This window comes from Chaetodon auriga, chromosome 17 (assembly GCF_051107435.1).
Source record: "Chaetodon auriga isolate fChaAug3 chromosome 17, fChaAug3.hap1, whole genome shotgun sequence".
Lineage (NCBI taxonomy): Eukaryota > Metazoa > Chordata > Actinopteri > Chaetodontiformes > Chaetodontidae > Chaetodon > Chaetodon auriga.
In genome coordinates, this window is record NC_135090.1 from 1,149,388 (window position 1) to 1,221,476 (window position 72,089).

The 72,089-nt window shown below is 42.3% G+C and overlaps 1 protein-coding gene and 1 long non-coding RNA gene across 8 annotated transcripts; both read right to left on the reverse strand.

Moving 5' to 3' along the window:
• Nucleotides 1-4,838: 4,838 nt before the first annotated feature.
• LOC143335586 (uncharacterized) lies at nucleotides 4,839-7,586 on the reverse strand. The gene is made up of 3 exons (XR_013078429.1): nucleotides 6,677-7,586; nucleotides 6,499-6,571; nucleotides 4,839-6,185 (listed from the first exon to the last, which is right to left on the reverse strand). It is a non-coding gene; the product is annotated as an uncharacterized LOC143335586 (long non-coding RNA).
• Nucleotides 7,587-17,946: 10,360 nt separating this feature from the next.
• On the reverse strand, nucleotides 17,947-45,046 carry tmem200b (transmembrane protein 200B). 7 transcript variants are annotated; one of them, XM_076754399.1, is made up of 4 exons: nucleotides 44,718-45,020; nucleotides 40,335-40,397; nucleotides 26,125-32,857; nucleotides 17,947-22,122 (listed from the first exon to the last, which is right to left on the reverse strand). In XM_076754399.1, exon 4 carries the CDS (start codon nucleotides 22,070-22,072, stop codon nucleotides 20,822-20,824), a length of 1,251 nt encoding a protein of 416 aa, XP_076610514.1. In that variant the 5' UTR covers nucleotides 22,073-22,122; nucleotides 26,125-32,857; nucleotides 40,335-40,397; nucleotides 44,718-45,020; the 3' UTR covers nucleotides 17,947-20,821. The 7 variants fall into 7 exon arrangements, with proteins under 7 accessions (XP_076610514.1, XP_076610518.1, XP_076610519.1 ...); XM_076754403.1 differs by lacking the exon at nucleotides 26,125-32,857; XM_076754404.1 differs by lacking the exons at nucleotides 26,125-32,857; nucleotides 44,718-45,020 and adding an exon at nucleotides 44,385-44,711.
• Nucleotides 45,047-72,089: the final 27,043 nt, after the last annotated feature.

A 72,089-nucleotide genomic window follows, 5' to 3' on the forward strand; every position in this document is an offset into this window, starting at 1 on the left:
AAGAAGAAAGAGCGGAAGGCAAAAGAAAAAAGGCAGAATGAAGGGAGGCAGCTGTTGACTGCTTTCTTTCCAAAAGGTGAACCGAGTTTGCTTGTTGTGCAAAATCCAATTAAAGTTAACGTAGTCCACTACAGACAGCTGCTGCTGATGTTTGTATGCTCATGTGAAGTCTTTAGCCTTGCTAGTTTCCAACCAGGCTGCTTGCAGCTTTTTGCAGCTTTAGATAACGTTAGTTGTCACTATTAACCAGTTATCAGAAACAAACAGTGGCGCAGCTGCAGCAGCTGGAGCAGCAGTGGCCAGTCCTGGCGGATCCTCTGAAGATGAGCTCCCCCCTCCGACCCCCCCTTACGTTGGTATGTTGGTTCGAGAGAGAGAGAGAGAGATTGAGAGAGAGAGAGAGCTGCTGGCTGGTAGAATTGCTGCCTAAATCCGAGTTGTTTACCTTAAGTTTAAAGTAAGTTAGCCTTTTGGTTCAGTCCATGTGCTATAGCCTATTGTCTACTGACACAGCAGAGCTGAAAAGTAAAACTCTGTGCTGAGACTTTATTTTTGTCTGGTAAAAAGCCTTAACAGTGCAGAGTAGTGCAGTACTTAAAAGCTATTATCAGTGCTCAATAAATTCATGATGTTACCAAAGCCAATGAATAATCATGTTAAATAAGTGTGATCTCAATATCAATCAAAAATAATTGTGATTATGATTTTTGCCATACATTTTTGCCATAGATAGATAGATAGATAGATAGATAGAGAGAGAGAGAGAGAGAGAGAGAGAGATAGGTGTAGGTGGTGAGAACATACAACAATTAGCTATTCCTCTCAATCTGGCTGAAAAATGGCTTAAACATTTTTGCCTCAGCAACTTGCTGACCATGAAGAATACTGTGTGTTATAGCAAATAATTAGGCTAGTCTAAGCATCTATTGTAGGAAAGCATATCTGTTGTTTACTTCATGTTTGACTTTTAATGAACATATTTGCAACCTTTCACATTATCTTTCTACTTGTTCTAAATGGTAAATGTGAAGCGCTGTCAAGCACCCTCTTATGACTGTTTGGTTGACAGCCTTAGAGCTCAGCCTACAGCAACACAAAAATGAGCCCCATTTAAAAGACAGTCTGTCAACATAATAAGCAATGCTTGGCCATATGTTTCATTATTTTTAGCAGTTTATCTTGCACTGAAATGGCTCTAGAAATACAAAGTGAGCTTGCTTCAAAAAGTAGGCTGGGTTATTTGTATGTTAAGAGGCTAATACCAATTCTTTATTCTTGTAGATGTAGAGAGTTCTGCATCAGATGCTGAAGGCAAGGAAGGGTGTGAGTCTGAGGATGTGAGACACGGTGAGCTCATAGAGGCAACTTTAAGTTATTATCAGCAATCATGTGTACTAGCAGTTTCAACTGAAACGAGCAGCAGCCAGTACTATCATCAAGTAAGATGCATCATTACATGTGAGACTATAATCAGGTTGAGGCTAACGTAAATCATGTGTGTTTCATGCTTATAGATGTGTTTGAGAGTAGTGAGGAGGCTGGGGAGAGAGAAAAGGAAGGGCCAAGTGAGGGAAATGCAGAGTTGTTGTCAGAGGACCCAGGACTGTGGCCAGACAAGCTAACTGCTCAGCAGAGAGAGACTATAGTTTGCAGACTGGCTAGTGAAAGTGTTGACCTGACCAAAGTGGCAATGTAGCTTAAAACCCTATTTATGCTTTTTTAATTTTAAATAAATACCCTCTTTTTGTCTTTTTCTTTTTTTTGTCTTTTTTTTTTGCCCACGCGCCTGATGCACTGGCATGGATAGGGGCCCACTGACATTGAGAGTGTACAGGGCCCAGAATTTGGTGCTACGCCCCTGGGCGGGGTGATCGGCTCGGCAGCAAGGCTGATCACACTCACCTGCCTCTCATCATGCAATCAAGCTGGCTACTTAAGCCGGCTCCAAACCTGCTCCTGCGCCGGAGTATTGCGTTAGCTTCTTGTGTGCCTCGCTCTCGAGCCGACCTCCTGCCCCCCATTTCCTGTGATCGACATTTAGATATATATTTCCTTTGCACTTTGACTATCTCCAGTTTGAGCCTTCTCCTGGACGCTTTCTGTTTTTTGTAAGTGTTTTCGTCTTTTGTTCCTTTGTGACTCTTATTTGCTACTTTTTCCCGTTGAGGTGATTTTCAGTTGTTTTTTCCCTTGAAGAGTGTTTTCCTGTTACGGTGATTTTTTGTTGGTTTTCCACGTGTCCGCGTTTTCCCTCTAAGGTGATTTTCTGTTATTACTTTGGCGACAATAAACTTGTTTTTTTGGTACTCTGCATCTGGGTCCTGACCTTTCCTCACAAGCTCGTGACATTCAAGGCAATAAAACCTAATTCTGCATCGACCTCTGAAGACAGTTTCCTCTGAAGTGCTTATAGCATTAATTAATCATGTGGCTAGGAATCAGAGTCCATCTGGCCCTGGTGAAGATTGCTATTCTACAGTGTCATATGACTATAAATAATCCATGTATTTTGTGTTCCTGGATTTTTCCGTTTCAAAACCAAATTGTTTTGTTAGAATGGGAAAAACAAAGGAGCAGTGGTTTGCTTTCTCCATGACTGGAGTTGTAGGGACGCTAGACCACCAAGAAGAAGTTGGTTTAGCAGCTTGTAACAGGTTTGATTGTACTTGACTTATGTTGACAGTATTCGTGAACATTTGGAGAGAAGAAAATCAGTGCCACTCTGTGGCATTTTTTTTGCCCTGTGGTGCTCAGTTATGACCATGAGGGGGTTGCGCATGGAGCACATTCTTCCTCTTCTTCTTGGTGGTCTTGGCCAGCAGCACAGACAAAAAGAGTTGTGACACTCTTTGATCTCATCACCACACATGTAGCTCTCAACAGTTTTATTGGCACTGCTCCAAACATCTCCAGACACACCTACACAAGAATCACAGAATCAACTGCTTATCCATACTAGCATTAAGGTTAATACACTGAAGGGTATGAATCTACATCGAAAGCCACTGTAATCCAAACATTTTCATGAGGTTGAGATTACAAAAGTGAGAGTAGACATCGACAGCAGGTCCAGACATATTTGGACATTTTGGCTGTGTGTCCCAGTACAGAATCTGATTAAATAATGACTATGGAATTCAATTTCACACTCTCATCTTAAATTTGTGGGTATTTATATCAAGTAAGTATGTATGTATGTATCAAGGGAACCATGTGGTAATTATAGCCATTTGACAGACTGCCAATTTCAGAGGACCACAAGTTATTGGACAAGTTCCTATAAACCTAAATAAAATGGTCATATTTAGTACTTGGTTGAATATTCTTATCCTCATATTGAAGCTGAAAGTTTGCACTTTAAACTCCTAACCATTGTTTCATTTCACTTTACACCTGTAGGGTAGCCAAACACCTAAACTTCTAATTAGATCTTTTACCAGTCTGTTGTTGCCAGTGCACTCTTTCTTGCTGCAGTGTGCTGGGGGAGCAGCATCGGAGCCGGTGACACAAACAGACTGAACAAACTGATCAGGAAGGCTGGCTCCGTTTTTGGCTGCAAACTAGACACTTTTGAGGAGGTGGTGGAGGGGAGGACACTGGACAGACTGTTATCCATCATGGATAACCCTGAACATCCCCTTCACCACGACGTGGACAGACAGCTCCTTTTCCAATAGACTGCTCCAGCTTCGCTGTCACAAGGACCGCTTAAGGAAATCATTCCTGCCATGAGCCATCACACTGTACAATAGTAACTTAAACAGTTAGTCCACCAACCTCACAAACTCTTGTGTTTTACTTATTACTTTTACATACTATCTATCATCTGAAACTGCACAAATTTTTTGCTGTTTTTTGCGGTAAATTCTGTTTATATACTTAGTTAAAAGGTTATTTTTTCTTATATTATTATAATAGGGGAGAGTGAGGTAAAGTGAGACACTTTTTACATTTGCTCCCCTCTAAGTGAGATGAAATGATATATCAGTAAAATTTAGACATTTCCCATTAATTCAGGATGTTTCCTCGCAATGGAAATTGTCAGAACGTATTCAGGACGAAGGGAAGTGAAAATATGATTGTTTTTAAAAAAGTGGTCTTGTGTCTCACTTTACCCCAGCCCAGGGGTAAACTGAGATGAACCCGAAAAATCAATGGAGTAAAGTGAACCAGCTGGGGGTAAAGTGATCCACTTACTTTTTCCACTCTGAAACTACCATAACAATACATATTGTAACAGTTACAATCCTGACAGCTCGCTTGACAACCACACGTTCCAGAACTAATGTCGGACTTGTAACAGAATAATGGGGATTGGTCAATTAAGCACATTTTTTCTAAACACTTCAAAGTAACTCTGAACAAAATTGTCAGGACCTATTAGGTTTGTTTAGTGGTATGTTCTGTTCTGTCTTGTCTCTTGTTTATCTCCTGTTTTATTTTGATGAGCTGTCTATGTCATATCCCTCTTCCTGTCGAGTTTCTGTCATTGTCTCCCCACCCCTCGTGTTCCTAAGCTGTGCTCTCCCTCCCTTCTTTGCCAGATCGCCTCATCTGTTTCAGTGAATGTATCCAGCATTTCTTTGTGTATTCTGTGACCTTGACCCAGTTTCAGTTTGACTACAAGTTTAGCTTAGTGATTTTAATACTTCTGCCTGTGTGGACTGATCTTCTGGTTTCGACTCTGGTAATAAACTGACTTGCCCTCTTGCAAATTGTTTGTCTGTGCCTCTGCTTTGTGCATCACCCTGCTCTGATCGTTACAAAAATCAAAATACAACATAATATAATTCAAAATGTTTTAATTAACATTTAAATGACAATCAGTTAGATTAGAACACAGTCAGAACCAGCTATTAACAGCCTGAGACTCGAACACTTAACCAGACCCATCTGGGTCGAAACATCAGCCTATAACCAGGCCTAGCCTACTCTACATTACTGGCAAAGATGAGGAGTTGCTCACTCCATGTGGTTCTTCCAGGCCTTTTAGGCATCACTTTTAGGAACATGTGCAAAGTCATAACCAGCTATTAACAGCCTGGGACTCGAACACTTGACTTGACCCACATGGGTTAAAACATCAGCCTATAACCAGGCCTAGCCTACTCAACGTTCCATCCCTGCAAGTTACAGGGAAAGATGAAGAGTTGCTCTCTCCTCGTGGTTCCTCCAGGCCTTTTAGGTTCAGGCAGCTTCCTCACCACATCACTTTTAGGAACATGTGCCACATCATTTTCCTTTCTAGCAAATTTGGGTCTCTCCCACACTTTCGTGTTTCCCTGGATTTTTCTGAGAAATTGCACAAATATTTTGTCACATCTGAGTCAGCACATCTGAGTCAGCTGGCGAGGCACATCCATGTAGACAATGTGCAGTGGATGGATTAGCATCAGCGAGTGATTTATCTGCAGCAGGTGGTTCATCTTCAGGTGGATCACCTGCAGGGGCTGGATCATCTCTAGGAGCGGGACCATCTGGATCTTCTGCCGGGGCTGGATCATCTCTAGGAGCAGGACCATCTGGATCATCTGCAGGCTGTAGCTCAGGGTTTGGCCGGTCTGACATCATGGATGGTGCAAACATTTCATCAGGGAAAATGTCTTGGTTATATCGGAAAATCCCAGTGGACCTAAATCCAGAAGTGATGTTGCGTGGGGTCACTGCTGATATGAAGGCCTCATTCACAAGTCCTGCAACCTGGTAGATGGAGACTGTTTTTCCAGGGTTAGTCCGCATCCATTCATCAAGAGCTCGGCTGTATTGAACGGACCAAACACGGTCACGTCGAGAGGCTGCATGCGATGGGATGTGTGGGGTGGGAGGGTGAGCAGAACAACACCATTGCTCTTGGCAATTTCTACTGCCTTCAGAGAGATGTGAGCTTTAAGATTGTCCAGGATTAGCAGCATGGGACGGTCAGGGGTGCAGTTAGTGTGCTGTATCAGGTGATAAAGAAACTCAGGCCAGGTGTCTTCATTCATCCATCCCGTTCTAGTGGAGGTACCTTTGGCTCCTGAAGGTGCTCCTATCATGAAGCAGTCCCTAAATTTATCTCTGGGGAAAACAAACATTGGAGGTGTTGCATTCGCAGCAGCATTCACTGCACACACCACGGTGACCAGCTCTCCTCTCTCAGCTGATGTGACAGAACCAACTTGCTTTCTCTCTTTTTCTGCCACAACCTGAATCAAATAGAAAGTTTACAATCAATGGCATGTGCAATCAGCAAGCTACTACTGGTCTAAAGGTGCATTATAATTCTTTTTAGTCTATAGCTAGGCAAGGCAAGGCAATTTTATTTGTATAGCCCATTTTTACAGTTTGTCTCAAAGGGCTTCACATGGCATCATAACAACTTCCTCTGTCCTTAGACCCTCACATTGACTGAGGAAAAACTCCATAGAAAACCCTTTTAACAGGGAAAAACTAGCTTGTCATTATCACAAGCCACTCAGTATCAGTCTGGTGTTCTCTAGTGTATCATGTGTAGCTTACCTGCTGTGGCTTTTGCACTGTAAACACCCCTGTCTCATCCACATTATAAATCATATGCGGAGGGAATTTAAACCTGTTAAAGATGAGAGGCGAGCAAAGAACCTTATCAGAATCAATAACAAATCTTACAGGTAAAGGCTCCATAAAACATTTGCAACTAAAGAATTAATTCTGTCACCTGTCCATCACTCCAGCCAGATTTTTAAAGAACTCTCCGACTGTAGTTCTGTTGAAGGCTGTCGCCCTTCCCAGGGATGTTGCCTCTGGAGTTCGGACAGAGAGATGGCGACGCGCTAAAAAGCTGCCAAACCAAGCTTCACCTAAAGTAGACAGTTCATTATTATAAGATTTAGCTTTGTGGCAAGATCAGTTGGCCTTAGTTAATCTACCAGAATCATGTGATGCACACCCTAGCCTACCTGCACATTGTGCCTTTGTCCAATTGGCAGGGACAGGGACATTGTTTTTAACTGCATATTCAAATGCTAGTTGACGGCACTTAGATGGAGAAAGACCGTGGAACTGTTCCGCTAATTGTTTTAAGTGTTTTGCAAGCTCCTCCTCCATCTTATCTGTGAGAATTCTTTTAGCCTCGGCTACTGCACCCCAGCCCACTGCTGTTGTTTCTCCTTTCTTCTCTTTCTTTATAAATCGTAGGAGGCTTGATTTATCAATGTTTCTGTCCCTTGCAACAGCTCTTAAGGACTTTTTTCCCTCCTTGACCTCAGCGGCTGCACTCTTTATCTCTGTGAGGGGTGTTTGGCCCCAGGCTGTCTTCCTTGTATATTTCCTTGGCATGATGACTTCTCTACAATGTTAATGACATTAAAAAATAAAACATACATAATGTAATATTACATTAGAATATGTTCAGGACTAAACTTAACTTGTGCTTCCACAGCATTTGTCTCACTTTACCCCACCCCCACCATTTTAGGAAAAACAACCTCTCTTAGCAATTCAGGCTAATCTTCAGCTTGCATCATCACATGGTTTCATATGTTGGTAGTTCATCAACATGTGTGATATAAGTTTTTCTTCCTAAATTAATTTGCTTTGGCACAACAGTTTATTAAGTTGAGCGCATATTTTTTTACTTTTAACTGCAAAAAATATATTTTTGTGAAAAAAACATGCTTACCACAGCACCATGAGGTCCTTTCCTTCATGACCATGGGGAAATGGGAGGGGCTTGAAAACATAATGGTCACATGAATGGCCACAAATGTGTACAATTGCCTAGATACAGGGGGTGTCTCACATTACCCGGTGTCTCACATTACCCCTCTCTCATATTATATCATATGTATTATACATTATAATACATATTATCTAACTATAGATTTAGTTTTACTTAGTTATTTTTATTTTTATTCCTGTTTGTAGTTTTGTTATTTTTTCTAAACAATTGTGTATACATCCTGTGTTTGCCTGTATGTTTAATTGCTACTGCAACAAAATAATTTCCCAAATTGGGATCAGTTAGGAAGCAGTCTAAGTCTAAGTCTAAGTCTAATTACTTTGCTGTAATTTAGGTAGCAGGTTAGCCCAGTGCTTTGAGTGACCATACATCCTAGCATACAGGGGAACCCTTGAGTTTAATCATGCTACAATTCCAACTCCACAGTTGAGTGGTGCACCTGATTCCTGCGTACAGGCAGAAAGTAAAGCTCTGCAAACCTGTAGTGAGGACATCAAGGAAGTGGACCAGCGAGGCTGTGGAGGATCTCAAGGCGTGTTTGGACTCTACTGACTGGGATGTGTTCAGGACTGCTACCAACAGTCTGGATAAGTACACGGAGGCTGTGACGTCCTACATCAGCTTCTGTGAGGACTGCTGTGTTCCATCACACACCAGGGTGAGTTACAACAACGACAAACCCTGGTTCACAGCCCATCTCAGACAGCTAAGGTTGACCAAGGAAGAGGCCTTCAGGAGTGGGGACAAAGACAGATTCAAAGAGCCGAAGTACAAGTTTAACAAGGCGGTGAAAGAGGCTAAACAACTGTACTCTGAGAAGCTCCAACACCAGTTCTCAGCTAACGACTCTGCGTCTGTCTGGAAAGGGCTCAGGCAGATCACCAACTACAAGCCTAAAGCCCCCCACTCCATCAATGATCGACGCCTAGCCAACGACCTGAACGAGTTCTACTGCCGCTTTGAAAGACAAAGGGACAGTCCAGCAACCATCCCCCACGACACCTCCCAACAGCTCCACCTCCAGTCGCCTCCACCAATGCCCACCTTAAAGCCCCCCCACCCACCTCAGTGCCGACTCTTTCCATCCATGAGAGGGATGTCAACAAACTCTTCAGGAGACAGAACCCCTGGAAAGCAGCTGGACCGGATTCTGTCTCCCCATGGCCCTCCACTTCATCCTCCAGCACCTGGACTCTGCAGGAACCTATGCTAGGATCCTGTTTGTGGATTTCAGCTCTGCTTTTAACACCATCATCCCAACTCTGCTTCAGGAGAAGCTCTCCCAGCTGAGCGTGCCTGACTCCATTTGCAGGTGGATTACAGACTTCCTGTCTGACAAGAAACAGTGCGTGAAGCTGGGGAAACATGTCTCAGATGCAAAGACCATTTTTAGCACTTTAGCACTCTTTGTTGGAAGCCCAAGAACAGTCCGAAGCAATCTTCAGTTCACAGTCAAAGCATTTATTGAGGTCACATATAAAGTAATGCAGCGCTGGTCTCAGAAAGTCAGAGTTCCCTGAGGATCTCAGCCAGAATGAGCCCAGTTGTCATACAAAACTTCACATTTATCATGTTGGGTTTGACCAAACCCAGTACAATAATCAGATATACGTTACAGGATATAATTGGTCAAGGCGTGAATGCCAGATCTAAGTGCAATAGACATCACAAAAAGAGAAGAGGAGATGAGACTGTCATCAACCAGAGTGCCACCTGCCTTTTTGTTATGAGAAGTGGCTCTCACCAGCCATGTTATCCTTACGAAGGACATTCATGTATGCTAAAGATCAGAGAATGAGAACACATGAAATCACCATAAAGGGCCTGATCATTACACCATCAGCACCGGATCCCCCCAGGCCTGTGTTCTTTCTCCTCTGCTCTTCTCCCTGTATACAAACAGCTGCACCTCCAGTCACCAGTCTGTCAAGCTCCTGAAGTTTGCGGACGACACCACACTCATCGGACTCATCTCTGATGGCGACGAGTCCGCCTACAGGTGGGAGGTTGACCATCTGGTGGCCTAGTGCAACCAGAGCAACCTAGAGCTCAACGCTCTAAAGACAGTGGAGATGGTTGTGGACCACAGGAAGAACTCAGCCTCACCTGCCCCATCACCCTCTGTGACTCCACTATTGACACTGTGGAGTCTTTCCGCTTCCTGGGAACTATCATCTCCCAGGACCTCAAGTGGGAGCCCAACATCAGTTCCCTCATCAAGAAAGCACAGCAGAGGATGTATTTTCTACAGCAGCTGAAGAAATTCAGGCTGCCAAAGACAATAATGGCCGCTTCTACACAGCCATCATTGAGTCCATCCTTACCTCCTCCATCACCATCTGGTACGCTGCTGCCACCGCCAAGGACATGGGCAGACTGCAGGGTGTCATTCGGTCTGCAGAGAAGGTGATTGCCTGCAATCTCCCATCTCTTCAGGACCTGTACGCCTCCAGGACCCTGAGGCGTGCAGAAAAGATTGTGGCTGATCCCTCTCACCCCGGACACAAACTCTTTGAGACACTCCCCTCTGGCAGGAGGCTGCGGTCCATCAGGACCAAAACCTCATGCCACAAGAACAGTTTTTTCCCGTCTGCTGTAAACCTTATCAACAAGGCCCGGAACCCCCCTTGACACTCTTCATACTCCACCTCTGCCTCATCTTGTCACATTGACATAGACACAACTCATATGCATTACATTAACGCTCAGCTTGGACTTCTTTCTGAAAAAACAGACTGTGTTTCTGGAAAAAACAAACAAACTAACAATAAAAAACAGACTTGTGTATATATATTTATATTGTTATATTTTGTACTCTTATTTTTAGTAGATGTGTCATACACCAACGTCACCACAACAAATTCCTTGTATGTGTAAAATCGTACTTGGCAATAAAGCTTTTTCTGATTCTGATTCTGATTGAGTTGCCTATTTACCAAGAGATAATCTAGTTTCATCTGTTTACATTTCTTTATACAAGGGACTGGTGGATGAGAGAAAGATCTCATATTGGTAATTCCAACTTTGAATGTTCAAAGTGTCCGAAGCCGCAGTGTACATGTGCTTCTTTCAGAGAAAGCTGGAATCACCAGTGTGAGATCACCATTATTTCTTTCATTTTTGTGACATTTTCACGAGTCTACAAGCCATGTTTTCTGGAAAATAAAATTCACAGGGAGCCATAAACATGAGGTGTTGTGCAGCTTAAATCCACCACTGTATTCTATATAATAACTAATAAAAATACAAGTCAGTTTGAGTTCAGTTTTGTGGTCATGCACAAGCAGCTGGCCTATAACACTTGTGAGTGGAAGGAGAGTGAATACAAGTCCACCTGTCAGGAACAGATCTTCTCTCTTTAGATCTGGTCCCACCACAACACCATGCAGTTTTAGGACGCTTCCACTGCATCAGGACTGTCCCTTGACTAATACACAGAAACATGCATGCACACAGAGTGAAGACCAGCAGCTGAAAGGAAGGATGCGTAAATGCCTTTGTTGCTAAAAATAATTGTATGTCCCATATACACTCTTTACATATTTGCCAAAATGTTGAAGACAACTTGTCACAGTTGTTGTTGGTGGGATATGGTATTTGCAGTCCATTTAAAATATACAGTGTTGGCATGTCTTTATGAAGCCTTTAAGCCATGCTCATGTTAGTTAACTATAGTTGCCAGTTTATTAGGCACAGCTAAAAGCTAAAACTAATGCATCTAACAATCCTGCAATAATTTCTGCCTTCATGAAAGTTAAAATGTTCAGTTTTTGTTGTTTAGAGTTATTCAACTCTAATTATTTTGTAGGTTGCAGAGAGCCATTTCTGACAATACATACCTTGTGGCTTTTCGAATCATTTGTAGATAACTGGCTTGCAAGGTCTTCAAAGTAATGGTTTCACATGTCAGCTCTTCAACAGAAAAATATATGAATTAGCTATCTGCAGTTACACATTCTTCTTACTGTGATCATCCATTTTAATGTTGCTGATCTTATTACCGATCACTAATGCTCACAAACAATGACCAAGTTAACCAAGGGACAACCTTGCTAGATACGAGCTAGCCATGTTATCTAGCTGAGCTAGCTACCATTCATTGTAATCAGATGTGCTGATACTGCTGTAACTAAGTGTTGGTCACTTTAACAAATCTAACTATGGAAGATAGACTTTGTATGGCAACAAACACTAATAACTGCAGTTTATTTGAAGTAATGTAGGCGAACACATCTGGTTGCAGTATGGTAGCAGTGAAGGGTTGCTCATGATAGCTAGCTGCAATTAGAATGTAACTAATTATTATTTTACAGTATCCATGGTGGTATACAGTATAGTATACCACCATGGATTACATTCATGAGAGGGCAGCTAAAGCATTAAAATGTCCAAAATCCAGCCATTTCATTAACTTACCAGCAAGCATGCTTGGGAAACACTTAAAATGAATGGTTTTCAGTGCTAAGCCATGCAAGGTTTGGAACTATCCACTGAGCCAGACACATGTTACTTCCATGTTCCACAATTCCAAAAGAAGTCCATGGGAGTGTAGTAACTCTCCCTTTTCTGCATGCTCGTCTTGGCGACTGGAAAGCAAAACAATTCACCATTGTTGTGTTCTGGCTCCCTACATTTCCAGTCATGGAGAAAACAAACAATTGTTACTCTTTCCGTTTGGTCTTAAAAGATGAAGAAAGAAAGAAAGAAAGAAAGAAAGAAATACATTTTTGTGTTTGATTGTTAATTTGTTTGTTTTTCCAATTTGGAATTTGGTTTCTGTTTTCTTTACTTTTTCCATCCAGCCAATAGTCTCACTGTAGTATGAAAGTTAACTTACTAAGGCTTCTAATGTCCTTGAAGTACAGTACTGGTAAGTGAGTGGTTGGTGGTGGGAAATGAGAAGCCCACTATTTATTCGATCAAGGAAGTAACTCGTGTCTAACCTCGCATTCGGCTACTGGCTTGGCTGGTCATTTGCTTCCGAGGCTGATAACTAGCACATCAAGGCTAGCAATCCACTGGATTGGTTATTGGCTTGACTGGTCACTTTCTTCTTTTGCACTTTAAAATACAAAAGAAGAAGGTTATCCTTGGACACATTACCACTGCCAACTGTAGACAAATAGGACTAAGCTACACTGAACAAAATACACAAATACACAGTACACATACACAAAAAAAACATTTCTCTCAAATATTGTTCACAAATTTGTCTAAATCTGTGTTAGTGAGTACTTCTCCATAACTGAGATAATCCATCCCACCTCACAGGTGGGTGTGGCATATCAAGATGCTGATTAGACAGTATGATTATTGCACAGGTGTGCCTTAGGCTGGCCACAATAAAAGGCCACTCTAAAATGTTCAGTTTTATCACACAGCACATATCATAGATGTTGCAAGTTTTGAGGGAGTGTGCAATTGGCATGCTGACTGCAGGAATGTCCACCAGAGCTGTTGCCCGTGAATTGAATATTAATTTTTCTGTCATAAGCCGTCTTCAAAGGCATTTCAGACAATTTGGCAGTACATCCAACTGGTCTCACAACCGCAGACCACGTGTAACCACACCAGACCAGGACCTCCACATCCACCATGTTCATCTCCAAGATCATCTGAGACCAGCCACCCAGACAGCTGCTGCAACAATTGGTTTGCATAACCAAAGAATTTCTGCACAAACTGTCAGAGACCATCTCAGGGAAGCTCATCTGCATGCTTGTCATCCTCAGTGGGGTCTCGACCAGACTGCAGGTCGTCATCGTAACCAACTTGAGTGGGCCAATGCTCACACTCGATGGCGTCTGGCACCTTTGGAGAGGTGTTTTCTTCACGGATGAATCCTGGATTTCACTGTTCAGGGCAGATGGCAGACAGCAGGTGTGGCATCGTGTGGGTGAGCGGTTTGCTGATGTCAACGTTGTAGATCGAGTGGTCCATGGTGGCGGTGGGGTTATGGTATGGGCAGGCATATATTATGGACAACGAACACAGGTGCATTTTATTGATGGCATTTTTTTTTTTTTTTGATCAGATTTTTATTTTATTTCCAAACTTTGAAAAAGGCAGTACATATTAATAACAAATACAAACCATGATGAAAGACATAAAAATGAGAAGATGGGAACTAAGGGAAACCACAATAGTGAAAAATTGAAAAGAAAAAGCGAAAGAACAAAAAAAAAAAATACATACTCACATACCACCCCTCCTCCTCCCCCAAACAAAAGCTACCAGCAAATTAAGACCGTGTCCCAATCAAAATCAGGTCTAAGTTCTGGAACATCACTTCTCCACGGTTTATCTAGGAGCAGGTCCTTATAAGAGAGAAAAGTATAAAAAGTAGAAACAAAGCCCCCGGAAATACCTCTACTCGTAATAAGTTTGTAAAAGGGGTGTTGTTTCAGTGGCTGACCCCACGGAACTCCATAGGCCTTGAGTGCCGCCCTAAGCTGGAGATAAAAAAAGAAAGATGAGTCTGGTCAATCCTGAAATGAGTGAAGACCAGTGTCATTATAAACATCCCCTAAGGTGTGAATGCCATTTTTCTCCCACTGGGAAAAAGTAATGGGCCTCCGTCCTATCAGGATTTGGTTGTTATTAAATATCAGGGACTCAAGATGCCATGGACAAAGAATAGCACAAGATTTCTCTGTGTTACGCCAAATCTGGATTACGTGTGAGATAAGAGGACCAAAGCTCAGCTGACATTGTTTGCTACAAATGTTTGTGAATATAACATCCTGGAGTCTCCAAGGGGAGACCAGCTGTTCCTCTAGCATACGCCAGGAGACCTCAGCCTTTGGGTTGTGCTAGTTAATCAAAGGTCTAAATGGAAAAGACCAAAAGTACAATTTAAAATTTGGGACTGCCAGCCATTGATGGCATTTTGAATGCACAGAGATACCGTGATGAGATCCTGAGGCCCATTGTTGTGCCATTCATCCACAACCATCACCTCATGTTGCAGCATGATAATGCACGGCCCCATGTTGTAAGGATCTGTACACAATTCCTGGACGCTGAAAACATCCCAGTTCTTGCATGGCCAGCATACTCACCGGACATGTCACCCATTGAGCATGTTTGGGTGCTCTGGATCGGCGTATACGACAGCGTGTTCCAGTTCCTGCCAATATCCAGCAACTTCGCACAGCCATTGAAGAGGAGTGGACCAACATTCCACAGGCCACAATCAACAACCTGATCAACTCTATGCGAAGGAGATGTGTTGCACTGCGTGAGGCAAATGGTGGTCACACCAGATACTGACTGGTTTTCTGACCCCCCCAGACCCCCCCCAATAAAGCAAAACTGCACATTTCAGTGGCCTTTTATTGTGGCCAGCCTAAGGCACACCTGTGTAATATTCATGCTGTCTAACCAGCATATTGATATGCCACACCTGTGAGGTGGGACGGATTATCTCGGCAAAGGAGAAGTGCTCACCAGCACAGATTTAGACAGATTTATGAATAACATTTGATAGAAATGCTTTTTTTTGTGTATATACAAAAATGTTTTAGATCTTTGAGTTCAGCTCATGAAAAATGGGAGCAAAAACAAAAGTGTTGCGTTTATATCTTTGTTCAGTGTAGATTCTGCTGCACGTTATGTCTTACTGTATTCATTTCACTCTGTTCATGTTGTTAATACTGTTTATACTGTATTTAGCATAGCATATTCATATATATGGCTCACTGTTATTTGTATATGTAAGGCAGTAGCCTGAATGTGACCACAAGGGGTCGCGGTTGCGCTGTTAAAGTAGCTGTAATAGCTGTTTTGTCCCTTACAGGACACCATAGTTTCTCAGGCATGTTCTATGGGGGCTGCCATCTTACTTAAATATCTTGCTTTTGCTACCCTAAGGGTGATGAAGCCAGCAGCCTGTGATGACTGTGAGCCAATAAAGAGCATCAGTTCTCTGCCATGATCCAGAACCCCTGTGTCCCATGCTCGTTCCCTCCCCACACAACACCCCATCACAAAACAAAACACAATGCAGAGTCCCTGGGTGTTTGGAGAGGTTTCCCTGAGCACTAGTGGGTTACATATAAATATGTACATTGCTCTGCACTTTACTGCTTTTTGCACCTCCGGTTAGATACTAAACTGCATTTCATTGTCTCAGTACTTGTACTCCCTTCAATGACAGTCAAGTTAAACCTAATCTTTCAATTTGTCTATGTTTTCTCACAAAAAAGTATTCTTTCTGCTCTGGCAGAGTAGTTATCGACTTTTCTTTATTGAGAATTTATGTGTGGCACATAATATGCACATTGTTGGCCTCAAATGAGCTTTCAGGTGCAGCCAAACTGATAACCCTGCTAGAAAAATCAGCATAGACCAGCATGGAAATAATGCTGGTCTATGCTGGTTTATGCTGGTTTGGTGCTGGTTTATGCTGGTGGACCAGCATGGTGATGCTGGTGCCCATCCTGTGCCATATCCCATCCCATGCTGGTCACCAGCATAGACCAGCATAAACCAGCATCCCATGCTGGTCTATGCTGGTCACCAGCATAGACCAGCATGGGATGCTAGACCAGCATAGACCAGCATCCCAGCATCAAAACACAACAAATGCTGGTTTTTGCTGGTGACCTGCTATGCTGGTCTATGCTGGTTTTTCTAGCAGGGAAGTCTTGGCTTGAGGATTTGGACCTCCTGTGCTGAGCCACCATGCTCTTGTTTAATGGATGTTTAGTTTCCCCAACATACAAATCTGTGCATTCCTCATTGCATAGTACCACATATTAAATATTTGCCTTAGATTCAACACTCCTTGGACAGCCATGACCTGGATGACTGAGAATCTTTACAGACCTAATATGCAGCAGTGCTGTTCAGGATGAGCATGGTTGCCAAAAATCTTCACTTTAAAGTATGTTGAAGTGTAGGCTACCCTAAATCTTTGACCTTACAACTGCCCCTCTAACCCTAACCCTAGAAAATGTTATGTGTAACAGATAATGAAGCATGAACTATTATATTTAAACCTACCATTACAGTAATTCAATTCAATATAGTGTAATACATTCATGTAGACAGGCCATTAGATCTGCATTGGTCTACATGTTAGCTGCAGTTTCATTTAACTGCCAATCAGTGTTAATTTTGTCAACGGTAAGTATTCATTGATGTCATTTTATTGCATGACTAAATTCTAACGACAACATAAATAAAAAAATATTAACAGAAATTACAGCAAAATCTCTGTTCATCATGTTTTGATGAGTGAAGACGAGACAAAATCTCTGTTCATTATGCCCTGACGACTTGGCCAAATGGATAGTTGGTTTCTCAGTTACCAGTGCCATTTTATCATTAGCCAGATCAATAGGTGGCTGTCTGTATATTTCCACACAATGTCAACTTTGACAAGTTGATTTCCATAGGTGAAATACATAAGAACCAAGGCTTGGTGGAGCTTTTGAAATGTGTCAGCATGCAGTGTACATGATTTGTGGGGGAATACAAACTTCAAACAATATTGTAATAATTCTCTTCATTCTGCAGATGTCAGTTCAAATAATCCTGGCTGAACGTTTGATCAAGAGAGCAATTAATTACAGTAACCTCTAGTAATTTTGCTCTGTTTTGGTCGGCAGTGTGTCGAAAGCTTGACAGACCAGCTGAGCAGATGGCAACAGCGCATGAGATCTGGCACAGGGGCTGTATGATGATCCCTAATATTTCACATCTGCACTTTCTTGCTCTCCTGCAGTCGTGTAATTTTCTGCTTTCCTCTGCTTTTGCTGCAGAGGGTGGACATCCTACCTGCTAGCTTTATGAGTTGTTTGAAACCCAGAGGCCATCTTGTATACAACCAATTAAATGAAAAAAAAAATCACCAGGGACTACATATCTGCCAGAAAGAACAATAAAATCTAATAAGGGGGGAAACTTTGACCGTGGTGACTATAATTGAAGCTGTGGAATTCCCCCCTGTTACTCTACCCCATTGTTGCTATCAAGCAGGTACTTTGGAGCAGGAGAGGAAAAAATAATTTCTTTCACATTTTATTTATCAGGTGATAAACTGACTGTGGGCCTAAATGGTCTAGATTCTAACTGTATGTGTTCAGCCTGAGAGATATGCATGGAATGAAAAGTCTCCTTTGGTGTGAGGAATGGGATCATCAGAAGCAAGTGTGCAGAGATTTTAATATGCTACATACATATTACAAACCAGGTGCCATTACTTTGACAGCTGAGTAAATGAGTAGACACCAAACAGGAGCTGCTTTTGCTTTGTCTTATATTTGCAACACAGGCATGGCAATGCTGTTTAATTTAGCGGCTGACACAGGGTGAGACATAGCCATTCATTGTCAGACCACTGATATTGCTTGGTATACATTTAGAACACACAGTGTCATACAAGGCATACAGAACAGACAGCATAAACAGAAAGAAAACCAGACTGTTGGGGGGATCACCTCTGCATGTGTTATAAAAGGAAGAGGGAAGGACAAGGAAGGAAGATGGCCCATGAGACTGATTCATATTCCCTTCCTTCTATGACACATACACAGCTGTGTGCAGTAACAATGATCACTTCATTAAGTCTAAGCAGGGCTGCAGGCTCACCTTGTCTGCACATTCTGTCCATTTTATCAAAGACTGGGAATGGGGAGGTGGGTGGTAACCCTCCTCATAAATACTTAGTGCATTCTGAAAGATGATCAACCAGCAGGAGGAGGTGCCCCAGTTTTCATTACAAGCTGATACTGTGTCAGATGAAGGAAAACAAAGAGAAAATCTCCTTCTTTATTCAAGATAATGAATATTTTTTAAAAACTTGGCTCATATTTTCATAGTTTAGGCCATCCTTCTTCTTAGTAATAACATCCCATTTAAGCATATTGGTAGCACTTCACTTTAAGTACCCTATTTGGCATATAAACAGTATATTAGCATTCAATAAATGGTCTATAACACACTATAATGTAGTTGTATCCAGTAAGAATGGCATTTTCAGTGTTTATTCATATACAATATTTGTCAGTGATTATTGCTTCTCTTATGTAAACCAGTTTTTTCCAACAGTGTTTTACAATATTGTCATTGATTATCTGTTTATACAGCAGCCTCACTTACTGGTGCTCACAAGACGAGTTGTAGCTGGTGACACATACATTAATAAACACATCTGCTTACATCCACACACTACTCTGTGTTCTAAACCATTTATTCAATATTGTATGCTTTTTATATGCTAAATGGGGGGACTGAAAATGAAGTGCCACCAAACTTAGTTGGAAGCATTTACATAAATGTCTGATTTCCTTGACTATCTTTGTCTGACCCTTCCTATCAGCACCTATAATGGAGAAAATCTCTTTTCACAAAATGTCAATCATTAAACACCACTAAAAAGCCATTTAACTACTGAACTGATGTCATTACAATGATAACATAAAGACACCTGAACATTTGTCCTGTGATGTATCTTGGGAACATTGACAATGTTGTGAACAGAGATGACCTTTACTTAACTAAAATTTTACTTGCAGCAAGTAGGAAAGCTTTTACCAGAAATTGGCTTACAGTACACAATCCAAAACAGGAACAGTGGTTGGGAATTGTCCAAGACATTTTTGTTATGGAAAAATTGACATATCTTTTGACAGTCCAAGAGAATGCATTTGAAAAAACTGGGAAAATGGAACAAATATATGAGCCTTGACACCAACTAGACTAATGCCCAATCAAAATAGATATGTATGAATACTGAAATATTTCCGGACACCTATTTAACGTTAATGTTATTTTTATTTGGTGGTGAATTTTGTTTGTATATTTGCTTTTGTTTTTGTTTTTGTTTTTTTGTGCTGATGCAGATATCTTGTTCTGTCTATTTCTCTGGGAAAACTAAGTGTGAAAAAAGGAAAAGAAAGACAACTGAACATGCTATAACCAACTCAGAATTCATCCAGGAGTTTGATGTCCATTTCTTTTCTTCAACAGGTTTTTTTTTTTAACCTTAAAAGATAAATACTGTAAAGTACATTTGTGGTCATAGAACAAAACAGAACTGAAATGCGATTGACATAACATACCAAAATAATAAACATAACTGCAATATAGGCTACCACGGAGTATGTGATGGTTACCAGGCCATGTGCTGTGTGCTAAGGTGTGTGTGTGTGTGTGTGTGTGTGTGTGTGTGTGTGTGTGTGTGTGATGAGAATCTGTTAATAAGAAAGCAAAGATAAACTGTATTATTACAGAAATTTCCATGACAAACGTCCATCACAGTTGAGAGACAGACAGTTGTAATAATGACGTTGTGTTCCCAGATCTCAGTAATGGTGAAGACAATGTCATCATAACTGTTACTGTATAAATGATGTCCAAACCTGAGAAAATAAGACCCAAGTCATAACAGACCAGAAATATTCTTTAAGTATCATTACTTCTTATACACACAAAAACAACAATGACATTACTCTGCATACATATTAAGATATAACATACTGTACATCACTGCCATGCATTGCATTTGGAATTCAGGGCCTCAACTGAGGAAAAAGCCCCATTTTTATATGGTAATTGCATTTGTCAAGCACTGTCAGTACTTTAGGGGCTCTGGAGTCCAGGTAGTTTGGTTCAAAATTGATGGCACAGTGAAAACAATCCCCCATCCTCCTGCACTCTTCTGTTGCTTCTTCACTTGGTTGAGCACACAGTGTCCTGGAAACAGGCAAATCAATTTCAGTAATGAGATAAGTTGATTTTTTTGCACTGTTTCCAAACTTAAATGCAGAAGTAAACAGTCTGTCAATTTGCTTTGCTCATCTGTGACAGTGTAGGGTCTGAATATTGTTCCACTCTTTGAATTCTACAAAACATCTGCCAAATCCAGCCAAGCAAAGACCATAACCTCTGTTCATCAATATCCTACTTAAGATTGAGAATAGGCTCAAATTTTGGAAGATCTTTGTGAGAAACACTATACTCCAAATCATCCCAGGCTCAGTTTCTCTCTGCCCTACACAGAATTAAAAACAGAGATATAGTGCAGTTTTAGAATCCAGGTGAAAACATTTTTACTTGTTTGTTGTGGTGTTTGTATCCTTAGGTACCATCAGGACTGTGAAGTAAAAGCAGTTATCACTGGAAAGGCCCAGAGCCAAAACTCTTATCCCACTGACAACACTGCTGCTGTAACTGGTCCAGCAGTTTGTCCACTGAGTCTTCTTGGTTTTCTAGTTTCAGGTATCGTCGCCCGCTACCCAGGTCTAGCCGAGGCCAGCTTCGGTGAGTTTGCTCCTCCACAGTATCCACAAACTGCCCAGGGATGTTAACACAAACTTGTGAACCAGCCTCTCTCGTCACTAGTAACTCATTTATTTCTTGCTCCTCTCCAAGTGTGTGGAATATGTCCTCTTGATGCACACCAGTTCGGACTATGTAAGGGTTAGTCCTGTAGCTCATACTATGACACCGCCTCGGCTGAGCAGCTGGTATGTCCACATCATCCACCCCCAGGGTGGACATGGAGCTGGCAGACAGCACGCTGTTGAACTTGAAGAGTTTGGCGGGCTGCTGACTGAAGTTGGCACTGTCCCTGTGCTGAGCACCAGACTGTATGTTAAAGTCTGTCTGACTGGAATTACATGAGTTGGAGTAGGAGGAGTGGAGGGAAGGTGGAGGGTCTGACTCCTGGTGGTGGAGGGCTTCTGTCTGGTCAACAGCTTGCTGATATATGCCCTCCACATAATCCTCTTGTTCTCTGGGGTGTCTGGTCTGGAGCAGCGGCTCTGAGCTGGCCAGCTGCTGCAAACAGAGTATGTTGAGATGGGCAGCTGGTAAACTGTTTACCCACTGATAGTGTTTGGCCACCAAGTTAGCTGCTGCCATTTCTTTAAGATCCACTGAGGGCACAGCCGTAGAGACAGAGCAGATTACACTGCGCATCTGAGCCAGCAGCATCTGAGTCTCTCTGTCCCTGTTCTCATACAGGACTGTGTTTGCACATATGAGGATGAAGAGTCCCACCCCCATGATGACAGGTCCCAGCAGCTTCATACGCTCACTGTGAATGAGGCTGGCTGTGGAAAGGAGGCCCTTAGCTCCCAGACTCCATCCAGAAGTCTGCGACTCAGAGATGCTTTCCCCCTCTGCAGCTCCCAAGATGGACAATCTCGATATCCGGTAGGGCCAGTATCCTGCCACTGCAAGAGCAGTGCCAACTACTACCACGATGACCCCCAGCACCAGAAAAGCTCCAGGTATGGAGCGGATGCGAAGCTTGCCCTGGATCACACTGTCCTTCTTCATTCTGCTTCGTAAGGTGAAACGAGACTTCCCTCGGCAAGAAGGTGAAATTGTTGTAACACCTCGGGCCATCTGGGTCTTCATGGCACAGGTCAGTCCAGAGCTTTTGCTCCTGGTTAAGCCCTGTCAGAGGACTTTGAAAGTGAGGAAATTTCAAAAGTTAGTGCAGCTACAATGAATATACAGTACTAGTCTGTATCTAGGGGTGCAAAATATTAATAATATATAATATAATTGTTCAATTATTATTAACAATTAATATTTTGAACATAAGTATAAAATAATGCATTTTTCCATCTATTTTAATGACAGTAGGCTATTTCAATTTAAATGTGCAATGCAAATTTTAAAGCCACAATGCGTATGATTTGAAAATTTCCGACAGGTGCCCAATGGTAGTATCAAAGAAGGCAACGTGGCAGACAGCAATATACATCCCTCCCCCATCTTCCTCACATAAAAAAACCGGGGACACAGGGTTTGACATGTTTTGCAGATAATGTAGTCATACTACAAAACAAAAACATCTGCCAATAGAATGATCAAAAATATGTTATCATTACATAAAACTTTGACTCATAGCAACTTCAACTTCTAAATGTGTATTTCTACAAAAGTTTGTGGTAAGGCAGTAGTATAACAGTCGGCATGGAATCTTTCAAGGATTTGTCTACTGTACCAAAAAAAATAAAATAAAAAAAATTAAAAAAGGAATTAAAAAAAGGGAAAAACAGGGAAAGAAGAAAAATGCAAAGATTAAGATATTCTGAAATGTTTTTTGCATAAGAATTTGTAAAAACCATGGGCTGCTTGGGACAAACTTTAATAATGAGTGGTGGAAAAGGGCTACTGACAGGACCCACACAAGCTCTTCTTGTGCACAATTTCACAATTTAGACTCACACAGTTTGGCACAAGGTTCACGAAAACCATATATCCAGATGTAGAGGACAGGTGTGACAGATATCATTCTTCTTCATGCAACTTAAGTTGCACATTTTATTCGTCCTCAGTGTTATACAATTTTTTGAGATCATGTCCAAAATAATTAAGACTAAAATGGAGAACTGTGCCTTTATTGTGATACAATCCTAAGAATTGAAGCCATTTCACTTTCAATCAGTAACACATTTTAAGGCCAAAAATTTGCAACAAGATGAGTTGAAACTTGCAACAACTTGCAATGAGCTGGTCTGTAACCACCCGAAAACCTGCCAGTTTACACCACTGCACCTAAAAGAGACAGTGTGGAGAGACAACTCTTTATACTTCTGTTTTAACCGCCAGCTTTTTAGGCTTTTTTGGAGCTGGAAATAATTTGTAACGTCTTAAAATAGGAATGAGACATAGCAATAGTTAATTACTTGCTACAGTTCCATTTCTAGTATTGATGACATGGCAAAAACATAAAAGCTGTTTGCGTAAGGAGTGTGTGGCTAAGCAAGTGAGAGCATAGATGGTTGAGGAACAGAGACACCCCACTGAAGATTAATTTTCTTTCTGGTTCTGGTTTCACATTGGACGAGACCCACTGGAACTAAGAGGAATCACAATGACATGGCCATGATGTCATCAAGGATAAAAGAAACAACATTCTCTGTTCCACCTCACCTTTCAACAACAACTTGAAGTTGCTACAGAAGGTGTACCATTCTTAATCAAATGTTTGAACTTTAAGTAGCCTAAGCAACAGTCCTTTAACTTGCTGGACAAGTAACAGACTGTTTGGGTTCACCAAACAAGTTTGGATCCTCATGAGAGTTAGATGATCACATATCCAGCAACCTGATTTTACCAGCAGAAGGAAGATACAGAATAACCATCTCTTCAAGAAAGAGAAGGACAACTTCTATGCCCCACTCTCTTTTAACAAAGTCGACTCTCCACTGTTTCCTGCACTGTGTACAAGGTCCAGCCTGCCGTTAAACTGCCAATGGAGCGACACAACGGCCCGCCACCGTCTGAGCACAAGGAAACGCTGGACATATTGGACAGACTGACACACATGTTAATCACTCCCAAACCAATCTCAAGTAAAAGGCTTTTGTCTGAGAAGAGATAGTTAATGATAGCATGTTAATGTAATATCTATTGCTTTACTGCATTGTGAAATTAAGAGGCCACTGAGTCCTGTTGTTGATGTTTGAGATATCTCAATCATTGTACTTGCTCCTTGTTTCCATGTGTTTAACATGTTATATTGCTTGTGTGTCCTGCGCAGACAAGCTTCATATTATTTTGTATTGTGTTTGTTTTCTGCCACTGTGGTAAAGCCGGTAAGCCAGTTATCAGGTTTATAGACTGGCTGTTGCTTTCTTTCTAGTTAGCTTTAAATGGTTGAATAATGTTAAATTGCTAGTTTGGTTCAGTTGCTAAAGTTGACATGCTAGCTAGCTTTTTTTGCCTGCATAGGTTTAAGGTTTGTGATTCAACTGTAGCAGAAATGGTTTCATGTGTGTGTCATTGTTGAGAGAGTTGGAAATTAATGAATGGGCATTCAGGGTCAAAACAATGACTATATGTGAGCCAAACACTTAAGCTAAAGCTAAATACTGGCTAAAAGTACTTTTATTTTTTTTTAACTTTGCTAGCATTGTCTCTTCAAAAGCAATGTTGCATTGTTACGGTAAAATGGACCATAACATGACATGAAATTTTGTCTTGTCTTTTGTGGCAGTCGCTCACACTGGATGTCATTAGTCTTGTTTAAGACTCCACTTACTATTACTAGCAAAGGGGTTAAAGTCAGTGGCAGTTAATCATACATTTAGGTATGTAAAGTTCATTCTAGATGTGTCAGTAGGTAAAATTACAGGCTGCTATTTGTGTTTATGGTATTCCATGATTAAAATATAATGATGGAACATTCTAAAAAAAATGAATAATGATCGCTAGAAAAGTACAAATACATACATACAAATACACAAGACCTATTCTCTGCCTCACAAGCGACTTTTTAAGGTACTGGAAAGCCGCAATATTTGACAACAAAAAAGGCATCAATTAATAAAGCGATCGCTTGCAGCGCAAAGGAATATGCAGGACACACAGCATAGCAGTGCCAAACAAAGTAAGACAAAGTCATGGAGGACAGGTAAGCTCACCTGTGCATGGGGGCTATGTGTGTGGACAAGGAATCAGGATTGCATCAATGCCGAAGTGCCTCTGTTTGGAACAGTCAAATGAATGAATGTTGGTCGGATATGCCAATTGGTCGGATATGCGTTAATTTTCCAATTAACGCAGAGGATGTGAAGGTTCTGCAAGACTGCAGTCTCTTTCTTAGAGGCTGCTGTAATGCCATGGAGGATGTGACCATTGTTCTGGTCCAGGTTAAATCTAAAAGGGGAAGCAAAACTGTCATCACTTAAGCTTTCTTGAACCAGGGGAGTACTGCAGTGTTTTGCACTGAGAGCTTAATGCACAAGCTCAACCTCACACCACCATCGGCCAGGAGAAAGTTGTGAACAGCAACATTGTGTTAGGACTGGAGGTTGCAGCACTGGAGGGGGACAATTTTCTTGAGCTTCCAAGAGTGTAGCGTGAATGATGGACCTTATGCTATCCGAACCTTGCTGGGCTGGACTGTCAATGGTCCACAGGCAGGAAACAGTGGAGAGAATGTTAACTGGGAGCATTCACAAATAACTGTCAACAGAGTTTCAGTCGTTAACCTGGATGACCTCTGGCAGCAACAGTTAAGGAATGACTTCCCTGAAAGCAGCATTGAGGAGCAACCAGGAATGTCAACAGAGGATCAAAGGGTCTTGGAGCTTGTCAGTGAAGCAGGTGGAGGGACATTACCAGCTCGTATTACCTTTAAGGAAGAGTGACGTCAGCATTCCAAATAACAAGAGAGTTGTTGAGCAGCGCCTGTGTTATTTGAAAAGAAGGTTTCAAAAGGACTCAATGTTTCATACTGAGTGTAACACCTTTATAAATGACTTTCTGGCTAAAGGCTATGCTGAGAAAGTGCCTGAAGAGGAGCTGGACCGTGGCCATGGAAAAGTATGGTACATAGCACACCACAGAGTCTACCATCCCACTAAAAGAAAGATCAGAGTTGTGTTTGACTGTGGAGCGAGATATCAAGGAACATCACTAAATGCTCAGCTTCTACAGGGCCCTGATCTTACCAGTTCTCTGAGAATCCATGTTTCACCAGGTCCAAGTCCCTCCTGATGACAAAGACCTCCGCGAGTTCCTCTGGTGGCCAAAGGGGGATATGCAGCAGCCACCCGCTGAGCATCAGATGAAGGTGCACTTGTTTCGGGCGACATCATCTCCCAGTTGAGCTAACTTCACTCTCAGAAAGTGTGCAGAGGACCATGGGCATCACTACAGTAAGGAAAAAGTGGATAAACTACAGCACTATTTTTACGTGAATGATTGCCTTGTGTTGGTGGCCACGGAGAAGGAAGCAGTGATGCTCTACAGCAACCAGGGGCCTCATTTATAAAACATTGCGTAGAATCCATACTAAAAGTGTGCGTACGCCCAAAAGCTGAAAATGGCGTACGCCAAAAAATATTCGGATTTATAAAACCGTGCGTACTCACACCTGCACGCAATTTTCCCTTTATAAATCACACTCCACCTGGAAGATTGCGCAGGTGGATAAACCTCACATCCCGCCCCCGACACACCCACATTTTACCATGAATGGTCAATGCAAAGCACCTCATGAATGTCTTTGCATATAAATATGCCTGCTGATCAATGGCATTTTACGTTCGATCATGGCAGAGAAAAGAAAAAGAAATTTTACGGAGACTGAAATCGAGGTGCTTGTGGGTGAGGTGGAGGCCAGAAAGGATATTTTGTTTGGTGGTCACAGTAGTGGTGTCACGAATACAAATGAGTGGCGGCACGTTGTCACCGCAGTGAATAGTTCCAGTGCCACAGAGCGATCTGTGGCAGAAATTACAGATCCCTACACTACTGTGCGTCAGGATGAATGAGTCATGTGCTGACCCAGGCCACCGTGCCACTACATTCATCAAGATCATGTCCGAGGTACAAATAATTTGTACATTGAGTGAATGCACATTTTTTCGATTCATATAAGCAAATTCATTTTCACTCTGAGCCCTTATAGCAATGTGAGTGCAGTCAATTGCGTCGATTATATTTGGGAAACCGGACATTGCTGCAAATTGCCTTTCAATGTTGGCCTGTTCACCCACAGTGTAAGGAAACCTGATGTATCGACTGGTCATTTTTATAATGCCATCCAAAACGGCTGGCATTATGGCGCTGAGGGATGGCTGCGATATCCCAGACCTAAGGACATAATTTAACCGAATTATATCATACCCAAAAGGGGCTTTAGACAGACAATGTAACATTATATAATATTATTCATATCAAACACTTACCTGTCGGCTAATTCCCGCTGAAAGGAGCCAGTCGCCAGAAACCCCAGAGTGGTCAGCACCTGGATATGCACCGGGATGGCGCGGTTCCGGCGGGTGGGTCTATCTAACACTGGGCCCAGTTCAGCACATAGATCCAAGAGCACCGCTCTAGGGAATCTAAATCGGCTTATTAGCCAGTCATCATCATGGGCCAGGGAATCTCCGTGGTCCCTAAAACTTCTCTCCATCCTGATCCTACCATTTGCGTGATCTTCCAGCAGTGCCAGCGCATCCATTGTGCAGCATTACGCACGAGTGTCACCGCACTATTTATATGCTTACTCAGCAAATTGAATGATTGTTACACACCTTGTCAGAATTACTACTAATTCATCAGTGCCATCCACCGCTCTGTATCATTTGAAGATGGAAGTATGATATATGAACATTGTGCATACAGTAGTAGGCCTAACGGCTCATTAAAGGAACACATCTATAACACTGCAGACTTGGGTGTTTATGATTACGCAGGTCTATAAGTCTGATATGTGATGACATTAAATGTATGAGATCAATCTGCTTCAATTCACCACCTCACCATCTGCACCGCCAGTTTCCCCGTCTCCAAAATGTTCGTACGCAAGCATCAAAGTTGGTGTACCAGTGTGCACATTCTCACGCTAAGTTTATTTTTAAAAATCACAACCTTTGCATAGAAAGTTGCATACGCAACTTTCAAGCCCCGTTTTGTGCGTAAGCAAGTTTTATAAATGAGGCCCCTGGTCTCTTTGTGTTCCAAGGGTGGATTTTCTCTCACAAAGTGGTTGAGTAATGCTGAGCCCTGTTGTGTTAACAGTGAAGAGGATCCTGAGAGACCTGTGCAGGAGAGGGATAGGCTGGGATGATGCTGTGCCTGAGTCAGTCTATAAAGAGTGGTTGGAGTGGCTGCAGCAGCTATGTCTGTTGGAAAGATATGAGGCCAGCAGATGTATGAAGCCACCAAACTTTGGAGAAGTAACTTCAGCCTAGTTGTATCATTTCTGTGATACCTGTGAACATGGATACAGAACAGTAACTTACTCGTTGTTGAAAGCCAAGAATTCACAAGAACACAGTGCATTTGTGATGGGAAAGGTTTGAGTAGCTCCTTTGGGGAGTGTGTTAGATGGTGTTAGGTGGCATGGTGGCACGGTGGTAACACTGTCGCCTCACAGCTACGCTGTCGCCTCACAGCCAGAAGGTCCCGGGTTCGATTCCTGCTAACTCTGTGTGACTTGTGGCTAATAAAGGGATGTCTTTTCTTTCTTCATCACTGCAACTATGGCCAGCCACATTGACATACTGTGGAGGAAAGAGTTACAGATGGATCTTTTGGACTCAGTCTTCTGGATGGACAGCACATCTGTTCTGAAATACATAAGGAATAAGACTTCACGGTTTAAAGTCTTTGTTGCAAACAGGGACACACAAATCCTCAAGATTTCCTGTCCCGCTCAATAGAGGTATGTGGACACCAGCAACAATCCAGCAGACATGGCCTCCACAGGCATGAAAGTTGATGTATTTGTCGCTGATGCTAGGAATATCACTAACATCACTGGAACTGGTGGAGGAGGTGGGGGAGAGAAGGATGATAGCCAAGCTGTCCTCAATGACAGACAATGACTCCCACCCCCTCCAACACACACTCACTGCACTGAGGAGCTCCATCAGTGACAGGATGCTACATCCTAAGTGTGCGAAAGAGCGGTATCGCAGGTCATTCCTCCCTGCAGCTGTCAGACTACACAACAAAAACTGCTCCAACTAATCAGTGAAATAATCTGTGCAATAAGCTGTGCAATAAAACATGTACAGAACAGTCTGTATATACTAGTACAATTTTATACAATTTTCTTTAGGATGACTTCTCTTTTTTATTTTTTATTTAAAATTCCCACTCTTTTGTACATACTGCTGTTTTTACTTTGCATGCACTTGTTATATTACTTGCTTTATTGATGCTACTGTAATTTGGAATTTCCCCTCGTGGGACTAATAAGGGAATATTGATTGATTGATTGCTACATGGCTGTCAGGACCTCAACTTTCTTTTGCATCCTAAGAGTCAATGGCCCGTTGCCTGGGAAGACCTCTATGACCCTTCACTTGGCGACCCTGAAGTCCCAGAGCGAGAGCTGAGGAAAGCTATGGAACAGTGGAATCAGGTGCAGATCCATGATGTCATGCTGCAAAAGGGAATCCAATGGAGCTTTAATCCACCTGCTGGCTCACATCAAGGGGAAGCTTGGGAACGGTTGATCCGGTCTGTGCGAAAGGTTCTCAGTTCAACCTTGAAGATACAAAACTTGGATGAGGAAAGCCTTCACAAAGTGTTTTGTGAGATTGAAGCCATAATAAACAGCAGACCAATCACCAAAGCCTCCTTGGATCCAAATGACCTGAAAGCATTGACGCCTGACAACCTGCTACTGTTGAAGTCCTCAACATTGCCACCAGGAGTGTTCCAACCCACAGATATTTATGCACATAGCAGGTGGAAACAGGTCCAATACATGTCTGACCTGTTTTGGAGGAGACAGATAAAAGAATACCTCCCTCAACTGCAGGAGCGTCGGAGATGGACAGGAGTGAAGAGGAATCTTGTCGTGGGAGACCTAATGGACAGCACAGCACCTTGAAACTCTCGGCCTGTGGGACGAGTGATATACAGACCTTCCCGGACCGAAGAGGATTTGTTCATCAGGTGCAAATTAAAACCCGGAGCAGCTGCCTGGACTGGCCCATCACAAAGCTACGCCTGCTGCAGGAGGCAAAAGCTATTTGAGGACACACTGGCTTCAGTTGTGACTTTTTGTTGGACTTTCTTTTTTTCTTTTTTGGACTGTTGCTAGACTCTCCTCATTGAATTTTGACTGTTTGACTTTGACTAGTGAGACTGTGGACTGTGAGTCATATAATTCAAGAAGAAAGAAGAGTCATGTCAACCATCATCCCTGTTCCCAAGAAGCCAAGGACCACAGGACTTAATGACTTCAGACCCATCACCCTGACCTCTGTGGTCATGAATTCCTTTGAACGCCTTGTGCTCTCACACCTCAAGGACATCACTGACCCTCTCTTGAACCCCCTGCAGTTTGCCTACAGAGCCAACAGGTCTGTAGACGATGCAGTCAACTTGGCCCTCCACTTCATCCTCCAGCACCTGGACTCCGCAGGAACCTATGCCAGGATCTTGTTTGTGGATTTCAGCCCTGCTTTTAACACCATCATCCCAACTCTGCTTCAGGAGAAGCTCTCCCAGCTGAGCGTGCCTGACTCCACTTGCAGGTGGATCACAGACTTCCTGTCTGACAGGAAACAGTGCGTGAAGCTGGAGAAACATGTCTCCAACGCAAAGACCATCAGCACCGGTCCCCCCAGGGCTGTGTTCTTTCTCCTCTGCTCTTCTCCCTGTACACAAACAGCTGCACCTCCAGTCACCACTCCGTCAAGCTCCTGAAGTTTGGGGACGACACCACCCTCATCAGACTCATCTCTGATGGTGACGAGTCCGCCTACAGGTGGGAGGTTGACCATCTGGTGACCTAGTGCAACCAGAACAACCTAGAGCTCAATGCTCTAAAGATAGTGGAGATGGTTGTGGACAACAGGAAGAACTCAGCCTCACCTGCCCCCATCACCCTCTGTGACTCCACTATTGACACTGTGGAGTCTTTCCGCTTCCTGGGAACTACCATCTCCCAAGACCTCAAGTGGGAGCCCAACATCAGCTCCCTCATCAAAAAACCACAGCAGAGATGTATTTTCTACAGCAGCTGAAGAAATTCACTCTGCCAAAGACAATGATGGTGCACTTCTACACAGTCATCACTGAGTCCATCCTCACCTCCTCCATCACCATCTGGTATGCTGCTGCCACCGCACAAGACAAGGGCAGACTGCAGCGTGTCATTCAGTCTGCAGAGAAGGGTGACTGACTGCAATCTCCTGTCTCTTCAGGACCTGTACACCTCCAGGACCCTGAGGCGTACAGGAAAGATTGTGGCTGATCCCTGCCACCCCGGACACGAACTAGGCTGTGGTCCATCAGGACCAAAACCTCGTGCCACAAGAACAGTTTTTTCCCGTCTGCTGTCAGTCTTATCAACAACTTCAGACTCCACCTCTGCCTCTACTTGTCACATTGACATTACCATAACTCTGCGTTACATTAATGCTCAGCTTGGATTTCCTTGTTATTTTACTGTATCACTGCCAGCTGTACTGCTCTTTTTATTCTGAAAACAAAACAGACTGTGTATATATATTTGTATTGTTGTATTTTGTACTTTTTAATAGCTTAATTTTAGAAGATTTGTCATGCACCAACTTCACCAAAACAAATTCCTGGTATGTGTAAAATCATACTCAGCAATAAAGCCTTTTCTGATTCTGATGTGTGGATTAATTAATGGACATTAATTTTGAGTGTTATTGTTGAAAGTCTTTTTCTTATGTTTATGTCTCCTATGTGATTTGTGAGTGATTATTTACAGTAACTCAATAATTAGGGGATGTATGTAGGAGCCATATATTGCTTTGCTAATTGATTATTCTGTGTTCGATTAGTTTTGTCTTGTTGCCATGGTGATATGCAGAGTTTGGGTCACATGAGCACCATAGTTGATGGCCGGTAGGTTATATTAGAGGTTGCTTCACCTGCACTGGGAGGAGAAAGGCGAGTTTAGGTTGCCGTAATTTTTGTTGACCGCTTTTGTTTTTTTGTTTGCTTTGATACACAGTCAACATCATGTGTGCGTGTATAAAGCCACTGTAGTAGCTGATGTGTTAATAAAACTCCAAAACTTCTCTGGACTCAGTGTGCTTCTCTGGAACAGCAGCAGTGTGTCAAACAAATACACAGGACCTATGCTCTGTCTCACAAGTGACTTTTTAAAGGTACTGGAAAGCCGCAATATGGAGCATTCCACAGCTTCCCCAATATTTTGTTGCCCCTGCACCAATTTGTTGGAAACCTGCTGCTGTTATCCAATTCAGAATACGCATATATTTACAAAACATTAAATATGTTGTCTTGGTACTGCTTTCCCTATTGTGGAATTAATAAAGGGTAATTGTCTTATTATTTCTAGGGGTTTCTCTCACATGGAGCTTCAGGCTATCTCTGCAACACTCTGATATAGAACATACATACATTTGAATTTCAACACAACCAATTTTCTTCTGAAATGCATTTTATTTTTCATCATGACAGAGACATTACATGTCACACATGGATTCCTGGAATCCAGGTGTATTTGCCCTGTCCTAACTCACTTTAGCAACCCATTAGTCAGTGGTTGTTTACCATGTAGAGTCCTTTGTCAATGTGAATCACCACTGAAAATAATTTAAGTGAAATCCCTCACACTGTTCCAAAACTGCCATGTTTGTGGGGAGCTTGTAAATTTGATGAGGTACAAACAAAAGTAGTGAAACACTTACTTGTGTGCTGTTCTTGTGTTCCCACCTGGTCATAAACAAAGCAGAGTGAAACAGAAAAACTGCTTGAAACACTGACTGCAATTACTGAAAGGTCCTGAACATGTTACACTGTAGTGGAAGTTCTCCCCATGCTAACTGTCAGACATCTCATGGCTAAACAATTTCTCCATCTTCCTTGCGTGAATATTAATGTAAAGATGGGGCTGGACATCATCACACTTCATCAAAGCTATTAAGATATGGTTTTTGGTTTGTTGGGTTGGATCTGTGGTTCTCAGGTCTTTTATATCATACCCCCCTTCACATAGTGCAAAAATGTATGCAACACACCCCACCTCAGTAAAAACACTTCATTCTTGTCAATCATTAACAATACCAGAGATACTACTAAGAAAATGAATAAACAAAAGTGAGGTTAGCAAGATCGCCTTGATAGCTTCAGAGTACTTTGGTTTATGTCAACACAATTATGTTCATACAACTTTCATTCAACATTCTTCCATATGATTATCCATACTGCAGTGGCTCTATACCTCCCCAGGGGGGCCTGTTTAAGAACCACTGAGTTAGATAAAACTCTCCAACTTTCCATGTTCAAAACAGATCACCGACTATTTTTTAGTTAATGAAAAAGACATCAACTATATCAGTTTTTTCAGGGTTTTATCTTGGCATGATAATTCAGTTTCAAAAACCATCAAATTGTTTCTCCATTATTCATATCTATCCTTATGAATGCAGTCACACAGAGGATAATCTAGTGCTCATTACAGACTGCACCATAAGTGTGAATTAGAGTGTGATACTTCACATGTGCAACACCTTTTGCTTGGTACTCATGGAGTATGAAGGCCGTATACCAGCCCTATCTATAATAGAGGCAGTTCAGCAACAAAATTACTTTTTATTTTGAAAATCTAATCTGCACAATTTGAATATTTGATAGATATTAAGAGCACCCTCCATTTAAATTCCAAGCAGAAAAACAACATAATGGTTCACGCTAAAGTCTTGGGTTTTGGACCCCTATTGGAGATAATGTGAGATGCAGATGAAGTTCCATTAGATACTTACTGTATTCATTGTTTAGTTGTATTCAATATTTTGTATCAAAAAATAAATGTAAAAGTTTGACAAAATAACCTCAACTCCATTCCACATTGCTATCTTTTACAGAGTTTCAAATGACCAAAGTAAGGATTCCCATCCCCTGTGTGCCTCAGTGGCCATTTGATTTGAGTTTGTTATAGTTTCTTTCTTTTTGGTATTTTTGACAATGATTTTGGAGGACAAATGGCCACTACACAAATTAAAAAAAACTACCCATGAAACTGACTTTCTTGTCAAGGACTTTGTTGAAGCTTGAATTGCACACAAGGTGAAGAGGATTTTTGGATTATCATATATGTACACTGCTCACAAAAAGTCACGTGCCCTTGAGCATCAATTACAGCTTGACAACGATGTCTCATGCTGTTCACAAGTCAACTTATTGCCTGCTGATCCCATTCTTCTTGAAGGGCGGCTCTCAGGTCATTGAGGTTCTGGGGTACAGAGTTACGAGCCTCTACACAGCGACTCAGCTGATCCCATAGGTTTTCTATGGGATTGCAGGTCTGGAGAAAGTGCAGGCCACTCCATTTAAAGTACCCAAGTCTCCAGCAGCTGTTCCCTAATGATGCAACCTCAATGAGCTGGAGCATTGTCGTCCATGAAAATGTAATTCAGCCTGTGTTGTTCATGCAGGGGCACAATGACTGGATTAATAATGTTATTCAGCTAGTACGGGCTTGTCACTGTACCATTCACAAAGTGTAGGGCAGTTCTGTATTGACTAGACACACCTGCCCACACTGTAACACCACCAACACCAAAGGCTTGTCTGGTGACAACAGTGGCTGATGCATAGTGCTCTCCTTAACATCTCCAAAATCATTGGCGGCCATCATTTCTGCTCAATGTGAATCGACTTTCATCAGAGAATAGCACTGAGGCCCACTGGTCCCTCGTCCAGCGTAAATGGTCCCACTGTTTAAATACCATTTAAAAGTTTAGAAAAAGTCAAATTAAGTTCACCTGTAAAGGTTATAGTGCATTTTAGGTTCATCCTGAAATTTCACCCGAAAGCCAAATATCCCTAAATTGTTGTGAGGAGTGTATATGTCATATTAAAGACACGTCGCCGCTTGGAGAGTCAGAGTCCTACGCACAAAACTACACATCCGATATGTTTGTGAAAACATTACTCTGGAAGCTTTATTTGAAAATGTCTTAACTATTGGAATTGATGTTTCACTGTCTGCTGATGAATATTGGGAGTTCAACGATATTGGATCTTGGATGAGGAGTGCATGGATTCTGCAATAGGCTGGAGACACCGGAGCTACAACCATTCATTCATTAATTCTCTGAGCGTATGCAACAAATGCTGTATGTGCAACATGGTAACAATGATGTCTCCTTTGTATTTCACTGTGCTGCAAATAAGGAGTGTGGAAATTAAAATAAAATTAAAATGGTTTGTGACAAAGGAAACAATGTCTGACACTGCACCAAAAGCCAAGAGTGACACATACAATTCACTGAGGCTAAAGACAATCATGAGCCTTTTTTAAATCTGAACTTGCCAGAGAGTGAAGCTGAAAGGCAAAATAAATATTTTCATGTTAAAATGACCATATTTTGTGATGTCACGGAAGAGGTAAAGAGTTAGTTATCTGATGCTGGTCACCCATATGTGCAGTCAAAAACTAATGATGCTGAACCCAGTGACAATCAAAGTGTGGTATCTGATGAGATAAATCCTGTGGACAGTACTTCCAATATTTCAAGTCAAAGGAGAATCATTCTAGAACACATTCTTAGTAAACTAGAGTATCATCAACTTCCTCTGCAAGAATAAAAGCACAAGCTGACAATGCAGTACTTATAGAGTACAGGGATGCATTAAAAAGAAAGTATTTGTTGGAAGCCAAGGAGCAGGAATTAAGAAGGGAAAAGGAAAAGTTTGCTCTGGAAACGGAACTGGCTGCAGCCAATGCAAAACTTCATGTCTTGAAAATCAACCCAAAGTGTGGTTCTACAGCAAACGATGAATTCATATTTTGAAAAAACAGTGCTCAAAGAAGAAGCGAACTGAATCCTCATTCTGATAACGTGGTCCCAAAAGTGTGTAATAAAAACAAAACTCTGAGTGAATCTCACCCTGGGGCTAAGGATATGACTGACACCAGACCAGCTACAAGTACCCAAACAGGACTGATACATATGATAAATGATATTCAGCATACCAGAGATGAATCTTACCTGAATCCAGCATGCAATGATAACACCCAGAATGATATTGTGAACATCATGCAACGACAGAATGATATCACTGCATTGTTGATTCAACAGAATTTAACATCTGCTTTGCCTTTGAGAAATATTCCAGTGCTTGATGGGGACTCTCTTCAGTTTTCAATCTTCTAAGAGCTTTCGAAAGAGATGTTGAAGGAAAAACCAGCAACACGAGTGACTGCTTGCACTTTCTGGAACAGAACACCAAGGAGATGAATATCTAACCTTACAACCAAAGAAACATTGTGATAGAAGTTCCTTATAAATTAAGAGAAAAACTGAATAATGTTGGATGTGATCTTCAGGAGCAGAGGGAAAGCAGAGTAGTGTTCACTGACCTTGTGACCTTTGTTGAGAAACAAGTCAAAATTGCCTCTGACTCACTTTTTGGAGTTGTTCAGGACTTACAATCTTCCAGCAATAATAAAGCTGTCAGTGTCACATGAAACAAATGAGAAACAGAAGCACTTTTGCCACCAGTGTCACTGCAGTAGAAGAAGGAAATAAAACCCACACGGACAGTAACATGAAGTCCTCTTCTGCCAAAAGCACTGGATAAATGGTCACACTTTAAGTTGAGGACGCAATTAGACAAGATAAATTTCATAAAGGAAAATGGAGTTTGTTTTGGCTGCTTAAAGGCTGGTCACACAAGCAAAGACTGCAGGAGTCATTTGGATTGTAGTGTGTGTCACCACAGAAGCACCCTTCAGTATTCCACATTGAGAAAAAGGATACAAGCACATCCTTCAAAGAAGCACAGGAAGTTATGTGCTCTCCACTGAGTGTTTCATTTGAACAGTCTCAGACATGTGGTCATATAGGGGGCAGTGAGGAGGGCAATGCTGTCTTCTAAATTGTTGTAGTTCAGGTGAAAGGTAAGATGAGTAATAAAGTTGTGCAGAGATATGCGTTTTTGGGTCCTGGGAGTTTAGGTACATTCTGCACGACGATTTGGCAAAAATGCTGGGCCTAAGAGGGAAACTATACAATATTTTATTGACGACAATGGGCCAAAAGAAAACTGTAAGCACCACTCTGCTGTCTGGCTTAGAAGTATCTGGCATAGACATGAAATATTTTATTGGGTTGCCTAATGTTTTAACTCAAAGGACTATGCGAGTGTCAAGGTTGAACATTCCACACTAAGAGGATGTTGGAAAATGATCTTACCTTAACAACATAAACCTTCATCATCTGGATGAAGATGCTGATTTGCTCATTGGAACTGATGCAGCAAAACAGAATCACGGGAGCTGACTGACAGCCAAAGTGATGGACCATATGCAGTCAGAACAACAGTAGGCTGGGTGATTAATGGACCACTTCGTGGTGGAGACAGCAAGGGAGCGAAGATTGGCTGCTCAGCAGCCAATTGTATTTCTGTGGAACATCTGGGGGAAATGCTCATTAAACAATCACGATTTTAATGAAAAAACACCAGAGAAGCAAATGGAAATGTCCAGAGAGGACAATAAATTCATGAATATTATGAGAAGTACAGCAAAGCTAGAAAATGGACACTATTGCATTGACTTACCTTTCAGAGAAGACCCTGTCTTATCAAATAATTGTTGTGTTGCAGAACAGCGCCTCCAAGGCCTGAACAGGAAGTTCAAAAAGAATGCCAAGTTTAAGGAGGAGTATACCTCATTTCTCAGTGACAGGTTGGTGCAAGGCTATGCCGAAATAGTGCCCACTGATAAGCTGGAACAGGATGACTGAAAGGTGTGGTTCATTTCTCATCATGGGGTACATCACCCAACCAAAGGACAGTTGAGGGTTGTTTGTGACTGCTGTGTCAGCTGTCACATATACAGAAACATTACTCAACTGCTAGCTCTTGCAGGGCCCAGATCACACCAACTCTCTTCTTGGGCGTCCTCATTCAGGTTGGGAAAGAGTCTGTTGCAGTAATGGCTGATATCATGCCATGATTCATCAAGTGCTGGTGCCTGATCACATGTGAACTTCCTTCACTTCCTTTGCTGGCCCCATGGAAATACAGACCAAGAACCAGTGAAGTATCGAATGAGGTTACAATTGTTTGTAGGGGTTTCATCTCCAAGTTGTGCCAATTATGCCTTGAGGAGAACTGCAGAGGACAACATGTCTGATTTTCCTCCTGAAGTGATCAGTACAATCAATCATAATTTTTATGTCAATGACTGTCTTTAGTCCACAGCCTCAGAGGAAGATGCCATTCACATTGTAAAGAACGTGACTGTCAAAAAGGTGGATTCAGCCTTAAAACATGGGTGACAAACAGCTGTTCTGTGTTGATGTCAATTCCAGGTGACATCAGAGCAACAGGGATGAAAGAACTGGATTTAGACATAGACCAGCTTCCAATGGAATGAGTACTTGGGTTGCAGTGGTGTGTGGAAACTGATTCAAGTTCAGATTCACGGCTTCAGTACCAGAACGGCCATTGACAAAAAGAGAAATTTTGTCCCTGGTCAGCTCACTGTGAAATCCATTTGGATTTTTGGCCCTTTTTTTTCCATGCCAGCCAGACTAATGTTGCAGGAGCTCTGCAGAAGGAACCTGAAGTGGGATGAACAAATTTCCCCCTCTTTCTCCAAACCATGGTCTGATGGGCTGAGTGACCTCCAAAGAATGAGTGGATTCCCAGTGGATCACTGCATTAAATCCCTGCCCCTTCGAACATCTGTCAGAGCACAAATTCATCACTTTTCTGATGCCAGTCAAGCTGGTTATGGCAGTGTCGTACCTGAGACTGGAAGACAGTGACAATATGTATGTTTCATTTCTTGTTGGAAAGGCCAGAGTTCCACCTTTGAAGCAAATCACCATGCTTCATCAGGAGCTCACAGCAGCAGTTCTCCCTGTCCAAATAGATAAGATGCTTCAAGAACTGCAGTGGCAGCTGGAGAAGTCAGTGTTTTGGACTGCTAGTACAACTGTCCTCAAGTATATCTGCAATGAAACCAGATGCTTTCATACCTTTGTTGCTACCAAAGTGGCTGTTATTAGAGAAGCCACAGACATGAACCAGTGGAGGTATGTGGGCTCTAAGGTCAATCCTGCAGATGAAGCATCTCGTGGAGAGAGCGCTGAGGAATGTCTTTCACATGGAAAATGGAATGAAGGAGTTTCTATTTGTCAGAGAAGGAGTGGCCTGCATCTAACACGGTCAGAACTGTCATTACCGCTGATGACCCAGAGGTCAAAGGAGAATCAACAGTGAATGCCATTGTTAAGTAGTGATGTGTCGGTCGCGAACGAAACGGCTCTAAGAGCCGGCTCTTTGAAGAGAACGATCGGAGCCGGCTCCTGCCTAGGAGCCGGAGTGGGAGCCCCTTTGGGTTTTTTTTTTCCCCTCGAATTTTTCTACGTTCAAGCAGCACGTGATTCGTCAACTACATGATGTGTGGTGGCTTCTGTGTGCACGCACTGAGCGGGGGGGGGGGTACAGACACAGCGCACGCACGCGTGCACACACACATCACACACACGCACGCACGCACGCACGCACACACACACACACACACACACAGAGCGACAGACAAAATGCCGGAAAGGTGACAAAATGAGTGACTGCAGGAAATGCAGTAAAATTTGCTATAAAGTATGTTTTGTACATTAGTAATTAATTTTACACATAATTTTACATTATTTTGGTAATAAATTAATTTAAGCAACAAAAAATCTGAGGAGCCACTGGGGAGCCGAAAGAGCCAGCTCTTCTCAGCCGAACTTCTAGAGAGAAAACCCTGACTCTAGAGTGTTTTGAGGAAGCAGAAAAGGCAATAATTTGTTTTGTTCAGAAAGACAGGTTTAAATTTGAAATTGCCTCACTAAAAAAAGCTTGGGCAACATCTTCAAAGACTGTCGTAGTCTGTCAAAGTCTGTTGTACAAGCTAGATCCTATACTGGAGGATAATATCCTCAGAGTTGGTGGTACAAGTCAAAATTGCCATCAGAAACCAAACATCCAGTTATCCTTTCAAGGGACCTGCATGCCTCCCAGCTCCTCCATCAACAACTAGGATATGCTGCTCGAAACCACATGCTGTGCAGACTTCAGCAGAGGTATTGGATAATCAATGCCAACTCTACTGCAAGAAAATTAATTACAGAGTGCACAGTATGTAGACGTTGCAGAGGAAAACTTGGAGAGCAGAAGATATCAGACTTACCAGAGAAGAGGGTTATGCCAGATAAGGCTCCGTTTACAGATGTGGAAGTTGATTATTTTCACCCTATTGGGATTAAAAGAGGAAGATGCTCTCAAAAAAAGGTATGGAGTTCTTGTCACCTGTCTGACCAGTTGAGTAATACACCTTTGAAGTGGCACACTCCTTCGATATGGACTCTTGCATTAACGCAGTGCAGAGATTCACTTGCAGAAGAGGTCCTGTGTCAAGTTTAAAGGTCTGATAATGTCACAAATTTTGTTGGGGCAAAGAATTAAAGCAAAGCCTTGTTGCCTTGAATAATGTGAAAATCCAAGGGACTTTGATTCAAGATTTGATCAAGTGGAGTTTCAATACACCAGCGGCCTCACATCAAGGTCGTGTTTGGGAGCGTTTGCTTTGCTCAGTAAAAGGTGTACTGACCTCCATTCTTGGACAGCAGGTACTGGATGATGAAGGCCTGCAGGCATTGTTTTGTGAGGTACAGGCAATACTAAATGACAGACCCATCACAAATGTTTCTGACGACCCTAATGACCTTGAACCCCTTACACCAAACCACATTCTTCTGAAACCATCATTCCACCAGAACTCTTTGAGCAGCGCGACCTATATGTCAGAAGAAGATCGAAGTATATTGCAGAACTCTTTTGAAAAAGGTGGACATCTGAATTCTTCTTTGTGATGCAGGAAAGACAAAGGTGGGTTCAGCCAAGAAGAAGCTTATCTCCAGGAGACATTGTTATCGTTGCTGATGCTACAGCTCCAAGAGGATCCTGGATAATGGGCTGAGTACTGAGTACCAAGTCTGACTCCAAAGGATTTGTCCACTGTGTCTGCCTCTGAACTAAGACCAGTGTCTTGGAGAGACCTGTGACAAAGATCTGTATGCTTCTGGAGGCTACAGTTTAGGAACATGGACATTTATTCTTTCTTTCTCACTATCTATCCTGTCTTTCTCTGTCTGCTTTTCTTGCAGAGTGTTGGGGAGAAAATGGAAGAAATTATGCAGTTAGGGTAGAGAGAATAGCTCCCTTATAGAGTTAAAAGTAATTGTGAGTTTATACTTTTAACAATCAGGGGCCGGAATGTTGGAGCTATTTATTGTTCCTGTAATATTCACTAATGAAGTATTTATTTGTTTTGCTCTGAAGAGTATTTTAATTAATTATCATTATCATTTTGTTTGATTAAACATAGTATGATTATTTCAATTAATTCGACTACTTCTTAATGCTTTTGTTTGAAGCCACAGAAAACCAGAGATCTATATGTAGGGGCAGGCAGGTATAGGAAGAGGAGGCACTGGGTTTCACTTATGGTTTCATACCAGGGCAAGAGAGGCAGCGGACACCATCACCCTTGCTTTACTGTTTGCTTGCAAAATGGTCAAATAAACCACAAGAAACATTCTTTTTTTTAATCAATCATGCATGGTCTGTCACCTTTGTTACCAGAGGGGTGTCCTGGAACCTGTAAAAATACACGGGTAGTGTGACAGGATAAAAATGAATGTTTTGCTTATTAGCTCTGTAACGTTAATATGTTTACACTTTAAACTGTTAGTTAACTTTTCTGTCTTACGCTGGTTACATCTCCATAGTATTATTAGCTCAGAATGTGTGTGTGTGTGTGTGGAGGGGGGTTGTGTAAATTTCTAAGCACTGAAGTGTACGTTATGTCTATACATGTGTTTTTTTATTCAAAGAGCTCAATAAATCATTTGCAAGGTCAAGGATAAACTCTTAATTTTAAAAAAAATATATAACAAAATTCTTTAAAATTCATTTGGAGCTCCCTACATGTCCTTGAAACTAGAAAAGCACAGTCAAATACTCAAAAGCCATTCTCAAATTCACATAGCAATTCACTCCCGACCTGGAGGGCAGAATCCACCATTTTCCAGCAAACAATCATGGCCTCAGGCTTAGAGGTGCAACTGCAAACTTCCCCAGTGCATGCTGAAGCTCACAGAACCACGTCATCAGTGAGAAGCAGAGACACAATTCTGAGGTTCCCAAACCAGACACTCTCCTCAACCCAGCAGCACATTGAGATGCTGTCTATGAGTATCACAAACAGGACAAAAAAAACAAGGGGCAACCTTGGCAGAATCCAACATCAATGAAAACTTGCTTGACTTTGTGTCAGGAATACAGACACAGCTCTCACTTACTCACTCACTCACTCACGTTGTATCAGGACCGAATGGCTTGTAGCAATGCCTTGCTACCTCAAACTCCCTAAAAAAAAAACAAAAAAAAAACATAGGATTCCCTGGGGGGGAAGTCCATGTCCCCAACCTCCACCAGGATGCACAAGAAATTCTTAGAGGTGGGAGTTGAAGTTCTCACAGACAAGGTCCTCCATCAGATGTTCCCTGTTCATTCTCACCACACCTTTGGGTTTGCCAGGTCTGTCTGTCTGCCTCCCAAACCATCTGGGCCAACTCACCAGGTGATGATCAGTTAACAACTCTGCTCCTCTTTTCACCTGACTGTCCAAGATATTCAGCTGTCCTTTGGCTTAAGTTGTTCTGGAACCAACTACACTTAGAATACAGGCAGGTGTTCCTCCCAATTACCCCCTCCAGGTTTTTCCGTTGTTGCCCATGTGAATGTTCGAGTCTGCCAGTAGAACTATGGCGTCCCTAAACAGAATCCTTTCCTGGACGGATGCACCAATCTAATGCTAATATCTGATATCTATCAAAACTGATGCAAACAGCTGGACCAGATACCATGAGCTCAACCAGGCTGGATGTTGAGTGTCCATGCCAGATCTAGGTAGACTGATGGTGGGTCCAAATTTCTTCTATTTGAGAATGATGGAGGCTACCATGCTGCTGGGCACTTCCAATGCTGTAGAAATTTTGTTGTATCCTTCCTTCCACAGTCTAGACAACATCAGCTGGACATTACTGTTTGAGAGTGTTATAATAGGAAAGACATAAATTAATTTTGAAATATCAAACAACCTCTATGATAGCAAGTTGAATATCCTTGGTTCATGGACTGTTCGGCAGAGAGTCAAAACCCCAAGGTCACCCCTACATTTCAGCTTGGTCTCTAGGGAAATTATGACACAAATTTTTCACAATGTTCTGATATTTTATAGACCAAAAAATTAATCAATAAATCTTTCTTACAAAGAAATTTTTTGATGATTAATCAAAAATGAAAATAATTATTAGTTGCAGCCCTAAATTTTACACTACATGTTATCTGGGCAAAGGTCCTTAAAGCTGCTTATGTTCTCACATTAAACAATGATACATCTGAGATGTTTGAAGCATTTTGTTAAATTGTTTGCTTTATCAATATTTAATCTTGTATCATACCATTTTTAAATCATACACCATTCACATTCCTTCACCAGTAACAGTTGTGCAGAAAATGTTAATTCATACAACAGTATGTCATTTATTTGGCCATTTCCTTTTAGAGTATGACTGCAGTAACGCAAACATGTCCACTGGAGGACAAATGTTAAGAGTAGCTGATTCACAGTAGACTGCATTCACCAGCCCTGACTCAAGTTTCTGTTGTTAGAGCAAGGCTGTAGCTGAACGTAAATAAAGATCTGATCCAAAAGATGATCAGACCTCCAGACAGAGCAATAATCAGATATTCAAAAGAGCAGTGTATGCTGGAATGTACTTTTATCAAGCATAAGCTCTATTGTCATGACACAGGAGTATATTCAGTGTGTCATAGACCCACCTTTATACTGGTCGTCTTCTGTTCCCTAACCAGTACAGGAAGCTGAACTGGAGCCAATTCACTCCTGGGAAGCCACAAGTTGTGCTTCATGATGGGAAAAATATAGTCTATGCAGATAACACAGCACGGTGTGGAAGGGAGGAATCATGCCAATAAAAAATATCTAATATTCTGTGATGCAAATGCAACACAAGCAACCCACGATTTATTTTTAAAGCAGCTCAACAGTGGCAGGCTGATCCCGCTGAAACCATCTTAATTCAAGGATCCAGTTATGAGAAATAAGCATGTAGCTGCTTCAATCGAGAGGAATAAAGCGTTTTATCTTTACCTCAACGACGGGCAGCCATGGTCTACCGTGCCGTACCAGACTTCCCTAATATTGTATTTGCTGTGTGGAGGCTACAGACAGACAGGACGGTGTCTGACCGTGTTATTGCATTCCTCTACAACACACAACAGCTCACCATACACGTCATTTATGAAACAGAAAGTCACAGCAATCACCGCGTTAATTTGATTCAGCTGCTCTAACTGCGGCACTGAACGTCTACTTGCTTATTAGTAAACCTGAGGAGAGTCTCTCTTTTATACATTCCTACAGTCTAAGTTTATTGTGATTTAAATTCAACAGTCCAGCGGTCGGTGAGTATAGGAAACTTGCCTGTATTTCTCGTATCCTGTTGCAACTTGTTCATAGTTTGAAGACACGGGGCATCCAAATAATTTGGATTGAATAGTCTCCAGGGTGTGCACAACTCAACTGGTAGCTCTATTCCAACTCACTCACACCAAGCAGAGGACTTGAAAAGGACACACCGCTGTGTTCACCAGCTCCTCCGGACTGTCTTACAGAAAGCTACAAGAGGACAATTGAATCCGTCTGAATTTCGTCGCTCCACTCTGTTGTGTTGTCGGCTAGGGGCCTCTTCTGATGGACCAACACAGTCAAGTGAGCAGCAATACCTCCGCCTCAGCGTGAACCCCGTGTCTTTCAAAATAAAAGTATCCATCGTTTTCCAACCCAGTGTAGGGGACACCACGCCCACTTCCGCTTTACGAATGTCTCGACCGCTGCGTTCCCATGGAAACTGCTCTCAAGCGGGTCACTTCTCAAGGGCCGCATGGGAACATGGGTCACTCAATTTGTCAGTGTTGACTCATCTCAAATTTTAATTCTGAAGCACTATGACTTAAAAGTATTTTTGAATGATCATCAAAAATTTTCATCACCAGAAAGATTGACTGATTAATTTTCTGGTCTGTACAATGTGAGAACATTGTGAAAAATTTGTGTCATGGTTAAGATGGCATATTAGGGTGACATTGGGGTTTTGAACTTGCCAACCAGCAGCCCAGACCCCAAAACATATTCAAATTGCTAAAATAGAGAAAGAAAGTTGGCAATTCTTCACATTTTGACCAACTTTTATACAGTTGGTCAATTATGAAAATTGTTACTCAACAATTCTGTGTAATCAAGGAATTAATGAATTAAAGATCCAGTGTGTAGGCTTTAGAGGGCTCTATTGGCAAACATTGAATATGTGTTTTTGTTAGTATAATCACCTCAAAATAAGAATCCTTGTGTTTTTATTACCTTAGAATGTCTACAGAGGGAGCAGGGCTTCTTCCCAGGAGTCTCCTATGTTGCACTGCCATGTTTCTACAGTAGCCCAGAACAGACAAACCAAACACTGGTTCTAAGGAGGACCTTTAGTTTTTTTAGCTAGCACCCTAGCTTCTCCTACACGCTTGAAAGAGAAGGGTGAGGCAAGGGGTTTTCCGTTGGTTGCAAAATGCAACCTCCAAAGGATTCAGCTTCGACACATGGATTGTTATGATTACCTGTGCCACTTTTGAAACCATGTATGCTTGACATCTAACTAGCAAGAAGGAAGACACTCGCAACAGTGTTTACAATTACAATTACAATTAGTCATTTGCAGACGCTTTTATCCAAAGTGAAGTACATATGAATTCACACACCAATGGCACAGCATCTGAGGCAGTTTTGGGGTTCAGTATCTTGCCCAAGGATACTTTGGCACGTGGCACGAACCACTGACCTCCTGATTGGCATACGACCGCTCTACCTCCTGAGCCACAGCCGCCCCGATTCAAATTCAATACTGAACTGCCAACAAAGTCAATATGTGTTAATACTTTCAAGGTACCATTACCATCATAGGGCATAAGGCATTCACATTCAGAAGAGTGACAAAAGTTGTTGTAGTGAATGAAACAGAAGTCTACAGTCCAGGGGCTCTATGAGATTCCACTTAGCTAAATTCTAATGTCAAGATGTGGTCATGCTAATGCTAAGCTGATATAGTATTTATCATGGTCACCATCTTAGTTTAACATGTTAGCATGCCAACATTTGCTAATTAGCACTGGACACAAAGTACAGCCTTGGACAAATTAAAATGCTGACTTGATGTCAGGGTTATCACAGGTCATCCTAAGAACATGAATATGTGGAACTTTCCAAAGATCACAGGGTCCTATGTTCCCCAGATTTATATGGCACATAATGGGAACATGACAAAGGGTCTTATGTTCCCAGGGTTAGGTTTGGGTAGAAGCACGGTGCTCTTGGGGGAGCACCGGCAGGGGTACAGGCTCTCGGGGGCTATGGGGATCCAAAGGATGTTAGGATCCTTTTTATTTGAAATCACAGGATCTTTGATCCTTAAAAACTGGCCAAGTGTGTTATTTAAAAATGCATGGTGGATTGGACAACGGTGCAGGTCAGCAGTGGGAACTTGTATATTTATCAAAGTACCCCATCTTTCCAGGGTCTCTGCTATACCATTTGGGGGCCGTCACTACTTAAAAAGAGCAAGTTTTATAGAGTGTATTAAAATGTAAATAAATTAAGTGCTGGGATTGAATTTAAGAGGGTAGACATAAAACAAGAAAAACAAGTTTAAAAAAAAACAAAAAACAAAACCCTTGTCAGCTGATTTAATAACTATGTGTTTGCATGTACCTAGTGTGCTGAGGGTGCGTTTATGTTCCTGGCTAATGTTGGGTGCTCTATGTGGACAGGGGTGCCAGCATGTGAGTGCCCGGTTATTTTCAGTAATAAGTTGTGTTATGGTGGGTGAAATGGTGTCCAGGTGAGGTTGCCATGTGGACGGTCCTGTGAAAGGTACAGGCTCCTGCCCCTGGGCCCCCTGGAAGTGGGAATTTAAGCCTTCTATGAAAGGCATGAAGGTCCCTACTGAGTTCTGGCCCAGGTGAGAGGATTGAGTCCTTTTCTAAAATCTCCAGCTGCGCGGCTGTGGGGGAGGAAACAGCAGAAAGGTTGGTTATATTTGAAGGTTGTGGGGGAGGTGAATAGTTGTCTCTCATTACAAGTTTAAGTGTTGTTTCCAGTACCTGAATATCCCTCTGGCCACCTGGGCAGTCCAGTGTATATTGTCAGCCATGGTCTGGAAGAGTAGTGGGTTGATTTCCGGGAAGAAATTGTACGTTGAAGCTATGGTGTTGTTAAATCGGGTGAGTAGAGTTTGCTTACGCTGGTCCAGATTCCGTGAAAAGTTTATTACTGGTAAGTAAAAGGTGGTCTGGCTGGTGCTCCACATCTGCTGTGCTTGCTTAAGGAATGTGGAGGGTTCGTGTTCAGAGAGGCAGTTATTGAGTCCCACGGAAAGTATGACTTGGGTGACGGTGTGTTGGGGTGGCAGCCACTTTAAAATGGCGGTGATGTGGTGAAACGTGGGTCCGGGAAAACTGTCGATCTGAATGTGTGGGTGTCTAAATATGGGTAAACGGGAAAGGCTGGAGTCGCCTATGATGAGTACCTTCTTCCGCACCTCCAGCTACTAATCCTGGATTTTACGAAAAGTACGTGGGTGTGTGTGGTTCTGGGGGGTTGAGGGAGTCAGGCGTCGCTGCAGGGGCCCTGGATGGGCAAGAGGTGGATGTCTCAGATATTAAGGTGATGTTCCCTTCATCATCACATCATCAGGAGGATCAGAAGGAGGGGGAACTGTGTCTGGTTTAGGGGAAGGGTGGGGGGAAGTACAAGGCAGGGGGTTGGGGTTGGGATTAGGGGAGAGGTGAGGGGAAAGGGTAGGAAGGAGATTAGAGGGGTTAGAGAGGTTAAATGGGTTAGATTTAGGGGAGAGGTGGGGGGAAGGGATAGGAAGGAGGTTAGAGGGGTTAGGTTTAGGGGAGAGGTGGGGAGATGCGGTAGGACGGGGGGGGGTTAGGGGGGTTAGAGTGGTTAAGGTTGAGGGAGAGGTGGGAGGAAGTAGTAGGAGGGGGGTTAAAGGGGTTAAAAGGTTGGGTTTAAGGTTAGGGAAAAGGTGGGGGGAAGGGCTAGGAGAGAGGTTTTAGGGGTTGGAAAGGTTGAGGTTAGGAGAGAGGTGGGTAGAGACTGTAGGAGGGGGGTTAAAGGGGTTAGGAAGGTTGGGGTTGGTGAGACAGTGGTGGTTGGCTGAAGCGGGGGAAAGTCCAGGGGGGAAAGGCGAGGCAGAGGAGCATCCGCCTCCCCCGGATGTGGGTCTCCAGTGAGGAGGTCCCTCAAAGTGGACAGGAAGGAGGCGGTCAACTTCTGTCTATACCTCACCCTCCCCCACTGGACCGCCCAGTCAAATGCTGGTTGATTGTAGGGGGGGACATTCTCCAGCTCCGCAGCAATCACCTGGTCATAATGGGCTCTGAGAATTAGCATGTTATTGTGCAATCATATGTTTGTATTATGTGTGACCTTTTCCTGTGTTGCAGTGTTGGGTGATGCGGGTTTGATGAAGTCGGCCAGTCTTTTGACCTTCTTCATCATTCCCTGTGGATAAGTGCCTTTGTTAAATGTATTATTGAGAATTTTGGAGTGGTGGATGGCCTGTAGTAATCTGAAATATTTTTTTTAGCTTGTAGGTGAATTTTTGGTGGGAGGTTATGTGGAGTGGATGAATGGGTGCTCACTTCTGGAGGGGGGCGAGCAGGGGGGCTACGTGCGCCTCTCCCTGTCTGGTCCCCCCAGGAGGAGCAGCCAGTAGGGCAAATCTGTAGAAGTCACATCTGCCACAGATGAAATAGTGAATGGTCTGTCACCACGGAAATCCGTGAAGCTGTGAGCAAACAAGGGATAAAAGTTGGTTTGTGGGTTAAACCTAGAGAGCAGTGACTGTGTAATATGCGTCGGTGTAGGTGGAGAGGCTAGCAGGTCACGTAATTAGCGTAGGCTCTGGTTGGTAAGCTAGCTCAGAGTCGACAAGCGGAGGAGTTGGGATTTACTCAACAGCTTTATTTCACAATATGGAATTTCGACCATACGACGCCTGGTCTCCACAGCGCTACGTTTACTAAACATACATATTTGTAAAACATCGACGACAGGAAACAACACCGACTCATTACCGATCTTCGTCCTCATCATGGAGTTCTTCTTCGGGAGTGTCCGTAGCGTGAGACATCGGCGACTAACTAACAATGGTTGTACATGTGTAACAAAAGGAGGCACCACCACCATGCGGTGCTACTCAGTATTACAATAATGATGTTACAGACTCTGACTGTTACATATTCCCCCTTGGTGATAATAAGGCTGTCCTTAGTCGTACACAGCTGAAAAAAAAACAACCAACCTGCACCTAACACAGTATTATACATAAACACTCTGAAAGGTAACAGTTATACTCAGGGAAAGACATTATGTGCAGCACACTGATATACATAACAGTGGATAGAGTGCATAAGGAAGCAAAATAAAACAGTTCCCATCACCTATATCATGTCAGCAAAAACAGTGAAAAATCCGATTTTTCTTCAAACTGTGTCATGTAGAAACCTGAACCACAATATCAGATTGGAAGGAAATAATGTGCTCAACCAAATCCTGAAAGCTAACTAGTGGTTAAACCAGAACCACTCTGCAGGATACGCACATAAACACAGAGCATGAAAAATATGTCGAACCAGAACAGCATAGAATTTTTTTTTTTTTTTTTTTGTTGCATTGCAGTAACATGCATGACATAACAAACCAACTGCCTATTTCAGGTCAAGTCTGTCAGTATGGTAAGGGTTTGTCCATCTGCTGCCTGACCAGCCAGATGTAACTCTGGGGCGGTGTCTTGGTCTGAGGCCATACCGTCCAGCACACTCTGGGTTCATGTCAGACACAGTCGAGAGGTTTTCAGAATCACAGTCCATGACCTGTAGTGGGTCAGTGCCAACATGCACATCCTGGGACATGTCCACTGCAACAATGTCAGCGGGGCTTTCGGCCTGTGTGGCAGACACATCACTATATAAGGCTTCAGAGTCACTTTGCTCTGTAGTCGTGGCAACCGTGTGCCTACTGGAAGAAGGCGAGTCCCAAGTGTGGAAGGGTTGTAGATTCACAACATGAAAGACTCCTGCATCCATACCAGTGTCCAGTCTGGTCAGTCTGTAGTTGACATCCCCCAGCTTCTGGCTGACATGGAGTGGGCCTGTGAACAGGGGTGCAAGTTTGGCGGTAAAGTTGGACTGAGCATCAGATCTACGGTGGGACTTTACCCTTACAAGGTCACCCACAGCATAAGTAGTCTGACGACGTCTCAAGTCATAGTAGCGTTTTTGTCTACTGTGACTGTTGTCAAGTGATGCTCTGGCGTGGTTGTGAGCCTCCTGCAGGGATGCTCTTAGAGTCTCTGGGTACGGCACACCGGGTTCATCCACGCCTCCACAAGAGGGTTGTGTTACGAGGTCGAGCGGGGTTTCCAACTCTCGACCGTACAGCATCATAGAGGGGCTGAGTCCAGTGCTTTCATGTGGGGCTGTACGCAGTGCGAAGCAGATCTGGGAGAGAAACTTATCCCACGAGGTGTGCTTGTCCCCAACATAAGCACGTATGGCAGTTTTGAGTGTCCGGTTTACGCGTTCTGTCGCGTTTGTTTGAGGGTGATAAGCAGTGGTGAGCCTGTGCACTGATCCAAGGGTGGAAATGACATTTTCGAACAACTCACTCACAAAAGGCGAACCTCTGTCAGAGATGAGGTAGGTAGGGGCTCCGTGTCTGGCGAATACTTCACTGACAAATTTTCCAGCCACCACATGCGCTGTCGCCTCCTTGACGGCACACACTTCAATCCACTTAGAGAAATGGTCAACAAAGACCAGCAAGTAGACATTTCCCGATGCAGTGCGAGGAAGGGGCCCAACGAAATCCACTCCTGTGTACTCCCAGGGTTTTTGAGGCAAGATAGGAACCATGAGACCAGCCGGTTTCCTTTGGCTTGGCTTGGTGAGCTGGCAGACTGAACAGAAAGTGACATAGCGCTTGACATCTGCCGGCATTTTGGGCCAAAAAAACCTGTACCGCAGCCTAGCCAGAGTCTTCGAAATACCCAGATGACCTGCAGTGGGGTGGTCATGATAGTAGTTGAGCAAGGTGCCTCGGATCGATGTGGGGGCATAGAATTTGAGCTCCTTCAACGGATGTAATCCACATCTGGTTGTCGGGTCTTTGTAGTAGAGCAGACTGTCATAAACAACACACTGTTGGGGATTGTTACCGTCTGCGTCAACACATGGGTTTTTCTCAAGGTCTTTGAGAAGCTGACCTGTGACCGGGTCATCCAGTTGTAGTTGTCTCACATGTGCGCGATCTGTTAGCAACACAGGGGGCAGGGTGTGAAGGTCCAAACTGCCAATGACAGCATACTCTGGCAAGAGATCTGTGGGTGTGTCACAGGACATGGGCAGTGGGTTGCGAGATAGGGCATCAGGCACGTTGTTGCGCGCACCAGGCTTGTGCACAATGGTGAAGTCAAAGTCTTGGAGTCGCAGTGACCAACGGGCCAGTCAACCAGTGGGGTTAGGGCGGGACATTAGCCACCTGAGGCTGCTGTGGTCCGTGAAAATGGTCACATGAAGTCCTTCAACATAAGGTCTAAAATGTTCGAGAGCCCAAATCACAGCCAAACACTCCTTCTCAGGGGTAGAATATGGTTTCTCTGCTTTGTGCAAGGAGCGACTCACATAAGCCACAACAAATTCTCGACCCTCTTTGTCTTTTTGCATCAAGGCTGCACCTAGACCGAGGTCACAAGCATCAGCATGAATGAAAAAGGGGTTCATGAAATCAGGGAACCTCAAGACGGGTGCAGATGTGACACCCTTTTTCAAAACATCCACTGCTTCCTGACATTTGTCATCCCAGTGGAAAACTGCATCTTTCCTGGTGAGTGCATGGAGGGGTTCAGCATGGCATGCATAGTCTCGGATGAAACGGCGATAATATCCTGTCAGACCGAGGAACTGTCTGACTTGTTTTAAGGTGGTTGGGGTTTTGAACTCCACCACAGCTTTGATTTTGTCCATATCCGGTTTTATGCCAGAGGGTGTGATGAATACAGTTCTGGAGGGAATATGGATGGTTAATGAGGCTCTGATCATGAAATCCATTCCCAGAATGAAAGGGGTTGACAGGTTGTCAATTATGGCAAAACGTTGGTAGAAGCACTTGTTCATAAAGCCAATAGATAGCCAAGCGATACCATCAGGAATGCAGGAAGCATTGTTTGCAAGGCTCACAGGTGGACCTTCCCACTGACGTGATTTAGTTGGATAGGAGTTGCTCACTCGGACAAGGTCTGCTCGTACAGCTGAAAGAGTGGCACCTGTGTCCAGAGTGGCCTCCACAGATACAGAGTTAAAGTTCACATTGGTTCTCAGCAGTGTGTTCCAGGGAGCCTGAGAATCAGTCTCCTCAACATGACCGAGAACATGCTGCTCGTGTGGGGGTGTGGCAGGTGGGTGAGGCTCAACTAGCGTCTGGAGGGAGGATTGCCTCATTGAAATGTCCTCCCCCCCCGAAGTTTCCCGAGTGTCTGGTGAGTTGTGGGGTGTCTGCCGTTCCAGCTCTGGGCTCACCTGTACATGGAGTCTCAGTTGTTGGAAGGGTGGGGGCTGGTCCCGCTGGTGAGTGAGTTTGGGGAGATGGCACATGGGCTGCAGCGTTGCAGCTTGGGCAAGTGCGAGATGTGAACCCCGGTCGAGAGCATTTGAAACAGTGGGGCTCATTGATCTGGTTTCCTCCGAAGTGTGCCGGAGGGGACTGGTGGCTGCTTGGCCCAAGGACTGCATGGAGCTCATGAGCTCGGAGCAACAAGTCCATCACTGAGGGGATAGGCGTGCCATACAGTGCAACCCTGTACTTTTCCAGAGAATGTTTGCATATCAGTTCAATTTGTTCTTGTGCCGGCGGTGGGCTCTTTAATTTGGTAAATTCACTCAGCATGTGAGCCACAAATGTTGAGAGGGGTTCATTTGGTGCCTGGACACGGTCGAGAATACCTCTGAGGACACGTTCTTGGTTATCAGATGGCAGAAACACTGTCCTGAAGAGCTGACAGAATTGAGCCCATGTGATAACATGTGAACTGAGTGCTTTAAACCATTTGCTGGGCTCTTTTGCAAGGAAATGTGGCAGTTCATTCAGTACTTGTACATCAGTCAGGTTCAATGAAGATCTGTAGGTGTTGACGGCCTGCAACCAGTCCTCAGGGTGCATTTTATTATCACCAGCAAACACAGGGGGCTCAAGCTTAGCATGATGCAATGCAGCAGCAATCATCCTGGATGTGTTGGTTAGTTCGAGTGAATGTGGCTGAAGGAAAGAGCTTGAGTGTCCAGCCTGAGCTCCAGAGTAGGATTTTGTATCCCGGAGCATGGGCTGTGTTGTGGTTGTAGCGGGTGTGTATGGAGTTGAAGTGGCCATGGGGGTTGGGGTTGATTCCTGGACTGCAGGAGGACCAGTGTCTTTTTTAGTGGACTCCTCCCAGTGTTTGAGGATGCTGCGCTGGAGGTCAAGGGAGTCCTGTAGACATTCCCGTAGTCTGAATGCAAGTCTTGAACCTGCTGTTCAAGGTTCGAAGTTGTACTTTGAGGAACAGTGCTTCTTGCAAGATTCTCCAAATCCAAGTCTGAGTCAGAGTCAAACTCGTCAGCTTGTATGTCTGGGTGGAATGCCATTATGTAGTAATGCTTCAAATCATACACCTCTTACACTGGTAACAAACTTTGGTAGTTTTGGGAGGCAGAATTAACCTGACTGTTCACAATGCAGTTAATATCAAATAATACTGCCTCTTACAATTTACACTTAGCACTGTATATATATATTTCACACATAAACGTAATACTACGTGAGGAGAAATGACTAGAATAGTCCTACTACTGTAAGGCACAACAATCATTGAAATTTTTAAATTGGCTAAATAACACAAAAATCACAGTGAAAATAATAAAACCTTTAACAGATACAACAACACAGCAGACAATTTTATTTATTTTTTTTTTTTTCTTCAAGAACCACACTGTCCTCTGCTCACCCAGTCCAGTCAATTTGCATTAAGAGTGAAATAGTCCACAATCCATAATAAAGGTGAAAGTTTTGAGTCACTCGGTCTTACAAGCAAACGTTTTTTTTTTTGGTTTTTTTTCAGTGTCTTGGTGCAGCTCCGGTACTTCAAATAAGCCAACGAGTGAAGAAAAACACACATCTGACACAGTGTCCGCCGCGCTCCGATACACCACTTGTGCACGGTCACGGTTTGCTCCAGCGGAGGTTAGCTTCAGACTCGGCCTGGTAATGACCGATGAAACAGTAAAGCATCCACTTACACGGACTCCCAGGGTGAAAGATGCAGAGAGCAGTCCGGTCCGGTCCGTAGTGCGGGTCGGAGGGCTGAAGTGAGGTCCAGAGAAAGATGTTCGGGCGCCACTTGTAATACGCGTCGGTGCAGGTGGAGAGGCTAGCAGGTCGCGTAGTTAGCGTAGGCTCTGGTTGATAAGCTAGCTCAGAGTCAACAAGCGGAGGAGTTGGGATTTACTCAACAGCTTTATTTCACAATATGGAATTTCGACCATACAACGCCTGGTCTCCACGGCGCTACGTTTACTAAACATACATATTTGTAAAACATAGACAACAGGAAACAACACCGACTCATTACCGATCTTCGTCCTCATCATGGAGTTCTTCTTCGGGAGTGTCCGTAGCGTGAGGCATCGGCGACTAACTAACAATGGTTGTACATGTGTAACAAAAGGAGGCACCACCACCATGCTACTCAGTATTACAATAATGATGTTATAGACTCTGTTACAACTGACAATGAAAAAAGTGCTTAAGAAATGGAATAAAAATGAGTTAAAAGGAAATAAAATAGAAAATACAAGGTAAAAGCAGTCTAGTAGTCCATGGATGACATTATTTCAGTGGTGAGATGAAATTTCTTCAGTGTGCACACACTTTTTGTTGTTTTTCACTCACCACCAGGAGTTCATTTTTCCATGACTCTTCCTGCTCTTGTGGGGTCTATTAAAAGCTGGGCCGCGAGGGTAAAAAAAAAAAAAAAAAAAAAAAGTATAAAATAAAACAATCCAATAAAAGCAATCACTGCTTTCTAAAAGGCTCCACAATCTCCACAAGATGGTGATTTAAGGCAAGGCAAGGCAAGGCAAATTTATTTGTATAGCACAATTCATACACCAGGCAATTCAAAGTGCTTTACAGAAGCATAAAAATACATTAAAATCATACATTTCAAAGAAAGAAAGAAAGAAAGAAAGAGATTAGAAGAGAATAGAAAAATAAAAATAAAATACAATTAAAGGAACATTAAAAACAGAAGCCAGTAAAAGACAATAATTTAGCATTTAAGACAATAATTTAGCATTTAAAATGATTACTTTAAGTAAAAGCTGTAGCGAATAATAATGTTTTCAACCCTGATTTAAATGAGCTGACAGTTGGTGCAGACCTCAGTTGTGCAGGGAGAGTGTTCCACAGGTGAGGAGCATAATAACTGAAAGCTGCTTCACTTTGTTTGGTTCTCATTCTGGGAACACACAATAAACCTGTCCCTGATGACCTGAGAGGTCTGGATACTTCATATGGAGTTAATAAATCTACAATATATTTTGGTCCTAGACCATTTAATGCTTTGTAGACCAACAGTAAGATTTTGAAGTCTATTCTTTGACTCACAGGAAGCCAATGTAGTGATCTGAGGACTGGTGTAATATGGTCCATTTTTCTGGTGTTTGTAAGGACTCGTGCAGCAGCATTTTGAATCAGCTGTAGCTGCCTAATTGATTTTTTGTTTAGGCCAGTAAAGACTCCATTGCAATAGTCCAACCTACTGAAAATAAATGCATGAACCAGTTTTTCCATGTCTTCTTTGGACAGACATCCCTTAATTCTGGTTATATTTTTCAGGTGGTAGTAGGCTGATTTGGTAATGAGCTTTAACTGGCTGTTAAAATTCAGGTCAGAATCAATAATTACACCAAGATTTCTGGCTTTATCTGTTGTTGTCAGTGACATGGAATTAAGGTGAGCACTGATCTTTGACCTTTCATTTTTGGGGCCAAATACAATCACTTCTGTCTTATCTGCGTTAAGCTGAAGAAAATTCTGGCACATCCACTCATTGATTTGATGAATACACTCACTCAGTGAAAGTAAGGGACTGCAGTCATGTGATGACACAGAAATATAAAGTTGTGTATCATCTGCATAAGTATGATAAGAAATATTATGTTGCTCCATGATCTGAGCTAGGGGCAACATGTAGATATTGAAAAGAAGTGGTCCGAGAATGGACCCTTGTGGCACCCCACACATCATCTTTTGTCGTTCAGACACATGCTCACCAATTGACACAAAGTAGTCTCTATCTTGTAAGTAAGATTTGAACCAGTGTAGTACAGTGCCAGTAAGTCCCACCCACTTTTCCAGTCTGTCAAGAAGTATGTCATGATCAACTGTATCAAAGGCAGCACTGAGATCTAATAATACTAAGACTGAGGTTTTGGAAGCATCATTATTCAGATGTATGTCATTTAAAACTTTGATAAGTACAGTCTCAGTGCTGTGGTGTGGACGAAATCCAGACTGAAATGCATTAAAAAGATTGTTCTGCATCATGAAAGCATGCATTTGTTGAAAAACAACCCTTTCAATAATTTTTCCTAGAAAGGGAAGATTTGATATTGGCCTGTAGTTACTTATCGCTGAAGCATCCAGATTAGTCTTTTTTTAGGAGAGGTTTTATTACTGCAGTTTTCAAGGCCTGGGGAAAGTGACCAGACTGAAGAGAATTATTTATAATCTGCAACACATCTGGAGCTATGCATTTAAAGACATTTTTAAAAAAGTTTGTTGGCAGAGTATCAAGGCAGCATGTTGTGGATTTTAACTGTGATACAGTTTCTGCCAGCCTTGTATGATCTAGAAGGTTAAAATGTGCTAGATTAACTGGAGAACAAGAAGGCACAGATGGACTTATCATTTTGCCTGAGCTTAAAAGGAATGAAAGAAATTAAAAGTAATTAAAAGGAGGTCCTCAACGTTTCGCCATCTAGGGTTAGGTTTGGGTGAAAGCACAGTGCTCTTCTTGGAGCACTGCGAGGGGCACGGGCTCTTGGGGGCTGTGGGGATCCAAGGGATATTGGGACCCTTTTTATTTGTGGGATCAAAAAGATCTTTGATCCATAAAAAATACTTGCAAGTCTGGCCATATGCAGTGACGGCTGGTGAATTTTTGTCTTGGGGAGGCGCGCTTAATTTACCAAACCAAAAAGCGGAGTTGGCGACACCGAACCACAAGAATTAGTGTATATTATGTTTACAAATAGACAGTTAAATGCAGGTGAATGTTACCAGTTAGTGAATTTGAATTTATCTCCCCAGTGTTTGATATGTTTTGCTCCAGATAAGATATAATTGGTACACACAAACCTTTAAAATCTCCTTTTCCATCATTAAACAAACCAAGAATGTGTAAATATATTTTTTACTTCAAAAGTAAAAAGAGAAACAATTCATTTTCACACCTTCCAAGAGTACCAAGTGCTTCTTCTGTCCAGCTAATTGTTTGGAACAACATATTTATATTTACATACTCAAATAAAAAAATGAAAAAAAAACAGCAAATACATACACATGAAACCAACAAACACTGGACATTTTGTTTAAAAAAAACAATCAAACCATCAGGCTTAAAGCCCAAAGTGCTTCTGTTAGCTAACATTTATATTAACAACCTTAAATGACAATGAAAACACAGCAAATCCTCATATTTAAGACTATCTGTTACGACCCCTAGCTCGTAGTGGGAAAAGGGAAGCAACATAAACCAGTTGTAATTGGTTAAACAAAGTTATTTATTTTAAAGGTAAGGAAAATGATATGTACAAACAAAAAAAACACCAGAGGCAACTCTAAAGGAAATGGGCCTACGAGTGCCAATAAATCAAAAAACAATCAAAACCAAAAGAGGACTCTCTGGAACTATCCTACTTTGTCAAACAAAAGAAACCATCCAAAAATAAAACCCTCTCTGCTTAACTAAAGCTTAACAAAAACAGCAGATCAGCACCCCTTCTTCCTAGTGTACTCTAACAAAGCTTCACTACCACTGTATCACTAGTGAGATCAGTGTTTTCAAGCTGGCCCTGGCCCAGTCCTTCAACTACAAAAATGCCTCTTCACAAAATATGACCACACAACAAACGTCTGGTGCACTGCTCCTCAGCCGCCCAGAGTGCCGGTCTGCTCGAGCCTTTCAGCATCCCATCCCCAATTGGCGCCTGGTGAACGGGCCCAACTCTGCACCAATCCCGCGAGCGGACAGCCGATGGTGGGATGTGGGAGGCGAAGGGAGATCACACTTGCAGAATGAGCCAATCCCATGCTGAGGTCCGCTCCGCCTGCTCCGCACACACACTCCTCCGATGCATGGCGGGTTAGACCAAAAAAAAGGAGGGGGGGAGGAACGTCGGTGGCCGTAACACTATCAAAGCAACAAAAAGTTGTCACTTTGTCTAAAAAAAGTAACTGAAACCATTAGGCTTTAAGCCAAAAGTGCTTGATCGCGCTTGATCAGTTCCCTTGGTTTGGAAAAGCAGGCAAGGGAAGCAAAATAAAGCACCAGCCTCACTGCATCCAGTTAGCTAAGACGTCTTCTCATACCAGCTCCGTGAAAAAGAACGAGTATATCTCCCCCTCTGTCTTCGGACTGCGGTCTAATTAAGACGTCCGGCTGGTCAGGTCCGAGCTCCTTCACTCTCAGTTTCTCCTCTCGAAACGGCGTTGTTTTCAGTGACTTCACTGAATTTTCTCTCTTCAGTTTCTCCTTTTTCAGCTCTCTCTGTGTCTAGCTAATGATCTTGTTTGCTAATTACTCCAACACTCTGCGCTCAACGTCACTCGCTTGGCGGTTTTAATTACAGGCTCGTGGGTGAACAAACCGCTCGCTCTCTGCTGCCACCCCATGGCCAGTGGCGTGTATAGCGATCAGAGGGAGGCACCGGGGCGCGGTCAGGCTGTGCCCCGGTGTCTCCTATCTCTCGTATTGAAGAGGAACGAACTGCGCATGTCAAAGTTATAACAGGAGTCAATGGGGAAAGATGTGTACGCCTGCGGCCAGATATATGTCAGCTATTAGTAACTGTAGACAACGTAGGATATTTCTAATCTGACTATTTAGTGCAGATTTTACATTTTAGTAACTCACTTCAGACTATATAATTCATTTTGCCTAAAACATAGAATACACTTGTAAAAGTCATTTTAAAAAACATTTTATTAAAGGAAGGGCTGTGTGATTCTACATGATGTGAGACAGAGGGGGTGGTGCCCTAGCGCCCTCTATCGGCCAGCCGCCCCTGGCCAAATGTAATGTTCAAAGATGCATGGTGGATTGGGCTACGGCGCAGGCCAGCAGTGAGAACTTGTATATTTATCAAAATACCCCCTCTTTTCCAGGGTCTCTGCTGTAACATTTAGGGCTGTCATTACTTAAAAAGAGCAAGCTTTATACAATATAATAAGAGAATAAATAATAAGTGCTTGGAGGGTAGAAAAAATAAAAAGTGAAAAATAAAACAGTCAAATAAAGGCAATCACTGCTTTCTAAAAGGCTCCACCAATCCAAAGATGAAGATTTAAAAGGAATAAAAGAAATTAAAAGCAATTAAAAGGAGGTCCTCAACGTTTCGCCATTTAGGGTTACCCCGTGTTCCCACCAAACGCGATGTCGCAAGATCGCGCGACAAGATTACATACATAGTCAATGCAAAGACGCGATTTGAGGCGTCATCGCGCCAGGCGATGCGCTGGACGCGACCGCGCGGCGCGATGGACGCGTTGGCCGCGAAAATCGCTCCCATCGCGTCGCCCCATCGCGTCATCGCTTCATCGCTCAAGTTGAAATAATTGAACTTTTGCGGCGAATTCGCATGAAGACGCGCCGCGACAGCCTATCAGCGTTGAGATCGACGTGCTGACGTACGGACGTCCTGGTGTTCCCTCGCCCCGCAAACCAAACCACTAGAAACAATGGAGGAGCAGCTAATTGTTGCCGTCACCGCTCACCCAGAGCTGTATGACAGTTCCTGTCCCCTCTACAGGGTCAGGAACAAGAAAGACCAGGCCTGGGTGAGCGTGAGCGAGGTGTATGGACTATGGTGGTTAGCGATGTTGGTTATCTCAGCCATGGTCTACGAGAGAATGAAATGGTGGAAGAAATGTTGTTGTTTGGGCGGGCTCGTTGCGCGACGCGATGCCGCGACAAGGCGGTTTTTTTTTGCATATTGGACCAGCATCAAAACTGGAGCATGTAGCGCGACGCGATTTCATTTGACGCGCAATTAAATCGCTTTCATCGCGTTTGGTGGGAACACGGCGTTAGGGTTAGGGTTTTGACTCGAACACGACTGGAGAGCATGTCACAGGGTTGTATTTCGTGCTCCTCAAAAATTGGCAAAGCACAGGTGCACAGGCTTCAGAAAATATTGCGATTTGTGATTCACTGTGCCAGCCTCCCAGGGTGCAAACAGGAGAATATTTACAAAATAAAATTTAAAAAAATTCTTATACTTGCTTATATATGCAAGATTACAAAATATTAAGAGTTCCTCAAAAAAAAAATCAATATGCAATCTGGGAATTCAATTGATGTTCCCTTCTTCATAACCAAGACCAGATTGATTCCCCAAGAGCCCAAGGTAGTCCCTTTTCAACTGCTATGCCCTTCCACAACGCTTAATAATAACATAGCAAAAAGCACAATTAATACATTTTCCGACCCCATAAAGCCAAATATATTTTCAGCAAGGATTTGTATTTTTGGGGCGGCACGGTGGCGCAGCGTGCCTCACAGCAAGAAGGTCGCTGGTTCAAACCCCGGGTCGGGCAGGGCCTTTCTGTGTGAAGTTTGCATGTTCTTCCCGTGCATGCGTGGGTTCTCTCCGGGCACTCCGGCTTCCTCCCACAGACCAAAAACATGCTCATTAGGTTAATTGGTGACTCTAAATTGTCCGTAGGTGTGAGTGTGAGTGTGTGAGTTGTATGTCTGTGTGTCTGTGTATGTAGCCCTGCGATCGGCTGGCAACCGGTTCAGGGTGTACCCCGCCTCTCGCCCATTGCTAGCTGGGATAGGCTCCAGCCCCCCACAACCCTGAAATGGGATGCGTGGGTATAGAAGATGAATGAATCATTTGTATTTTTATGTGTCCAAGTTATTTGGAAAGTATAGTGAGTTAAGCTACCAATTCCTCTACATTCCTCTACAAGTTTCACAACACTGAGGCTACCCTACAGAAATGTAACAAGCTCAGCTACAGCACCAGGACAAAAGTAATTTACCACATCAAAACTATTTGTTTTTTACATTGAACCAACTTTATTCCAAGTCATCAGTTATCAATAAAACTGTCAGACAGGCAGGAAAAAAATGTTAAGTTCAGTTGCTAATTAAACGATAAGCTATTCTCTCTGCTCTCACTGTTCCAAAACCAATATAGCAACAAAAACAAATAAAAAACCCTGAGCTCAACATAATAACAAAAAGAAGGGGAAGAGAGTGTGTGTGTGCATGTGTGAGTACTTGTGCTTGCACGGGTGTGCTCAAGTTAGACTTGGGCACATTTGCAGGACAAAATATAAGTTAACTCAAAATGTAATTACTCAACTCAAACAACTGTAGAAGGATCCCAACTGCCTTGGGATCAATTCCTTCCCGTCCCACTCCACTACATCTGTCCAGATGTCCATCAAGAAAAATTAAGTTCACGTCTGTATTCCCCTGCAGCAGAGATGTTGTAGGCATCAGCCAAAGATTGGTACATGATGTCATATGGATGTGCTCCTGTCAACTAGTCTGTACCAGAAAGCTCCACTGTGCTTGAGCTTCAGAAATGCTTGGGAAAATGTAGTTTGTGTGGATGCTACTACACCACTTGATCAATATAAGAACTCAGCCACTGAAAAACAGTGACGCTGCCATCACACTACTGAGGAATGTAGTAACTAGTAAACTACTTCCTCCTCCTCCTCCTGGCAAGTAGGGCAGCAACAAAGGTTCTCCACCCTGGTCAATTCTGGGCTGTTTTCTGGACACCTTCCCATGTCGGGCTCATAGATTTCATTTCTTCCTCTACTGTGTGACACCAGGTGTTCTCGGGTCATCCTCTCTTACTTCTTCCTTCAAGTGTCCAGCGAAGGGCTAATCTTGGGATGTTGTCTTGCTCTCTTCTCAAAACATGCCCAATCCAGTTCCAGCGTCGCTGTATTACAATGCTATCCATCCTCCTCCTTGTTGGCATCTTGTCAATAGATCTTCGTTTGTTATCTTGTTGGGCCAAAAAATCCGACAGATTCTTCTCAGGCTCCTTGTGTGGAAGACTGACAGTTGGCATATGTCACTTGCTGTTATTCTCCAGCATTCTACGCCATACAGGAGGGTGGATAGCACGCAGCTATGATATATCTTGTTTTGTCTTGGTTCTATATTGCTGGGATTTCCATATGTCGTTCAACATTCTGAATGCATTTCTGGCTTTATTGATTCTGTTTCTTATGTCATTGTGTGTACCCCCATCAAATCTTACAGTACTCCCAAGGTAGGTGAACTCCTTTGTTGTTTTTAGAGCTTCACCATACACATGGATTGATAGTGGATCTGAGATGTTTAGTGCCATCACTTTGGATTTCCTCTGGTTTATTTTCAGGCCAACTTGCTGTGCAAAGTAACCGAGACATGATGTCTTCTCTTGCATGTGTTGGTGAACGTGTGAGACTAGAGCTAGATCATCAGCAAAATCAAGGTCTTCCAATGTTGAGAAGAGGGTCCGTCTTATACCTCTTGTTTTTTAGTCTGTTATGCAGTGCATCACCCAGTCGATAACGAGCAATGCTGACATCACACATCCCTGTCTTCAGGGACAGGGCTTGCGGACAGGCAAGCCAGGCAGTTGCTTGGAGCTCCCTGCCACTAGGGGGGCCCCGGCCACTTATTTACAACAACAATTATTGATAGGCCTGGGCTTTCAGGGATCTCTGTTGGTCCCTGGACCTCACTTTGAGAACCGCTAATCTATTTTTTCAGTATTCATCTCAAATGTCCCGGAAATTGTGCATTTATGTGTGCAAAAACCAAGTTTTTGCGGTGTGCACAGGTGGGGGGGGGGGCCCAGGGATTTCTTGCTTGGAGCCCCAAGAGACCCTAGCAATGCCACTGATTTCACAGGTCTCATCAACTCAACAACCTCAGTGGTTGTGGTTAAAAGTCAAAAGAACAATGCTGAATATCCTTCCGAGTACCGTGCGGCAACCGGAGTGCTTAGGGACCGTCGTAAAATTGCAATCTCTGATTTTTCAGTTCGGACAACCAAAAAAATAATGACAACAACACACAAATACTCTCATTACCAGAAGGCTAAAGCTTGGTTTAGGCTTCTGCGTCGCGGCGACGCCGTACCTACGCCGTCGACGCAGACCCCTACGCGGACCCTACGCCGTAGCCTGACGCGCACCTCCAAAAAATCCTGACTACGCGTCGCGTCGACGCGTAGTGATGTGAACGTCGAGGACTGTGATTGGTCCATTCAGAACGTAATTTTCGGTTCAGTCGCAGCCCTATGGTTGCAGCACAACAACACCGCCATTTTCAAAGTTTCTGTGGTGAGAGCTACAAGAAAAACTGGACCAAGCCGAAGAAAGAATTATCGAGGAGGTACGCAAGTACGACCACCTCTACAACTCCTCTTCGCGGCAGCAAGAGCCCCCCGAAACCATACAAAGACACAGCCGCACCCCCCTAGCGGCTTGGCGGTGAATTGCGGAGCAACGCGTTCCCTCGACGCAGAACTACGAATGCTCAGTGACGGCGTAGGGTGTACGCCGTAGGTACGGCGTCGCCGCGACGCCGAAGCCTAAACCAAGCTTAAGAGTCTCACAGCATGTTATTTTTCAATCATACTCAATAGCACCACCATATGGTCAGTTATTAAGCATTTTACTTTTTGGCAAATAACTCATGAACCATGAGGCCTATTAAAACAGTATTTGGACGGTAGGTTCCTTGGATGAAGCTGATATAAATGGTATAGGCCATGGCCATTTGCGCCTGTAAAAATTTGCTGTAATTTTGGATTTTCTCCTAAACACATTTTCTGTCTCTGTTGCCACATATTTCATCCAATATTCATCAAATTTGGTACATGTCATATTTAGATCACCCCCATCAATTTCGTAAGGGCGTGGCATGATACACTTGAAGGGAAGTAAGTCTTCAATGCGCAATAGAATTTCAACCACATGTATAAATGTTGTACATCCAGCCACGATGCACAGGTGTGTCATATTTGAGCCATTTCTGCCATGAGAGGTCGCTGTAGTCAAAATGTAACATGAATTTTAGACATGTGTATTCTTGTTGTTGTTATGACAAAATTTGTTGCAGAGTTTCTTCATAAGCAAAGCCAGGCCGTGCAGGCAGTGACAGCAGCGCCGGGCAGACAGTCACCCTCAAAATTTCGTAGAAATTTTCTAGTTTATTATTATTATGAACTATGCATTAAATGTACCGTTTACTCTACTACTTACTGGTCAATACCATGTATATTAATCCCATTTTAATATAAAGACAAACTTTATCTGTATGATTTTCTTCATATTTTCTAGCCTACATTTTTCTTTTCTTTTAAATTATTAAAAAATATTGAATATGCCTTAATTTTATGTCACTGGTATTTCAACTTATCAACACCAAACTACTTCTCATCTTTTTGTAAGGTCATTATGAACCTTTCACAAACATCTGTTTACCAGAAAAAAAAATGCATGTATTATTTGTTAATATTAATCTATTTTATTTTGGAATAGCTCAGTGGAATTTCAACCTATCAACACCATAATACATCTAATCTGTTTTTAAGCAATTTATAGATCTTTCACAACCGTTATCTCCCAGAAATACATTTAAAAAAAATTCAAACAATTAGTGTTCAGTGAGCAATATGTATGAATATTTGTCGATTTTATGTTGAAATAGCTTACTGGAATTTCAACCTATCAACACCAATCTACTTCTCATCTGTTTTTAAGCTCTTTATAGAGTTTTCACAACCATTATCTAACCCCCACCAAAACTTTTAAACATATCCCAGCAACAATTAGTCTTCATTATTAATGAATATGTCCTGATTTTATTTTGAAATAGCTCAAAGAAATTTCAACCTACCAACACCAATATACCTCTCATCTGTTTGTAAGGTCGGTATTCATCTTTCACAACCATTTTCTCCCAGAAAATCATGTGAAAATATCCCACAAACAATTACTATTCATTGAACATTATTTATGAGTATTTCTCTGTTTTATTTTGAAATAGCTCTCTGGAATTTCAGCCTACCAACACCAATCTACTTTTCATCTGTTTAGATTGTCGTTATAAAACTTTCACAAACATGTTTTCCATAAAAACATTTATTAATAACTTGGACAGACTAAGTAGTCAGTGAACATTATTTATTAATATTTCAGACTTTTATTTGTTAATGATTCACTTGTATTTTAACCTATCAACACCAATCTATATTCTACTGTTTTTCAGGCTATTGTTTTATGTTTATTGTTTTTTTTATTATTATTCCATGGTCACCACACATGAAAAACATTACAACACATGTGTAATTATGTCATTTATTTTTTTTAAGTGCAAACAAGAAAATATCATTCAAGAAATAAAAATTCAGCATTTTTACATATGCATTACTTTTTGTATAAGTATTGTTTGATCTGTGACTTAAGTACACCATATGCAACTCTGTCTGTGAGTGTCTGCCTTAACATTGTACTGTGTGGTAGCAGTTTCTTTAATCGAACATGTTCAAAACTCTCAATTTCAACATAATCACTGCATCAACCATCACAGAAGAAAACTATTATCAGCCTCATCATTTTGCTGGCATGTCTATGAAATTCACTTACAGCAGTGAATTTGTCTCTAGATGTGCACATTCAGAATAAAAAAAAGTATGGAAGTCAAGCAAAGTGTCTGCATAAAGTGTCTTCATGTTGTAGCAGTTATTTTAATCTAAGTTGTTACAACACATCATTTGTAGGTATTGCTATAACTTTCACCTCCAGTTATTTGTATCTCCATGTAGATGTGCATATTCATCAAAAATGCACAATGTACCTTGTACTTGTAATTGTAAGAGAATGATAGAATAGAGAAATATAATAGTATGACTAGAAAATTACAGTTTTTTCACCATATGTATGGAACGTCACCCTTGTGATTCTTTTCAATGATGCCCTTTGTTACACCTGTAAATGAGTAAGATAGTTTGCCTAAATGTTATATTTAGCTGGAGAGGGGTTATATATTTAAAAATACATTTTCAATGTCAATGTTGAACGTTTTCTGACATAATACTTTGTTGAAAGCAGCAGAGGCCACATTGCCATTTTGATGATGTTGCAGTGTTTTCCTCATCCCATTCTGCATCAGACATTGCCACACAACATGGATGGTACCATCTTCTGCATTTTGTGCATTCAATCTGAAATGTATTTTTAAAATCACATATCCAACAGTATTAGATTATGATCTCTTAAATATACTGTTATCATACTGACAATTGTATATCTAAGATCAGATCTTTTTTCAAGGCATATCCATTTTAAGTGCTCATCATTTAAATGTGTAACTTCTTTTAATATTATTTTTTAAAGTACAATCACCCATTTTGTCGTTTGGTTCTGTCCTTTTAAATACTCTTGGCCACAACTCGAGCAATGGTCTTTTTCACTGAAAACTGAAATATTGTATTTGAGTACCTTTCCGGCATTCTTCCTTGTATTTGCCTTCCTCGTGTTTCAACCTGTTTTGTCTCTTGTTGCCTTTTGCCCAGCGTCTCTGTACTTTTTTGCCTTTCTTACGGTCCATCTGGTTTTTGAACTCTCGCTTGGTTTTGTGACTCCTGACCTGCCTAGTGATTTTGTACTGCTGCTTTTCCGGACTGATTTCCATGTACCGACCTTGGACTGTTAATAAACTGCCTCTCTGCACCTGCCTGTCTCTGGTCTGCTCTGTGGGTCCCCAGTTTGTCTGTCCTAGTTCTGACACACAGTTGATTTAAGAGTTGGTAAGTAATGGATATGAAAATCAATATGCAGGTTTATATAAGTCAAAAAATATTTACAGGAGTTGACACCACTGTGTTAGACATAGACCCCATGATAACTCCCCTAAATGAAGCTGAAACATTTCTGGTGGCTGGATGCAGTATAGGTCATTGATCCTGATAATAATAATTGAAATACAGAGTAGACATAAAATGTCACTTTTTAGATAATAAAATGAACGTTGTCATGTTAAAAAAATAAAACTAATTTTTTTTCCCCACATTCAGACAGTTGATCTGTGGATTAAAAGCTCACCTTCATGACATAAACACCACAGCTATAACCATCTTTTTGGATGCTGTGATTGATTGTAGCTGGTTTAGCCTTATTGTTATAATGTCATGTGGGCATACTTTGCTACAAAAAAAAGAGAAAAACCTTTGAAATTATTAGCACATACATCTAATCAGATATTTGGGGTAAAATAAAAATTCAAAATTACATAATATGCAACTGTGCATGCAGTTGTCCGATATCAGGTGTTACATAGTAATATACTGTCCATTAAAATTAGCACACCCTACCAAAACCGTGATGCAGCTTCGTCTGAGTCATTGTCCTCAGCCTGACCCATGGGATCCATGACGTACACATTTTTGTTCAACTTGTGCGGATACTAAAAGGAAAAGTTATATGCCATTACAATTTCACTATTGTTTTTCTTTAATTTGAGGCAGAGTTTACATTTTATAATGCTTACCAGGAATTTCCAATGGTTGTGTCCAACATTGATGGCCCCTATCACTCCGTCATAGTGAAGTCAATCTTATCCGGTAAAAGTAGTTTTTAAGGTAATGTTTCATGTTTCTTATGTTTAATATGTTTTCATTTACACAAATTAATTATATTTACCTTGCGCAATGAGTGATTACTCATGGCAGACCGTGCTCCAAAAACCATTATTCCAGCTGATTAATGGTTTAAAAGGTATATTCTTTTCCCCAAATAACTCATGTTCAGGGTGGCTCTGAGGTAGCACTCGATTGTCTGAAAAATAAATTATTCTATCAATGATTTCTCTGAAACTTCAGAAACTTTATGAATGCAGAGGTGATTGTTGTTATGTAAGAAATATTTACCTCACCCAGCAGCCACTTGTGTGGTGCCAGAGAATTGATTTTACTCTGACGAAGTACGTAAGTGTTAGTCTTGATTCAATGACAGCAATGACCATTTCACTGTCCCTTTTGCGCCAAAAAAAATAAAACTATCTGGTGGGAAAAGGGAAGCAACATAAACCAGTTGTAATTGGTTAAAGCAAAGTTATTTATTTTAAAGGTAAGGAAAATGATAGGTACAAACAAAAAACCAGATGCAACTCTAAAGGAAATGGGCCTACGAGTGCTGATAAATCAAAAAACAATCAAAACCAAAGGAGGACTCTCTGGAACTACACTAATTTAGCAAGCAAAAAAAAAACAATCCAAAAACAAAACCCTCTCTGCTTAACAAAAGTTTAACATAAACAGCAGATCAGCACCCCTTCTTCCTAGTGTGAACTAACAAAATCTCCACTACTTCCGTATCACTAGGGATATCAGTGGTTGAAGCTGGCCCTGGCCCAGTCCTTCACAAAATGCACAATGCCTCTTAGCCACACAATACTGCCACAAAACAAACATCTGGCGCACTGCTCCTCAGCCGCCCAGAGTGCCGGTCCGCTCAAGCCTTTCAGCATCCCGTCCTCGATTGGCGCCTGGTGATTGGTGAAGGGGCCCCGACTCTGCACCAATCCAGCGAGAGGACAGCTGAAGGGGGGAAGGTGGGAGGTGGAGGGAGCTCAATTGTGATAAATAATTCTGCTACAGGAATGTAACCGAGTAAGGAATTTTATTTTTCGTCTATTTATGTTTGACACACACATATCAGCAATTTTGTTTGTTTGTTTTCTGAGTGATATTGTGATGTATCTAAATTTATATCCAAAAAATATTCCTGATTATACTGATATTTATTTTCAACAATATGACTCAGCTACGGAAGCCCTGAAAGGCAAGGTGGAAAAAAAAAAATAAAACGGCCAATGTTTAAGTTTATCTCGTACGTACGAGATAACTCGCAATTATTATTCTTTTTCACTTTTCCTTTCAGGGGCACTGGCCAAGCTATTTTGGAAGAAAAAAAAAATCTGAAACGAAAGGTTTTACCTTCTCAGTTACTTTAACTACAAATATCTGCTGTAAACCACAATGGGACTGAGAGATTTCTCCATAAAATATTTATATCACATAATTTTATATAGAATTATGAATGAAAGCTCCATGTGACGTAGCTGTTCCGCCACTGACAGTATGCCACGTCATCCAGACTGACCTGCCATGCAAAAGTGAGCCGCAAGCGGCTCAAACATATTTGTAATCATTTTTATCAGGTGTTTGTCTTTTTCAATCGATGCTTTAAAGTAGTGGGCTAATGCACGTCATGTAGCCTACTGACTCTTGCGACAACAGATTTTAGATTCAGATCGTGGTCGATTTGTTTTTTTTGTTTGTTGTTGTTTGTTTTTTTTACTCTGGTAACTAAGTGGCGTGCTCTGATTGAGTGGTACCATAAATTACACAAACCGACATAACGCTAATAAAAAGACATTCTCAGATAGATAGATAGATAGATAGATAGATAGATAGATATAGATTGCATCTCCACTCAATCAGAGCACGCCACTTAGTTACCACACTAAAAAAAACAAACAACAACAAAAAAAAAACAAATCGACCACGATTGGTGCTCTTCTTTGTCTTTCAGTGGTCTGCCTAACAGCTCCTGATTGAGGCCATACTGCAGGATGTGTTCCTTGTAGCAGCCATGCAGAGAGGTAAGCTTCTAAATGAAAGAGCGAGGTCTGAGGAAGCGTTCTTTGTGTAAAATCTGTTCCTTTGTGATTGAAAACCACGTCTCGACAGGGCAGTTAGTAAGCCTTGTTTTGGTGTCTGCTCTGCCAATTTTGCTTGGATCTGCATCACTTGCATATCTGCATAGATCCCCCAACATAAGGCCTGACCAAAGTGGGAAGATCCCATTGTAATCCTGCAGCAAAACATTGATGATATCAGGACAGTAGTACGGGTTCTCCTCACAATGTCCATTCGCATCTGGCACATTGGACTGGTCACTTTGCAGGACCCCTTCAAAAAAATGCCAAAACAGTGAGTTGGCAAGAACAGTCTTGGCTCTCTTTGGTCTTGGCACTCCTTTCCAGCTAATGTCTTCGTTAGCTGGAATGGAGTGCTGGAATCATCTCGATTGGTCTTGCTCTTGATGCAGCCTTTGATGACCTCCAAGCCCTATTCTACTTCCTGAGTGGAGAACCTACTTCCAAAAATCCATCCCATGTGGCCAAAAAATTGGACTGCAGGATTCAGACTGATGCTGTTTATCAGATGTGCCATGCAATGATTTGCAAATTCCTTCAGGCCTTTATCTCTGGTCTTCCTGGAAAAGGAAACAGACACAGCCTTTAGGATATGTGCTGAGCACAGTGATGCCCTTCAGCTCTTTTTTTTGGAAAAGAGCCTTGGATGATTTTACACACCATCTCAGTGTATCCCAAAATATCTTGCCTGTTGAAGGCCAGCAAAACACCTTGCATTAGGGCCCAGCTGTAGTTAGTTTCCACTTGGCTAACTTTATTGACAGTGATTTTTCTGACTTTTGTCAAAAATTTAATCAACCAAAAGGACAGATTGGCCATGGTGTGGTCATTGGTGACCATTTCACTGACAGGAAGAGGTGGTTTGTTTTGCCATCACCTGACAAACAGAGGGCATAATACAGAACCTTCTTGGGTTGGTTGGGGAGCTGGCGCACAATGCCATCTGTGGCATCAAGGAAGAGGGTCACTGGAGAACTTTGGCAGAGATGATCTGCAAAAATTGCAATTCCTTGCTCGGTATACAAGTGGACACCGAATGGATCCACTTGCAGATGTTGGATGTACCCTGGACAGTAAATGTAACCTGCATCAGACTCTCTCATTATTTGCTGTGTCAGTATTAGCTCCAGCAACATGTCATCATGAAGCCTTGTGCATCTTCTTATCTCTGCTGACACAACTTTGAGGATGTCTTTTGACAGTGCACGGGTGAGGTCACCAGCAAGTAGCTCCAATGATGGTGTTTCCCCCAACCTCTGATAAAAGGTGTTACTCACGCAACCAGTGATTGCCTTTGCAATTTTTCCTCTCTTCTTATTGCTGGCAGGCCTTGCCCTTGTCTCACTCCACTTCAAGACGTGAAATGTAATCTTTTTTGCTTTCTTTGAGAGTGTATTGGGCATTTCAAAGAAGTATTTGGCTTTGCATGAAGAAAACATGCACACTGCTTTTATTTTGACTTAAGGTGATGAAGTCTTTCGGCTCTTAGGTGCTCTAAAATGCTAGTATTTGAATGTGAGAGAACAGAAAGGGTTGTGTTTTCGAAAGCCACTGTATAAGACATGTGTCCATGACTTCCTAAGTTTTGATGATCCATGACTTGGCTTGATCTTGTCCCATTTGTTTTTCACAGGTGATGCTTTTCCAATGTAGCGTCCCTTTTCAAAGTGCTTCTT

Coding starts and splice junctions, on each gene's coding strand:
- tmem200b (XM_076754402.1), bottom strand. CDS start 22,072: ATGAAGACCCAGATGGCCCGAGGTGTTACAACAATTTCACCTTCTTGC.